The following is a 71,431-nucleotide window of genomic DNA, read 5'->3' as shown; positions in this document are numbered from 1 at the left end:
TATTCCATTGTGTGTGAACGTGTTAAACTACTAATACAACGGTGCATGTTATAAGTATAGTTGCATGTTCTGTTCACACAAAAGGAACATTACAATAAGTGACGAGTTTGTTGGGCTCCATGTCCTCAACTTTATCCTCCTTTTCCAAGGCTGTAAGATACAACAAAAAGTTTTACCATTAATCCAATAATTTTATAGCCATGAAGATGTATATGATATGTGTAAACAGCAGGTAAAATACGCTATTTTAAAAAGTGTATTATGACACAAAAATCTGTAGAAATTGTAAAAATAAAACTCCATTAATTCCATGTGGTAAATAAACATGCCCTTCAAATCTTTGTGGTTAATTTGCCTGGTTAAATCTAAGCAACTACAACTTTTAGGGACAGGTCATTCATGGGTAAAGGAAACCAATGTAGACTGTTGGTAGATGAAATGTGAACCCCAGGGTTAAGTTGTGAATGTAGAACTAACTGTGTGGACAGAAAGCTCTCTCACTACTGTTTAGGTAAGCAAAACTCTTGGACTGCCTGGTTTAATCCACTGGTTGTGAGGAGGGGCTGCATTATTTGAGCCACGGGTGGCGCTGTAGCTGCTCCAGGGTGGGCCGCTGCTTTGGGATTTTGGACAGACACATCCGCAACAACTCCTGACAATCTGTACAGAAGTGGCACCAAATGCGATTCATTAGAAAGTTTGAGTTTCTGAAGAAGAGATTTGTGTCTGTTGACTTGGTTTGGATCATGTGCATGGTGATGTTGGACTTAATGGGGAACCAAATCAATCAAAACACATACAGCCATCAATAAAGTTATATTTCTTAAAGTCTAATGGAGTCTGGTGAGCCATAAACCCTTCAGGATATCAAATAAATGCCATTGATTGAATCATACAGGCACATGATGGATCAGTGTGGCTGCTTCCTTTCACTCAAACCCTGAGACGTGGGTGCATTACTTACTTTGGGACAGCTCACTGTTGATGGGAAGTTTGTTGCGGAGGAACCTCAGGGTATCAAATGTTGTGTGTCCGTCCAGCATCCCGTACAGCACCGCTCCCAGCTGCCACACTGTGGTGGGACGAGCTCTGTAGCGTTTATGCATGTACCACTCTGGAGGGACACACTCGGGGGTACCTACAATACAGACAGATGGAGGGGGACAGACAGAAAAGTCAGAGATTGGACAGAATGATGCAGGAGGAGGTTAAGACGCTGAGTGAATGAGTGAAGCAGCAGATGCCAAACATCATACCCGCGAAGAGGCGGTAATGTCCCTTCCTCGCAAAGCAGCCACAGCCGAAGTCCGTCACTCGAACGCGCGGGACACCAGCTCCTGTTTCTACGAGAATATTTTCCAGTTTGATGTCCCGATGAAAGACTTGTTTCGAGTGAAGCTCTATTGCTGCTTCCACCAGCTGCCGCATTATGATCTGACACAGAAGAGACAGAAAGGGAAACAGATTAGTGACTGGACTGGAGAAGGACTCACAACATTAATGGACCATCACCTCCTAAAACTCTCCACCTAACTTCACCCAACTCATTGCCACACGACACACGCTCACATCTTCCAGGAGTTTACCTTCGCCTCATGCTCCTGCAGCGAGCCTCCGTTTTCCTCGAGGTACTGCCTGAGGTCCACACAGGGGACTGGTCTCTCCAGGACCAGGATCAGCTCCTGGTCCAGTTCATACCAGCCCTGCAGGGACACGGCTGCGGAGCCCCCGGCTGTCTCTGGTCCACCTGTAGCCTTTAATATGAGGGCCACCTCCAGAGGGACATCAAACACCTCCCCGTTCTTCATCTGAACACAAAAAACGGATGAGGGAGAAATAATATATGTGAATTGTCCTGCACAGGCTGATCAGTAAAAACCAATAAGATCATTACGAAAGTCAATAACTGACGTGACAGCGAACGAAATGATCAACAGATGTTGCTGTTGGAACGCAGGTCAAATCACTCACCAGCAGTTTGCGCGCCACGAGTTCTTGGGGGATGCGTTTGATAGCCACCTTCGAGACAGAAATGCAAATAATTTGGGTGATAATTTGAGGAGACAGTGAAGTGTGTGTGTGTGTGTGTGTGTGTGTGTGTGTGTGTGTGTACGCAGGTCTTACAGGTAACTTATCCGACATCTGGAATCCAGCAAACACTGATCCGAAGCCTCCTTCACCAAGTGCCTCCAGCTCCTCATATTTAGCTTCAAAATCAGCTACACACAGATGAACTTTAACTCACTTAAACCAAAGCCTAAATCCTTTGTAGATGTGGGTGTTTCTTCATCATCATCATCATCATCATTTTTAGCCATGCTAGCGACATGGCACTAGGGATAGAAATCTCAGTTTGTTGGTCCACCACTTTGGTCCAGGCTGAAATATGTCAACATCTCTCTGATGGATTGCCATGAAATGTTGTACAGACATTCATGGAGGATGAATGAAATTTGGTACAGACTTTAATGTCCCTGTCAGGATGAATTCTAATAACTCTGGTGAGCCTTTAACTTTTCATTTCGCTCCGCCATCAAGCCAAAATTGAAATTTGTCCAATATTATGGCTCATGACTAAACACAATACTAACATTCCCATCAGCCTTAGCTGTATTTTGTGTTTATTGCTAATTAGCTAATGTTAGCATGCTACCTTAGCTATACCGGCTAAATATCAGTATGTTATCATTGCCATTGTGAACATGTTAACTAAACCTCACAGAGCTGCTAGCATGGCTCGACACTTGTTTTCACATTACCAATGCTGTGTCCTGAAGGAGTGACGTCATTATGAAGGTAACATCTCCAGTTTTTGGATGAAAACCCCCCGAAGCTGTGACTGATGTCCTGTGAGGGAGAAGATGGAGTCTTCTTTGACCTCTGACCTCCTGCAGAGTCTTGGCTGCCGACCCTGCTCCTCTCACTGGGCTCCTCTCTGTCACTGCTGCCCTTCCTCTTGCTCCTTTTTGCCTCGGCATCATCCTCAGAGACGCTGCTAGGTTCTGTGGAGCTGTCACCTTTAACCAAGTTGGTTTACTTGTTGACTTAAAATGGCCTCTCTGCTCAGTCAGAGCACAGGTCCATATCAGAGAGGTGTAAATAATTTAAAATTAAATGAATGAGGGGCCTCAGTTTGAGGGTCCTGGTATTTTGGACATGGGACATGTCATAATGTCTCGCCTATGTTTTTCTTACTGTTCACGTATGGACATGGACATGGACATGGTTGAACAGAGCTTAGATGCTTTCTTGGTTTTATTTTCATTTGAACTTAATGAATAAGTTAGTTGGATCAACCGTCCAGCATTACAGTCACAGTCAGATAACAACAAAAACACATTCAGGAGCTGAGAAAAGTAATACAATTAATAAAGCAATGAAATCAACTAATCTACAAGCACGTAGGTCTACTGGACATAAAAGACATTATTTTAGATGGTTTCTCTCTGATTACATTTTTAAGGAAGGAATGTATTATTCAAAATTATCGATGTAAGGATATATTTAATATTCATGTGACATGCTCATCAGTCTGCACTTGTGCATCAAGTGTGGGTTTAGGTTACTGTGTGTTGGCATTTTTCAGACATGGGACCCACTTGCCTACTACTTATTGGCACATAAACTCAAGACCGCAAGTGTGGATATTGTAACAGACCCCATAAATCAATGCCTGCACCTGATAAGTCAGGCAGGGCAGGCAGGTTTTTGCCAGGATTTTACACACTTACCTAGTGGTCTCCCAGAAGCCAGAGAATGAACAAGATTAACCTCCGGTGTAGACGGGCAGGCCATTGTGACCGCGAGGTTGTTGACTAAAGTGTGAGAGTCTCAGCGTGTCTCAACGTCTGACCGAGTTTTGAGGTCTGTGCACGGAATGTGGTGACATCACAGTGTTCCGAAGTAATTAAAAAGAAATTAGAAATGATACTTTAAAAATAAACACTAATACAAATACTACTAATCGATGAGTTGATCGCAGTGGTGGAAAGTCCGACCCCTTGGATTTATCTTGTGACCCTTTGCGTGGGGCTGACCCCAAGGTTTGGCACCATTGGAATAAACTGCCAAACTGTAAATAAAGTAGTTAAAACCAGCTCCACCTCAACCAGCTAAAACTGTAAAATGCTACTTATGTATTGATGTATCAGTATTAATACTCTAATAATCTAATAATATGTGATAAAATATCAAAGGGGCAATTTTTCTGCACATTTTGATAAGTACATTTTGCTGATGATACTCCTATACTAGGATCTAAGTACTTCTTCCACTGCTGCTTTTGGACACCGAAGTAGGAAAACAGGATCAACCTTTTTGCTGCACATAACATGACTGCCATCTGGTGGCAGTATATGGGACAATCCATTTCATTATAGCTTCTGTCAAATATCTATGCCTAAATTAACAAAAACCTATAATTATAACCAAACAAGCCAAGCTGAATGTTATTTTATTTAAATTACACTATCAAGAAGAGTTTTGCCAATGAAAAACCTCCAAGATAAACTTTGCCCAAGACGAGTTTTAAGGCATAAACTACCCAAAGCTCTCCTTTTGTATTTACAGTGAACCCAAGAGGAAGATGGTAATATGCACATTTGCTTTATTTACAGTACAGTTTACCAGAGCATCTCTGTTCAGAGACATTTTACTATACAGAGGGAAATATTGTAATTTTAATTGTATTACATTTGTGAGACCAGTGCATAATTTCTTTATGATTTCTTTACTTGCAGATTAAGATTTTACATACATGCAACTTTAAGTACCAGTAGACATATAGTGCTACCTTAGCTGCAACATTGAAATACTAATAACACATTACAAATTGTAACTAATATTTAAAGTTTACACAAGCACCAGTAAACCCACATGAAATGCATATACAACAGTTTGTCTAAAAATAAATAATGAACTGCAGAACTGATTATTTTCCCTTTACATAACATAACGTAAGCCATTTACGTAACTAGAGTCCTTCCCATTACTGCACTGAACTTATTTTGGTGTTTATTATTATAGCCTATGTATATATTTATAATTCAGCAAATTACTCAATTGTTTGTTTATTTATTTTTATATATTATTGTTTATATTTATATGCCTTTATTATTTTCTATGTTCCGTTTTGAAAAGAAGAAACTGTGGTGCAGTCAAGACGGAAAAAAACAAGACATTTAAACCACGTCATTTCCGGGAAGGTGGGCGTGTCTTAAACTGACAACTAACCGAAGAACAACAAAAACAAACACAACAGCGAGGGGGTTCCGTGGACGGTGAGTTCTCTCAGCCTCGAAATATACACTATCAGTTACAACATACAATATAAATAGTTACACGTGGTGTTAGCTTGGGAGGACATGACAATGAGTCGACTGCAGCAGCCCCTGAAGTCTCATTACCTTTCCCGATCTAACGGTAACGTTAAAGGCAGCGACGCCGCTGCACAACCTTGTAGTTCAAACATGGCACGAGGTTGACCGTACCGTCGTGAGTATGCGTGGCTGTGAGATGGACAAGTGTACCCTCCGCTACTGTCGAAATGTCGACTCTCAGTTTGTTATTTTGTCCGTTCGTTTTCGGACGAGCGACATTAGGCAACCAGGCCTCGGTCACAAGCAGTCCCCCAAGCGTGCCGTGCTCTCTCTGCCTGGAAGAATGTTTCGCCAAGCCCTATTGAAAAAATCCGCCACTTCAATGTGACTTTGCTCATTAACAAGTGTACATCACAGGTACAGCGATACTTTTGACCTTTTATGAAAAGTTGTGGATCGTCATTCAATTCGGCCATAATACATTGATTAACACTATTTGTTACTTTCTGTAAATCTCTTATCTCTGAAAGGCAGCTTGGCATTGCACACCACTAAACCACACCGCGGATGGCAGTAGCGAGTAGTTTTAAAAACTTGAACTTTTATTAGGAAAAATAACTTGCTGCCTGGTGCATGTGCCAAATCGAAGAAGGAAAAAAAGAGGAAACTTTTCAATGAAAAACACAGATGAGCGCAGAAAGATAACATGACATGGGAAGGTTTAAATGGATGGGGTCCTCTCTAGAAGCGAGAATATCACCTTAGTCTGGCATATGTTCATCAGACCCTGTTGAAAGACCTAAAGTTGTTGTCAGTGCATTGTCCTGGATTGAGCCCCAGCTATTATATATTCAGTTGTTGTCTTGGATCTGCCAGGAGCCCAGCTGTCACTCTCTTTTTTGTCAGCTTTATAATGCGAGTTTCAATCCCTTTTGATGTGGAGGAAAGGCTGTCTACCTGTGTAGTTTTTCTGCCATTCATATACCATAAATCTGTCAAAGACATGTTATGTTTGCATCTTGCATGTAAATGCGTTTTCTCTGGTTCCCAAACTTTTTTTTAGATGCCCTCCTTCTTTCCTTCTTTCATCAAAGTTCTCATCAACATTTTCTCTCCGCGGGAGAGGAGACATGTGATCTGATGTGTTGTTGAAAACAGACTTTCCTTTGGTCTCTGCTACATCAGAAGTATGAATCAGGGGATCTGTGAAACGAGAAACTATCTGTGACAGAAACATCAGACAGAGTCCGGACACAACGCTCAGTCATTTCGCAAACACACCACCTCAGGTGGGCTGAGTTTAAGATGATCAGACCCCGTTTGTCTGAAACTGATAGGGCTGATCAGGGTTGAAGAGAGACGGTGGGTCCTAGCCAACTGGTTCAAGGTCAAGGTTTTGTGTTTTGATGTGAATGATATCACAAAATCATACTACAAATATCAAACTCATCTCTGCAACATGCATTAAAGCAGGAAAAAGGACTTTTTGGTATGGGTAAGCAGCAGGCATTAATGAGACTGAACTGCTTTAATAGTTTACAGTACTACTGCTGATGGTAATGTGGTGCAGCAGTACTGTTGCTACACTACTAACACCTTCATTTCTACTGCTTTTTATGCAATTTCTTCCGTTGCTGCTGCTATTTTTACTGTTTTGGAAATCAGCCATCTACTGTTACTTGTCTAAGGTGACAGAATGGTTTCTGTATTTAAATGATTTATATTTGGAGTGATAATACTCTTGTGTTTTTTATACCCCATACCTTAATGGAAAATTATACCAAGAATAGTTCTTCCTAAAATTATAGTCTGGTTTTCTCTGTTTTTGTTCGGGCTGTAACTGTCTGTTTGATAATGTTTAATCAGTCAATAATGGCTCAATCAATTCTTAAGTTTATAAAATGTCCAAGAACACTGAAATGCAATTACAACTTCCTGGAGCCCAAGGTCTTTTAAATTGCTTCTTTTATTATTTTAACTAACATCACAAAACTCTGAGATATTCATGCCACACTTATATAAAATAAAAGCTAAATTTTGCTTAAAAGATTGATGGATCATCAAAATAAACAAATCATTTATTCCACTAATTGTTTCAGTGCTACACAAAATGACTTGGACATGTGGTTCAGCTTCACTAAGAAGTGCATTGGTGTCAGCTGTGCACCTGCTCCTGTCACTGCTGCTTTGCCTCTCACGTTTCTGCTTCTGTGTCTTGTAGGTTATTCTATGATGTCGACGGGTTATTTTTAGACCTTTTTTTTTCATCCAACACATACACAGAAAAACGAAAAACAAGAGCAAGGAGAACAAGTGAAATGATTGACAGAGGTGCAGATATGGTTGACGGGCAGGCATGTCAAGTGCAGTGCAGTGCAGTGCAGTGCAGTACAGTGCAGTGCAGTACATACATATATAGACACTTACATATAAACTGTTGTGTCTGCTCGGTTGTTTTTACATTGATTGTATGCATTGTAACTGTTAACCTGTGTTGTCCTTGTTAAATACACAAAGAAGTAAATAAATCTTGTTAAAATCTTTAACTACTACTACTGCTGCTGTTTCTACTACTCTATTCCTGTGTTCTTTATTGGTTTATCTAAACAGGACAGTGCAGATTAATAAACAGTGATATGTAAACGGCTAATTTCACCAGTTATTAAACAAATACTACCATGCTACTTCTATTATTATTACTATTTTCAAGGAGTTTTCCTACTATTGCTACTGCTTCTAATTCTAATCTGTATTAGTGAATATTCCAGAGTTGTTTTGGCAGCACACTCAAATGGATTTTCCCCCTCCCAAAAAAGTACTTCTATTTTATTATTTATTGTTTATTTGTTGTTATATTATGAAATGACTTTCCATTTAAGCCCTAAAATGTTTCAGTGCTGCTGGTTGAACTGGTCACACTGCTTCCACAGTCACTGTGTGACTTTAAATGACCGTACAAGTGGTTTTTCATGTTTTGGCCTTTAAACTACAAATGTGTAGATTTTTCACAGTAGGTGTGTCAGTGTTTATTCGGAGAAAAAGGGCGTGTGCGTGTCTGTGTGTGACCTTTACCCTCATGGAAGACTAGAAGTCCTGAGGGGAAAAAACTTCTGGCGAAAACTCAAAATATAAATGAGTCTTTTTGCGGCATAAAACTACATCAACTTCTGTTTTTCTGGAAGTTGCTCCAATGTTGAACTGATGTAAGCTTGTGAAATAGATATAGCTGTGACTTAAACATCAAGACTGCCACATTGTTTTTAGATCAGTAAGTCCTCTCACTGCTACAATGAACACATTTAGATTACTGATGTCATCTTGTCTCGTTTCTCATCATTGAAGTTCATCAAATGTTGCTGTGGGTTAAAGTTGCTCTTTGCAGCTTTAAATATATAGCTCGTGACAGCCCATTGGCCTAAAAACCTTTTTATTCTCACTTTGATTTAGTTTTGAATACCCTTTCAAGCCATTTCATATTAACTGATAAGCCTGGTGATAGTCTATATTTTTCTTACACATCCCCTGAAAAGACCAAAACCTACAATCAATTGATCCTACTGACAAGTTTTGTCTGTGTCTGGCTTATTCCTTTGTGCCATAGAGCTCCATTGTTGTCCAACACATCAATGAGCCACACTGTTTTGTAAAATTAGCCTTTAAAATGAAACTATACAATTGTGACCTGTTTTTGAAGACTTGCATCTTTTAATGGGAACATATGGGTTTGGGGGGTGAGTCCCACAGACAAGGTAGGATGTTGAAAACTCTGTTTTGGTACATAATATCGCCAGTCATATACTTTTAAACAGTAAAACAGAGCAACACTGAACTGACCCAGGGCCTGGTGTAACTGTTGGAGTGACTCAGTAAATCAAATCTGACTGTGTTGTTTGCACCCTCTGTTTCTTTGTCCCTCCCTCGGATACCTGCTCAGGGCTGGAACCATGGAGACGTCCTCTGATGAAGAGGAGGTGCGCACCTTTGTCCAAGTCATGAGTGAGAAATACAACCCAGAGAATTTCCCCTACGGCCAAGGAGTAGTAGTTCTGTCCAGCCCGCCAGGATCCCCCGTCAAAGGTGAGGGACGATGCAGAGAATCATGTCAGGGTTGTGATCACCAGTATATTGATTGCGCTACGTGAGCGCTGACATCACTTGTGTGAAGTCAAACATCATTACTTTTACATGTGAGAGTCACAGAAGATGAAAGTGTAAAGCTCCTTTTTTAAGTTAGCTTTACTGACTGAGCTTGTTTGCAGATCGCCTGTTCTTGCCCAGCATCCTGGTTCTGAATTACAGTGGAATCAGTAAAGCCGGCGACAGGTCCGACATCGCAGCTTTCTGTGCCCATGTGGTAGAGCTGGACCTGTCCCACAATCAGCTTAACGACTGGGAAGAGGTGGGTGTGCTTCAAACAAATCTGACAGATCTTAAAGAGCGGAGTTTTACTTACAGTAATATTTCTCAAAAGCAGAGACAGAAATGATCTCATTTATGTGTTTGTGCTGGACACAACTATTATTTAAGACGCCGTTATTTGTATCAGAGGTGTTTGGGCAGTGTCATGCTTTAATTATATTCCCCACAGTAACTGTGTTTACAGTGTGATACGAGCGACGGTGGGAGGGTCAACCTTGTGTCATCGCTAAATATATAACTATTCTGTGTGGTCACTGTATGTACTTGGTTTCATTCACTAATAGAGAGCGGGGATTGAGCAGAGATGGCTTTGCTTGATGTGTGTTATTGGAAAAAGAGAAGATAACTGAGTCTTTTTTTCAACTTGCTTCATGTTGGCTTCACCATCACTAACAATCCCTGCTGGCATCAGAAACTTGTATGAGAAAACAAAGCAGCCCAAATTGACCAGTCGCAGCTCTTGAGGCCCCCATGTGAGAGATTTACGTAGCCTTTGTGGGCCCAGATGTGTGAAAACTGTCCTCCCCTTTTTAAAATGTATGTTTGACCCAAATGGAACAGAGCCATTATTATTATTAATGTTACACATGTGTCTTAATACCTGCTGTGAGATAGTTAGCTTAATGTTAATATACTGTATCTACTTGATTACTTGACACTTATCAAACCCTGCTGGAAGCCATGATAATTTTGTTTTGTATGTATGTACTTAATGTTCTCCCTCTTTTGTTTGTATTTTCTATTAATGCTTATGGGCGGCCAGATCGGCACCATCGTTTCCAACATCCCCCACCTGGACTTCCTCAATCTGAGCATGAACCCTCTTAGTGGCGTCGCGCTGGAGCCCAGCATGGCTGAGGTTTTCTCCAGGATCCGACAACTTGTCCTCATCAACACACACGTCAGCTGGGACACCGTGCACACACTCACACAGCACACACCAGAGTAAGTGATATCACAGTAAGGCTGGAAATCAAGTCCACTGAGCTTAAAAGTAATTTACAGGATAAGGCTGGCAAGAGTCATATCCCTCACTGTCAATAAATCGTATGAGAAGACCAAGACCAACGTCATCGGCCGATAAATTGTATTCCCTAGGTGCCGTGGAGCTCCATTGTTGTCCAAAGACGTTTGAAAACACGTCACGTTTTTGACTCAAACCCACGCACACAGCCCTGCTGCTGTAAATACTCCCTGGAGCCCCAAAAAAGTGTATTAATCCACATCTGAAAATAGTCCCCAACAAATTCACAATTTACTCCTGTTTAGGTAGTTTGCTGCTGTGCCCAGCTGTTGTAGGGAATCACTTTTAAAACTACATATTTATGACGTGTTTTTAAAGATTTACATTTTCTGCAGGAACCAGTGGGTGGGGGGCTGAGTGCCATAGACAGGGTGGGAGAGTCAGATCGTATAGAGAGATAGACTAACACTTTGTTGGTTTCGGTCTGTAGAATAACAGCAGCCTTATCCCTGACACTGAGTCCAACACAGACCCTTTATGTAGGGATTCAAGAGCTGAAACATGAAGTTTATTTCATTTGAAGTTCAAACTGAGCACAAAAAAATGATCAGATGCAGACTTTTCTTGAAAAATGTTCTGTCGGATCTACTTTTATTTTTTCATTTCTCGAACTTTTCCCCTCGTCATCCAGGCTGGAGGAGCTGTTCCTGTGCCTGAATGGCTACAACACCGTGTCAGAGTCCCAGACGTCCTGTCCGTCACTACGCCTGCTGCAGATTACGGACAACCAGCTGCGGGATTGGGCCGAAGTGAGGAAGATTGGGATGATGTACCCGAGTCTGAGCACACTGGTGCTGGCCAACAATACTGTGGACTCTGTGGGTGACACTCAGGAAACACTGCAGTGCCTCTTCCCCAACCTGCGCAGCATCAACCTCAACAACTCAGGTCTGAGAGGGATCATTTTCGATCGATCTACGTCCAATATTCATTGCCTGGTGTAAACCAATATTCACTGTGGCCCTCAAACTCTATGACGTTGTGTTATTCAGGGCTCAGTAAATGGGAGGACATCGAAAGGCTGAATTTCTTCCCTAAGCTGCAGGAAGTCAAAGCAAAGGGCATGCCTTTATTGCAGCCTTACACCACCCACGAGAGACGTAGCCTCCTTTTAGCTCAGTGAGTCTGAACTTCTGCACACATACACATCATTCACTTATTGTATTATAGAGTGTTTACTTATTCGCTGTCTAATCTGCCGGCAGGCTGCCGTCTGTAGTGGTGTTGAATGGAGGTGCAGTGTCCCATGGAGAGAGGGAGGATGCTGAGAGGTTTTTCATCAGGTACTACCAGGACTGCCCAGAACAGGATCTCCCTCAGAGGTACTGACACATACAGGGTGCATGCTTTATACACTTACTTGTTGTTCACATAAAAAAGGGCATTTCCTGTTTGATGTCCTCAGTGGGAGTCATAATGCCGCACAATCAGCAGCTTGTCCAACTCAAATACAAAAGAAAAAATTAAACTTATGCACTTAACTCGCTTATTTGACCCTTTTAAGGCAGAAATAACCACAAAATACCCCGTCTGGAAAAGAAAAATGTCATTTTATGGCAGCCTACTTTTATGTCACTGAGGATAGACTAAATATTACACAATACAATTCAGCAGACCACAAACTACATTCTCCAAAATAACCGTAAAGTTGAATCAACACCTCTAACACATTTACAGCAAAACCTGAACATTAGAACCTATTAGACTGCATTAAATTTAACTAGGTGAAACTAATAAACAGGCAGCTGAGAGGGCGTGTGTGTGTGTGTGTGTGTGTGTGTGTGTGTGTGTGTGTGTGTGTGTTTTGCTGTGGTTGTTTTATTAGAAATTTGGCTGAACTGACCTTTAACCTTGCATGTTAAGCAATAAGCCAGGGATGCCCCAAGTATTTATTATTATTATTAATGTTATGTGAATATACCAAAAGGGGGGGGGGGTATGCATTGTGACCTGCATGGCATTAATATAACGTGACATTAATATATTTAAAAATAAATAAATTAAACGGTGGCATACAAAACATTAAAATACAATAAAATAGGTTTGAATAATAGGAATTAAATTAAAATCAACTTGCAGGGATACAGACTACTTTAAAGCAAGATTAAAAAGGCGAGCCTTAAGATTTAAAGTATAATTATCTACAATCTATCTGGCCTTTATTGTGGTGTGTTTGTATCTTTAGTTGTTTTCACTGCAGAGAGTGAAGATGATAAACCAATACCATTGTTGCTGGCAGGGTTTGATGGAGAGATTTAGAGTTTCAGCATCTCTGATATTCATGAATATTGCCGTCAGTCTGAATACGCGGCACCGAGTGTCGACGCTTGCTTCCACTTTGATGACTCTGTATGTCTGTGAGCGCCTGTCAAGTTGTAACAATAGCAACAACCCGCTCTTTGTCCTCAATACATTTCCAGCATGTGATATAATATTTTGGAAAGCTCTCCTCAGGGGCTGACGCCGGTCAAATAATTGCCGACTGCATTCCACTTAACCTCGGCAGAATGTTGGAGAGGGATTTGTGAAGGAAGGTGTAGTCCCTGACTGGGGGGAAACTAACCTTTGGGAGACAATGCCACCAGTCTCTCCCTGCTCAATGAGTCCTTTGTGCCGGGAATTCTCTGATTGGAAAACTGATACACGAGGTAGCAGGTTGATTTTTTTTTTTTTTTTTTATGTATACACCTTCTCTGTCAACCTCAAACCTTAAGATGAGAGATGGATTTGTTTTCTGATGTCACTGATCTGGAGCAGCACTCCTGGCCATGAATTGTCTTTAATAATTATGGCAAAGAAAAAAAAAAATGTCCGTCATGCCAACCATCTCAACTTCCTCCACGACTCCCATGTTTCCAGTTCTTTCCTTCCTGTTTATAAACGTCATATTCGTGGTCTTGGTTTGGAGCCAGGGTTCTCAGTGGTTAGGGATCACCATGACTGCATGTGGGTGTTATGGGGGTGTCGGACACGCTCAGTAAGCAGTGAACACACCGCTATCCCCTTTCCTTTTCGGATGGGGCTGTGGCCTTGCAACCCCGAGAGATCAGAGCACTGCAGGGTGGGTCACAGCCTCTCAGGTGAACACATCTGACACGGCCCGACTTTGAGTAACTATAAACGCAGCTAAAACCATAAATCAGACTGATAGAGACTGATACACCTCAATAATCATTAAAAGATCTACAGAGAATTGTGGATTATCTGGGAGAGGGGTTAAGGGGTTGTGGGACGAGGAAACAGAAATATAAAGAAAGACATGTGTTGGCTGGACAGGACGGATTAGTTGCGAAGGGAAGAGTGAAAGAGAGGACCGGGTTGAAAAAGAAATCTGAGAGTCGGAGTATCCAGTAGAATAAGTAGAGAGGGACTGAAAGGGAACTGGACCTGGAACAGTGGACATTGAGGGCCAGTCTGGGAGAGAAGGGGGGGAATCAACATTTTAAACTTTTTAAGCAGTTCCTCTTTCAACTGGAGGACTGGAGGAATGAGATAATGAGGTAGGATGAAACGCCAAAAGAGAAGTCAGCTAAGATCTGGGCTAGATAGTGTCTGTATTAGCTCCAAATCCTGTTATTCCTGCTGCTACTTTAATGTCCATTATCGAAGAATGCTGGAAAAGACAATTCGAATGCTGACTTGTTATCACCTGCAGCATTATTTGCCCCATTATACCATGGTTAGCACCTTAAATGAAGCCTTTTAGTTAATGGCTCCTCGTAGAATGGCACTTTGTGCACTGTGGCCTTAGAGGAGAATTCCCAAGGTGGACCACAAGCTTTGGCCAGAAACCCCGGGCCAGGGGATTGGCTTTGTGGGGGGAGTTTTGGGGAGGGAAGGGAAATTGCTTTGATTGGCCCAGCTGTTACAGTAGCTTTGAAAGCACAGGCCTTTTCTCCTGGATTTTATTTAATCGTTCCTGGGTCCTTATCTCGAACACGCATTCCCCCGAGGTGGCTGAGAGCTTTCTCACGGCAAGCGAGAGGCAGAGAACTCACCGTTTCTCTGCCTCTTAAACACGCACGGTACATTTCCATTTACCTGTTTTCATGCAACGCTTCAAACTAAACTGAAATCTGAAATATAGCATACAAAAAAAAAGTGGAGAAGTTGGCACATCGAAAAAGAGGAGATGTAACAGCAGCTGATGGACTGAGATATTTTAATAGACCTTGACGTTGCTTCTAAAATGGTGCACAAAACATGTCGTCCTTCCACTCACCGTTAAAGCCTCCACTTCACCAGAAAGACCAGAAAAATGAAGTTATTAAATGAAGTGAGTTAGTCTGTGAGTTAAGTACAAGGTTGGAGCCAGGAAATGGTAAGCCTAGTTTAACACATAGGGCCCGATCTTACACAGCGCAGTGTCATTGCTACTTTCCAACCGACACGGTGGTCAGTTTCACGCCCAGCGGCCACGTTGTGTAAGTAGCATGTGTGCTTGCACCCATCTGTGGGTTTAAAATGAGGGGTGGGCAGGCGCATTGTTGACGCATTGCTGTCTTGAGGCAGCAGAAAGTGATAGCGCCATTGACCAACAAAAAACGCAGTATTTTCCTGCTATTTAAAGGACACATTATTCAGATAGTAAGATGCGACTACGCAGTGCACAAACACTACGCACTGTAACAGTCGGGGGGGGGGGGGAGGCAGCTCACCATGCACCGATAGGCAGGAGGGAGGGAGCGTAAATAAATGACAAAACACTCGGTACAGAACCTCATTCAGGCCTACGATCTCTCGAAGAAAATGTTTTATTGTTTGAATTATTAGACCGAGAAAACCTGAGACCTGAGCCCCGGACAGCCCCGGCACAATTTGACCAACGCTTGTTACACTCACAAGGACGCGCAGCAGCTCTCCTCCTCCTCATCGTCCATTAAATATCAGCAGGCGCACCTGGCCTTTAAAGAGAACGGGACATGACACTCTGATTGGTTTAATTCATGTTTCCCCCTAAACACACCTATGAATAATTGAGGGAATACAACCCCCTTGCGCCTCACATTGCACCCAGATTATAAGCCGTAGGACACAGCCTAAATGCACTTGCACCATGCGCTGTAGACTGTTTTGAATAGAAGGCCGAAAGTAAGGGGGAAGCGGCTAGCCAAGCGGTCTTCAGAGTTCAGAAATACACCTCTAAAGCTCACTAATTAACACGTTGTATCTTATTTGTTAAACCCATAAACAACAATTTGTTGCTTTATGGAAAATTACATGCTGGAACTGTTTGTTATCCCTCTGCCCTGCACTTGTGTTGCAGGGCAGAGGGTGGTGGTGGTGGTGGTGGTGGTAGGTGTATTATTGGACTTTTTGAACCAGAGCCAGGATAGCTGCTTCCTGTCCTCATGCTAAGCTAGGCTAACTGCCTCCTGGCCCCAGCTTTGTTCTCACTCATGGAGAGAAAGTGAAGAAGTTTTTCCCAAAATGTTGAAATGTTCCTTCTTTTTTTTTTAAACTTGTGCAGTGTTTTAATGAAGACATTACTGCACTTGTACGCACACTCTTCACTCAAATGAACAGATATCCCCCAAACAAAAAGAAATGCAGTGAGGGCATTACTCATTAACATCTTCACAGTATTCTTCTCACCATCTTGTTATTAAGTAATCTTTGCAAAAACCCTTCAGTGATCTGACTTGAGCCCTGCTCTCTCCCAGGTACCGCATCCTTGTATCCAAGTATGGTCAGCTGGCCCCGCTGGCGGAGGTGGACCTGAGCCCCCGCTGCACCACGGTGAAAGTTCGCTGGGGCGAGAGGGAGGAGGCCGTCAGCCTCCGCCTGGAGCAGACGGTGGGCGACCTGAAGAAACGCCTTAAGGCTCTGCTGCAGCTGCCCACCAACGGGATCAGGCTCTTCTACATCAACTGCGAGATGAGTTCGGTCCTGGGTCCTGAGGAGTTGAAGTGCGGCTGCCGGGCCCTTCATTCCTACAGCATTCGCGATGGCGATGAGATTCTAGTAGTGCCCAAAGTCAAAAGCCGCTGCAGCTCCTCAGATCTCTGAGTCAGGGGGCTCTCTGGTTTTGGATGAACGGGACAGGGATTTTAAATAATGAACACTGACTGGATACTAAGCTTTGACTTGAGCCTTTATAGATAAAAAGGGTGATACTCGTTATCCTTGAATGTAACAATGTTTGCTGTCCACCACAAATTTATACAATAATATATTTGCACATAGGAGTTCCACATTCACAAAGATTGTTTGAGTGCAACTCACACATTTCTGTGCTTTAGTCGCTTGAGCTAAGACTGCAGGTTATATCTTATTTATGCAAATCCAGACGTGGCGCAATAGTCCTGCCACAATAACCAATAGATATATAGCACAAACTGCACATTGATTTTAAAACTAAAACCATTTTATAATTGGAGTGTTTGTCAGATTAGATCTGAGATTTTACCGTGAAAAACTTCCCCTTGCTTGCCTGACATGCTGGTGACTCTGCTGCACCGTGCACGGGACTTATTAGTATTTATTTTAGTAGTGAAAAATGTTGAGATTGGTTGACTAAAAATGTGTTATACGCAAGTTCAGATGGATTGGATTTTAAAAATACCAGCTGCTGTGCGTGAGTTCTGTAGTTTCACTGTTAAGATGCCTCGGCTGGCTTTTCTGCACCGTAATCAGCAGCTCTCAGTTTTTTCTGTTCACTTTCTGCTAGTAGAAGATTTCTCTGAGGCCTGTTTACTGTAAACTGTGAACAGTGTCCTCTGGCAGCAGTGAACAGTGGGACTTTTTATGCCTGGGACTATACAGTTTGGGTGAAAGTCGTGCTAAACCAGTCTACTCCTTAAAAGCCAAAACAACGGCAAACAATGAACCTTCATCATGTAGCAGTGATTGCAGCCAAGCTGACTTCAATTTCTGCGCGTTGGTATCGCCAAGGGTTTGTGAACTGGGCGCAGTATTTTGCATTGCATACAAATAACTCTTATGTGGGTAAAAAAAAAGGAATGGTTTACATTTTATTAACATTTTCATGATCATGATCGTTTTATCAAACTATTAGATAGATAGATTAGATTTGCTGGTTCTTTTCCTGGGACATGAGTAAGTAACACAATTCTTGCCCTGCTTCTTCCTGTCACTCAGATCACATGACTCTTGATTGCAGTGAAATATCCTGGGATAACCCCCCCCTCCCGAGCTGAAATCACAAATGCAGTGTGTTGGGGATAACATAGAGCACACGGCTGCTGCTCAGTCGAGACGCCCTGGCAGAAAGACGAGACAAGTCTGAGGTGAGCTTGGGTCTGGGACGGAGAAAAGAAGGAGTGTTGATGCTCAAGTTACTGCAGGTCTGAATGGAGCAGCTCTCCCTCCCTGCAGAGGCAGCTGAGAAACGTTGAGGCCCAGTCTGTATAGTAACCACACACCGGCCGCTGTGTCATGGACACTTCCGCTGCATTTAGGTTAGAATGGGTTCACCCAACAGGCTCTCGCCCCTCACCCATTCACCTCAATCTCTCCTCTACATCCGTCTTACAAACCTGACACTTCTCCTGTCTGCTGTTTCACAGGACGTGAGGTTCTGAACTTTTCCATCGGCTCACATTGGCATTGATCGCTTTCAAAATCATAGAATAAATAGACACATTTCCACCTTCTGGTGTTTTGACAGCATTTTCCACTGAAGGATTTCAACAGCAGAGCTTCTCACAACCTGAACTTTTAAGAACCTTGTGAGGCTTAGGTACTAGGTTTTGTAACTGTTGGTCGCACAGGCTCACAGAGGATCCACTGCACTCACCTCCCACGTCTTCACAATGCGTGAGGAGGAGCTGAGCATGAAGCGAGACAATTGGTTGATCCAAATTCGTAGGAAGGCCAGTTCAAAATTGAAAAGAAAAAAACTCAAAAATGTCAGACTAAATATCTGTACAGAAGAAACTCCCACAGGAAGTGCAAGTTTGGTTTCGTGCCAGCCAGAGAAGAGTGATCCAGCATTCCTCTGAATGGCCTCCTCTCCCCAAGTACTAATGAGGGCCTGGACATCTTCATTTGTCCGGTAACTAGTATCTCTTGTCCTGGTCAGTACAGACCCAGTGGTAAAATGGTAGTTACTGCTGTTGTGTTTGTTGTAGTCGTTCTTGTTGTGATGTGATGATTCATCTAATTGACCCATAGCGGGCAGAACCCGAGAACCTGAAAAGGTCCTGCAGTGGAAAAGAGACGTTAGAGTTTCCAGTTAACTGACCTACCCGTCTTTGGACTATGGGAGGAAACGGGAGCTTTCAGAGGAACCCCATCCACTTACAAACCGCCGTGCTAGCCAGTGAATTAGAACCCAGGATCTGGATTTTCATAGAAAGCTACGGACACAAACTTGCCTGTAGTAACCTTATAAAGCATCACCAGCCTGCTGGGTTGTTAAACATGGGCTCTATGTGTGCAGATTGTTGCGATCACCAACAGAAGTTCTGAAGCTGGAGTGTATTCCTCGCTGTGCATTTATAAACATAAACTCACATATCCTTTTGTGTTTGATTTTCTTCTCGTAGTCCAAAGACAGGCAGGTTCCAGCTGATCAGAGACTCCAAATGAAATATGTGTTGTTGATGTTTCCCTGCCTTTTGCTCAGTGCATGCTGGGATACGATCCAGCTTGCCTGACTCGAAATAGCTCGTACGTTTTGCCATATGTGTTTTGCATGTGTGCAGTGTAAATCAGGTGCATTTGTTGATGAAAAGATGATGGAAATGTATTACTTAAAATCGGAAAGGTCTTGCACAAGCCATTTCTTTTAAATATCTTAGTGTCGTGAATGCAAAGAGTTTTATGTTTGTAGCTGCGTTGGGTGAAGTGAGCAGCCAGGATAAAATGTTCCTCTTGAACACATTTATACCAGTTATAGTTGAAGTTTAGCCTTGTGTCACTGAAAGAGTATGGACATGTGTTGAGGTGCCGTGTGGATCGCTCCTCTGACACAAACTTACTTTGTGTAGTAGATAACTGGAGATCTGTGTAGGTTTTGTTTGTTTTTTTATGTCACATACATTATACTATATTATATAATGGGAGCATACATGGGAAATAATGGGATGAGCGTGAAGCGTTGTGTTTCTGAGGTGGATCGTGGTGAGTTGGTGGTTTGCATGTTCTCATATTTCTGGATATGTTTGATTTGAAATGTCTATGAGATGTGTCATTTCAGGGAACCAATGTTGTTTATGGGCATTTGTAATTTTGACACTTTAACATATTATCTGTGCTCCTGTCACCTTTATTCTTCAATACCTTTGATGACCCTTTAATACCAAAAACAAAGATTATTCACAGATTTAAAAATCTAAAAGATAGTCGCTAATATGTTATATACAGTTTGCCTCGTGCTGTTTAGTATATGGTGTTTAATTTATATCACGTTTGCTTTCTGTAGTTTTTTCAAATGTGTATCTGGATATTTTCAATGTTAAATACATGTTTTCTTTCTTGAGATCATAATTTTTCCACCTGTACTGTATAAAAGTGCTTTCACTTCTCTTAAAGAAATAAAATCTAATTATGTCAGCTTATTCCTGTGTTACATTTTTATAAATAAAGTGAAACCTGTGAGTTAGTTCAGGCAGACAACTTGAGTTAGCTATGCTCACATGATGTGAGAAGTATCCAGATCCTTATACTTAAGTATAAGGACTTATACCTTATATCAGTATCAATGAAACCACACTGTGAAAATACTCCGAGTAAATGTCCTGCAATCAAAAAGTAAAAGTATGTAGATAAGTATCAAAAGTAAAAGTACTCATTCTGCAGTAAAATGGTTCCTGTCAGAGGATAGATGGCATTTTTTAAGAAGAAACAATGAATTTATGATTTTAACACGCGCAGTATAATTAACTGTCGCATAGCTGGCTGAATTTGTAATAACCTTTAAAATAAGATCTACAAATTTAGTATTTTTGCGGTTAATATCATTTTTTGATATTTAACATTTTGACCAGATGTCGGTGCTGGATGAGAGATCAGATTCACTTAAGTCATTCTTATAGGCAATGTGGCCGGTAGATGTCAACATTCGTATCTTTCTCTGGACCAAATCTGGATCTTTTACGATGAGAAAAACAATATTCAGACTAAATTAGTACAATAATAAAACATTGTGTTAAAGAATTAGCTCGCTTACATGTTAACTACTGTCGACCAATTGAAAGTCCTGATTGAAAGACGAGTTATGGAGTCGCTCATGTTACAGGCAGCATGTACACGTGCTCAGTATGCACAGCTCTCTTTCACAGGCTGAATACTTGGCTGTGGAGAAGATGGGATTCTGCAGATCTCCTCTCTTTCTGGCAGTCGTGTTTTAGTCAAGTAGCAAAGAGTCCATTCCATACGTGTCAGGCGGTTTTGTGTTTCTGGGGCATTCCCTCTATTTTCCCCCTCCTCCTCTTCCAACAGCATGGCTCTAATCCTGTGTGGGATATCTATGCCACCCACCACAGGCACCCAACACCACCCACCCCTCGACACACCGTCACCAGCAGGACCCCCTTCTCGAGGTTTGGGAGCTGTGGAGACATTAAGCCATCCAGTCACAAAGGTGCTCTTCACATTTTATTGGATTTATTGGATAGGACCACTTCCTGAACATAGACGTTGGTACACAGAAATATAAGCTGTCATACCTTGGTGACCTCCCTGGTCTGGAATAATGAAAATCCCCCTCAAGTATATTCTGTCTTTCAGTAGTTTTTAATGAGCTTATCCAGTTTGTATCTCGACATTTGTGTGAAGGTCTTGACAATTACTGATGAAAAGAATTCATCTCTTCGTTTCCCTTGATTCCCTAGCGCCACCATGGGGTTGACACTTTTTGGTTTTAGTGAACTGTCTACTGACAACTCTTAAATGGACTAACATGAATTTTGATGCATATGCCCAGACAATCAGTCCTTATGACTTCGGTGATCCTCTGACTTTTCATCTAGCTCCACCAGCAGGTCAAAGTTAAACTCATCCAGTGAAATATCTCAATGTCTGGACCTCATTTTGTACAGACATTCATTATCCCCAAAGAATGAATCCCAATGACTTTGGTTATCCCTTGACCTTTTTTTCTAGTGCCACCATAAGGTTGACACACATGCCATATCCCAGACAAAGTATTATAATGACGTTGATAATCTCCTGACTTTTCAGCTCGTGCCTCCAGCAGGTTGCCATGGTACCATTCAGAAGGAAATATCTTGACAGCTATTGGATGGATTGCCGTGAAATTTGGTTCAGACGTTAATGTTCCTCACAGAATGAATGGTGGACCCCTGAATGTCCATTTAGCGCCATCATCAAGTCAACAATTTAATTTGACCAGTACTTTTATGACCACATACCTGCAAAACTCTGTACTGTACAGTCTCTCTGAGCTGCTAGGACGACTGCTCTGGTTCTGTACGTTCTTGGTCTTGTTTTGGCATTTAGGGTTCCACGTGGAAATCAACCACAGTGGATATTGAATTTCTAGAAGGCCTTAAGTATGGGTTTATGGGCGTATTGTCAACAAATACACTGCATTGGTCTTAACATGTGTCTTTCTTGACCATTGAGGCATAAGAGTCTTCCTCCAAAGTCACTGCAGTTTCTGTTTTAGATCCAATCTAATTTTACAGACAATTCATCACAAGAACATGGCTGTAACCTAACTGTTGCCTTTGAGCTTGGACATGTCCACTAATGCTGGGTCAGGCTAAGGTTGGAAGATGGATGAGGTTGCATTGTATCGATCTCACCTAGCACCTTGTTGTGTAAACAGGACCTGGCTGCGCAGTGGGTATTCTGATCTGCCCCTGATCTGCCCCATTGCGTTATGAAGTGGGACTGAGGGCAGGAGGGCTGAACGGGGCCTATTGTGTGCTGAGGTGAAGGAGTCATTGGGGTAAGAAGGTTTGGGTTACTGGAAGGAGGTTCACCATTGTGAATGGAAAGGAAGGAGAGGAGGGCAAGGCAGAGCCAACCGCTGGGCATAAGGGTTGAATTAGAGTGGCCCACTCCACGGATAAGGTGACTGCCGAAACAGAGCTCAGCAGGTATCCAGTCCAGGACCTTCTTTGTGAAGGTCAGGCTTGATGGATTCTCCAGAACTTGTGATGCTGGATACTTTGACCCTGTTCCCACACAGCACCCTCTCGCCGCATAGAAACCTTTGATGCAATTGTCTCCTGTCTCCTACTCTTGCAAACAATTTTTTAAAGGTGGTATGAGAAAGAATTGTATTGCCCGTTATGGATGTTGATTCCTGGCTTCAAAAACTCTTGAAGACAGAGCTGGACCACCCACTGGCATTTCAAGCCATGTTGATACTCTCAGCCACTCCCATTTCTAACAAAGGAGGATAGTGCTATTAAAAATCATTACTGCAACACTTTTATCTACAAAAACGTGCTTTTTACCGGTTATGACTGCTCTTGGTGTTTCCTCTTCACAGCTGCATCTTCTCCAGGGATCAAATCCCTTGGGCAAACTCATCATTGACATTCCTCTGCATCTTCATTGAGTGGAGTTTCTTGATTCAGTTTCAGTGGGAGACTCATTCCTCCCAAATGTACAACTGAGCGCCACAGGAAATCATTCCTGCCTGTGGCCATCAGACTGTTCAACTCCCTCTGAGTGTCACTGACACTCAGAATAAACAGACTGGAAATATTCTGCACATACTACCTCACTATTACTTTTTCTTAAATGACAGTGCAATGCATACACATATATATATATAGACATACATATGCATTGCTGCTGTATATATTTTTAACTTTTATTTTTCACTTAAATATTGTAAATGTGTATATTTTTATTTTCTATTTCTTATTTTTATAGTTTGTACATACTTTTATTTCTAAATTTATGCTGCTTTCTAATCTTGAATGGGAGCACCAGTACTGTAAAATGGCCACACTCAGACGAGGACAAGGCTATGACGGCAGACTTTTCACCCCTTTGTCTTCGGTGTGCTTTGGTTGTCTCGTCCCAGTGACTTGTACAAATGGGGATAACGGTGCATGCTTTTGGACAATCACCACTCAAAGAAAGCTTGAGAGAGAAGTTCAAACTCTGCCTACTTTCACACTTCCGCACACCTGGCCAATCGCTGCATGAAGTGGGTTTGATTGTCAAATAGTGTTTTTTCAGAAAGTTTCAAAAACTAAATCACTAACACCCCCCTACATAATAATAATTTGAACTGGGTTTTCAAACTGAAACATTAATTGTTTTTTTTTTTTCTTTGCCACCTGAGGGCAGCAGGAACATGCTGACACTGACATTTCACCTTTTAAAGTTGCATCCAGCAAATATGGAATTGGATTAGCATTCATTTGGAGTCATATTTCATTCATATATTTAAGTCCAATATTCACTCTTCTCTCCCTTTTAGCTGCATTCTGGTCTCCACCAACTGCTGAGGGAAATATCCGGCTGTTAAATGCTACACTTTCTTCACCAGCTAACTTTGTCTGTCTGTTGTTTGGTGCTGGGCAGATAGCAATAACAGTTCCATGCTGCTGGAAACTTGGTGAGAGTGGTGAAACTGAACCAAACAGTTTAAAACCAAAACAATGCTGAAAGTCACCCAAGTGCTTTGTTACACTGCAGTCAGGTGACAATTCTCTGTGGGTTTTACATAACACATTATCATTCTAAGCATTGTTAACATACAAATATTGATTAGTGCAGCTCACCACCCAGGTATAGAGAAGAAAAAAGGACCATTATCATTTCCTATCATGCTATCTGTACCTAATGAATTGTGAGTTAAAGAAATCAGATGTATCATCTCGATCCTTCCCACTTCTCCATCCTCAACAAAACCCAAACCCCAGATCAGGCAGCTCCCCCGGCCCAGTAGGTCATGTGTAACTGTTGAATTTTTTTTGTCCCTCTTTGTGCGACGCTCTCTTTCACCGGTTGGTTGAGGATATATGTCCATTTACACAACAAGACGTGGGAGGTATAAAAGAAGCCTCCGCAGAGAGCCTCGGTGCTGCTTAATGGGAGCCCGGGGCCTGCCCTCAGTCCTGGAGCCTTTCACACATCTTGCTCCCTGCCTCTCCAATTACTTCCACTGTCCTCCTGCAACAAAGACCCAACTGACTGCCCTCTCCTTCCCAGAGCCTATCAGTGTGGATCCACCTGAGATTTCCCCTCACTATCTCTCCAGCATCTATGGAAATGAAGTGTCTTGTATAACCTTGTAAATGAGGCTGTTCCTAATTAAAAAAGGGGGTACACAGAGTAGCCAAAGTGACTCATGTTAATTCTGTAACTCTACCTACCACAGAGCTTGAAAAGCAAGGTTTCAGACTGTGTGTGTGTTTCTGGTTTTTGTCCATAAATGCCCCAGAGTGAGACTGTACTACTTTGGTGAGTTTATGTGCTCAGGTGCCCTGAGCTTTAACTGCACTGGGTGAACCCTGGCAAAGTCTTTACTGCAATTGAGGCCTAATCCAAAGGCTAAGTCTCAGTCAACCTTATTTTACACCTGCTGAGGACTTGTCGGGCAAAAGATTCAATAGGGGAGACAAATGTACTCTCCATTTTCATAGAAAATATTTTTACATGCTGCTTCGGATGCTGAGTGAAACATTAATAAGACCTTGGTATTCAAACGCCATTGTTCCAGAAATATAAAGGCCACAGTGTTTCCTCCACATTTTCCACCAAAGACATATTTTATCATCATTTGGCGCTTTGCAGGTGTTAACGACAGATCCTGCCCAAAAGGCTTGACCCTCATCCTGCATGAGAGCCTCTCTTTGTGCAAAACATTCCTTTTCTCCTGCATTTAAAACACGTCTGGAAGCAGTAATTCTCTTTTGATTTTTCCGCTTCCCTCCATCATTTCCAGTTCTCTGACCTCCCCTCTCTCCTTCTTACATATTGCTCTATTTCCACTCCCTCTCTTCCTCAGATTCCTATGCTGTCCCTCCCCTCAACTTCCCTCTCCTCCCCACCGAACCCCCCCTTTCCCAAACACTGATCTCAGATTAAGTTGAACACTATCCCAGGTAAAGTTTGCACCTGCTTCTTTAGGCAAAGCTCCTTCCACAACTTCAACAGGTGCTTTCCAATCTCCACTTTTCTCCTCTGAGGACGTCACCATTTAAACACTCAACACAAACCTTTGGATTGTTGTTGCGTCTGCTGGTAATCCTGTGGAGCTGGAATTGGAACCAGAGGTGCTCTGCTATCTAGACATCCAGCTCCTCTACATACCCTCCCCTCTTTTCATCACTTCAGCAACTGTCACCTCCACTGCCTCGTTTTACTCTCTCCATTACCACCACCACGCTGTGGATGGTCCTCTGCTGGATGGGACACTGCTGTGTGGAGGTTGCCAGGTTAGACTATTGAGGTGCTAGATGTCCATCTTCTGAAGGCAGGTGAGTGCATCCTTTCCTCCTCTGCTCCATTTCTTCAGTAGGTTATTTATTTGTGATCTGACTGTGAGGCAAAAGGAGCCTGAACTTTCCTCATTAGGATTGTCACTTTTTGATGGTGCCAATATGGACTTTTGTCTGCATGTCAGGTATCTGGGGTCATTTATGATATGTTTAGGAAACATTATCAACAGTTTTCCTGCTATATAGGCTGGTGTTGGTGATGTCACTATTGCTTCACGGTCTAATACAATTGCTAATATCTAATACAGGTGTTCCCAACCTTATTTGCATCATTTAAGGGGTTTCAAACTCCTTAAAATGAAGTTAAAGTCTACTTCTGAACCCTCATCAAAAGTGTGGATATGAGCTATGACCAGCTCAACCAAGTAATGATTGTTCCTCCTCACATTATTTCATTTTAAGGATTTCTAGAGACCTGAAGAGGTAATGTATCCAGTATTTCACCAAAAAAAGCAAAACAAAAATTTAGAAAAGTCATAATAGTAAATGTAACTTAGTTTCTTTCCCCTTTAATCATCTTGAGACCCCTCAGATTTATTTTGGGACCCGTTTTGGGGTCCCAAACCCCAAGTTGGGAACCACTGGTCCACTCTTGCCAGCAGGTACATTTCCACTAACGTCAATATTAAGACTATAAAACAGACAATTTAAATGTATGTCATTTCTTAACTTTTAATATTGTGGTTGTAATTATTTCACCAGAGCAGGATTTTGAATTTTCAAGTGAATATTAATCTGACTTAACCTCATTTTAATTACATATACGTGCTTCAGCAAGTGAATTAACTGTGAATTGATCCGGTGAAAGTTGTCTCTCTTTGAGCTTGACCCCACAGATAAACATGTTGAAGTGTCTTGTTCATCTTGTAAGTCCTAACCTTTATCTTAATGGCCCTGCTAAAAGGCCCTGGGGTTAATGCCAGTCAGATAAGATGGTGAGCTACGAGAGTCAAAAGAGCAATTGTGGCAATCTTTCTGTTGACAATGTATGATGAGAGGCTGGTGACATTGGAGCAGACTTCTCTCAGCAGTGCTCACTAACGTTGGCACACCTGAACACAATTTACCATCAAGCTGAATAGAATTCACTCATTAGAGCGATTTAAGAGATCCACTTGATCTCACATACCTCATGTATCAACAGTATCTTCAGATTACATAGATCCATAAATCATACCAAACTCCAGTTTTTAAATTATAACAAAAAAGAGAAAAAGTGAAATGAAAATCCTGAATTGAATTGGTCAATATTTCAAACAAAGATGACTGGACAAACTAATTTCAACTCAAAGGTCCACTTACTACCTTTTTCACAGCTTTCAATGGTATCGGCTGTAACTTAAAGTCAGCAGATACCACCTGTTATCCTCACTGCAACATGTAAGGATGTTAAAAGCAGCATCATGCACCACGCTGCCTTTTCATATGAAATTATATATATATAAGTCATATACATCAGTGCTTCCAGTAAATTACCAAAGGGCTTGCTGAAATAACGCTGACTGACTGACTGGTTGCTAGCAGGCCAGCTAGTCGGTCCTCGTCACATCTCCAAATCTTAAGAACCCTTAACCTTAAAATTGTAGTAAATCTGGTGAGAAATCCAAAGTTGTAGTACAAAAGTTAGAGCAGTTGTGGGTCTGGCTCATGTCTTCTGCCATTACTGCCAGTTGATGCAAAATGCATTTTTGGATACTGTTGGGGAATCGTGACAGTTTCACAAGTCCACAATAATAAAAACAGACCAGATAGACCAGAAAGACAGAATGCCCCACAAGGTCTATGGTATCCAGAAGGGACCAGTTTTAACTGGTAAAGTTGGCAGTGTTATTGGCCAATTAAGGTTTAAATGTATAGACAGTACTTTTTGAATTTCATTAAACAATTAAGTTTAAATGCTATATGGTGATTGTAAAATCTGCCAACTTGGCTGCACACTCTACTTTGCCAATGGGAAACGTGCCAAGTCAGGCACTGAACAGCCCCTAAGGGCCACTGCAAGGACCTTGGCAATTCAAACCTACTCACTTAAAGCCATTAGTGCCCCACTGTTTACGCTCCTCTCCCTTTAGCCAACAAGGCATGGATAGCTCCCAAACAGAAGTGGTAATGAGGTCCTAAGCAGCCTCGCGGCTTCAGACACAGAGACGCTGGAGCAGAGCGGGCCAGTTCGGTCAGCTGCAGGGAACCGAGGCACAGAGAGGCCCGTAGTCCACTGTTGCCGGCTCACATGGGACCGTAAGGCAAATGTGATCCTGACACATTGTTCTGGCATGCATAATAGGGCCTTTTCAGGGCTCCTCAGGGGAGACCTGGGAGCCTGATCTTAAAGAAGTAACGTGACGTTGGTTTGATGGTTCTCCCTCGTCTCCCTTGTCTAACAGCCTTGTTTATGAGAAGCTGTCCTATGACTCATGTCTGCCTGCATTTCCATTAGCTTTATAGGAAAATGCAAGGCGGATGATGAAGCAGTTGCTCAGACAGGGTGTAAGGAAGTGGTAACATAATGAGCAAAGGAATCACACTGTCGATATGATCTTTCATCTCATTCTCTTTCTCTGTTTCTTAGAATGGTCAGGCAAGGCTGTCCAGTCATTCTGCTCCACCTCCTCAGCATCTTTGTACAGACTGGAGGTATGAGACACATAAATGTCACTGGAACATGTTAAAGTCATCCTCCACATCCATTCCTTCATCTTTTAGGGTTGAGAAGTCAATTTAATGAGCTCTTGTGCATTTTTCTCCTTTTAGCTAGTACTCAGGATATCATGTACCCATATGGGCCCGGCCATAGGGATCTAGAGACCCCCAAAATGGATGATGGGAGTTCTCCTGAAGTTATTCTGCTCATTCACTTCATTTTCTTCAATGTCCCTTACCGTTCCATCTACGTAAGCTGTGATCAAAACTCTCAAACTCTTCCATCCAATCCATTAATTATTTATTGCAATATATAAAGTGTATATTATAGTTTATGATGCTGAAATAAAACCTTGTCTGCTCTGTTCACAGGTCAACAACAATGGTGTGGTCTCCTTCAACGTGCAGGTTAGCCAGTTCACACCAGAGGCTTTTCCCCTGAGTGACAGCAGATCATTCATTGCTCCACTTTGGGCAGATGTGCACAATGGCATCCGCGGAGATGTGTACTACCGGGAGTCCACCGAACCAGAAATACTGGAGAGGGCGACGCAAGATGTCCGGAAGTACTTTAAAAACATTCCCACCTTCACAGCCACATGGGTCTTTATTTCAACATGGCACCAAGTCACCTTCTATGGAGGAAGCCAGACAACCCCGGTAAACCCCGCCTGAAATAGCTTTGTCACACATAAGGCAACTCGCAAACGACAACGTTATTTAAATACTCTTCAAGAAACAGGATGAGATGATGAGAACGTCATCTTTTTTCAACACACCTACAAACTACAATGTAAACAGTTGTTATCCATCTAATGTTTGCTATATACAGTATAATTTAGAAGTTTGTCATTTTTCACCTGTTCTTCGTAAGTGTACCTGGCCATATACCCACTCCCATGTGACGCTGTACACGGGTGCTGGGTGGATGAATATAATGTAACTAAGCAATGTCCTTGCAAGCGGGACATTTGTTAAATGTTTTTGTCTTTTTTTCTCTTTGTAAAACTATTTTAATCCTTTTGTTTGATTAAAAGGTGAACACATTCCAAACTGTACTAATCTCAGATGGCGTGGCGTCCTTCAGTATGTTCAACTATGGAGAAATCACATGGAGCACAGGAACAGCCAGTGGTGGAGATCCTTTAACAGGACTGGGTGGAACAACAGCTCAGGTATTCTCACAATGTCCCCAAGATCATTTCATACCATAGGACAATCCTGTTCTGTTACAGAACTCACAACTCACACAGTTCCCCTTTTCAGTCAGGTTTTAATGGTGGAGACATTGGCCACTTCTTCAACCTGCCAGGATCACGGTCAAATGATGTAGTGAATATTGAACAGACAACCAATGTAAATACTCCTGGGCGCTGGTTCTTCCGTGTAGACACTGAACTGATCGATCCTGCCAATGGCTGCAGCTACAATGGCAAGTTCAAACGTCAAAAATTGATAATTATGTCCACACAGGTTTCTCTTTTGCAGAGTAGCTACAGCATCTTTAATACTAAGATCAGTCATTTTCTAGTAAAATACTCCAGTTGTTTGCAGAACTGTACTTGTAAATACCTCCTCTGTCTTTCCTACATCTTCTGTAGGGCGTTATTACAGACGAGGGGAAGTCTTCTGGCTGTCTGACCAGTGTTCACAGCGATGCCGCTGCCTTGACATTGACAACGAGGTGCATTGCCAAGAAGCTCCATGCGGGCAGCTGGAGACCTGTGAGCAGCAAGAAGGGGCCTTTTACTGCCAGCCAACCCGCACCAGCACTTGTGTGGTATTTGGTGACCCTCATTACCACACCTTCGATGGCTTCCTCTATCACTTCCAGGGAACCTGCTCCTACTTGCTGGCTCGGCCCTGCTGGGAGGTGGCGGGGCTGCCCTTTTTCAGCGTGGAGGCCAAAAATGAGAACCGTGGGGTCGCCTCTGTTTCTTGGCTTAGAGATGTCACAGTGGACGTGTATGGTCATCGAGTCACATTACCCAAAGGCAGTTTTGGAACAGTCCAGGTGAGTATCTTTGGACCTGTTTATAATGGGAATTACCACAATATTTGCCTTCTGTGTGCTTCCCGCTTGGGCTGATGCAAAAGTGTAGATTTGCGTTATGTGGTTGCATGTACAATTTGATTTTGAAGTCCTATATTGACCACCTTGGAAGAGTGGTTTGGGCAGTACACCGATCACCAATTACCTCTTGGATGCATCGTCCTGGATTTCTCATAATATCCAAGTACAAGCTGATGAGCCAGGATGCACGTTTTGAGAGTTTTGTCATGATAAAGGCATAGGAAGAAAGTGACAGTATTCTCAATTGGCATATATTGACAATGGACTAAGTTTTCTACCATCGTCCATTGTTCTTCTGTTCTTCTCTATAGGTGGATGGCTTGATGAAGACTTTACCAGTCCAACTCCAGCTTGGTGCCATCAGGGTATACCAGTCTGGTGTTGCTGTTGCTTTAGAAACAGACTTTGGACTCTTGGTAACTTATGACGGCCAACACTATGCATCCATCTCCCTACCCAGCTCCTACTTCAATAACACTTGTGGCCTTTGTGGTAACTATAACGATGACCCCGCTGATGATCCTGTGCTTCCTGACGGCTCTCTAGCAGAAAGTGTAGTGGAGTTAGGGGGCAGTTGGAGAGCTGAGGACACAGACTGGAGGTGTACAGACGGCTGCGCCCAGAACTGCAGCGTTTGTGACCCTCTTACAGAAGCCTTCTACTTTCGCTCAGACTACTGTGGGCTCATTAACAAAACTGATGGACCTTTTAGGGACTGCAGAGCTGTAGTGGACCCTACAGCCTTTGTGTATAGCTGTGTATATGACATGTGCAGCAACAGGGATAATATCACCACACTCTGCCAGGCCATCCAGGCCTATGCTCTGGCCTGTCAGGCCCTTGGTGTTACGATACGACCCTGGAGATCTCGCACCTTCTGCGGTGAGATTCACTTTAATTCAGTTTACACAGATTCTTCATCTTTACATAAATTTACTTGTGTCATCTGACATAATGTCTTCTCTCTTACTGGCTCTCAGCTTTGTCATGTCCGGAGTTCAGCCATTACCAAGTGTGCACAAGTGCCTGCCCAGCCTCCTGCTCAGACCTCACCGCTCCACTGTATTGTGCTCACCCTTGCACTGAGGGCTGCCAGTGCGACCAAGGCTATGTTCTCAGCGGCAGCCGTTGTGTACATCGTGAAGACTGTGGCTGTGAGCATAACGGCCTCTATTACCCCCTTAATAACACCTTCTGGGCTGGCCCCAGCGGTGAAGAAGGTGAATGTACCCTCCGCTGCAACTGCGGGCCTGCTGGGGAAGTCTCTTGTTTCAACGAGTCCTGTAAGGAGGGTGAGGTGTGTGTGGCGGAGGTGGGCTTGCTAGGTTGCTACCCTCGGAGAGAGGGAGTGTGCTCCGTCACCCAGAACTCAGTGACATCCTCCTTTGATGGTACCTTCCTGCTGTTCCCAGATGACAGCTCTTACTACCTGCTGAAGCTGTGTGGTGCAGTGCCAGCTAATGGCTCAATGGTGGAGGTGAAGATGGGCAGGCGGCTGGTGAACAAAGGCCCCGCTTGGAAAAGACCTGTGGTAGTTACAGTGGCTAACCTGGAAGCTCAGATGGGAGGGCTAGATTTTGATACAGTAAAGGTTAGTATTTTCTCTACAGAGTATGTTATCTATTTTCAGCTGTTGAACACCCACGGCTATGACTCCTGTTTGTGTTCCAGGTGAATGGTGAAGTAGTAGTGCTCCCATATGTCCATCCAATGGAGACAATGATGATCTACAAAGCTCCAGGCAATGCTACAGTGGTGGAGTCCCGCGGTCTGCTTCGTGTCCAATACACACGCCAAGGATTCCTCAACATCTCCCTCTCCACCATCTTCTACAATGTTACTTGCGGTCTTTGCGGCGTCTTCAATAGCAATTCCACTGATGACCTTCGTCTTCCAAATGGACGCTTGGCCGAGTCTACTGAACAGTTCACAGAGGGCTGGCGGTCCATTGCTGATGACCTCACCTGTAATGGCGACTGTGATGACCTGTACCGAATGTGCACAGACTTGCGTCTCTACCAGAGTCCTTGGATGTGCGGCAACATCAATGACCCGGGGAATAGTTCATTTCTGGCATGTCATGCAGTGGTCAACCCCTCACCATTCTTCAGGAACTGCTTGTATAACATGTGCGTAAAGGAAGGGAATCGTTCAGCCCTGTGTTCTTCACTGCAGGCATATGCCACTGCCTGTCAGGATGCTCAAGTAGGCCTTGCTTCCTGGAGGAGTGCCACCAACTGCCGTGAGTAGATATATCTTTACTTTAAGGGAACAGGCTGATATTTCTGTAGTTTTGCATCACACCAGAACAGAGATAAACAGCTAGACTAGCCAAAAAAAATTAATAAATATGTCTTCAAACAACTCCAATCTGTCTCACTACAAGAATTTTTTTCTATTTATTGATATAGTATAAACAAGTAAGTATAGTTAGAACATGTAACTAGACTGCTTTGATTTGTAGCTAGCAGTACCCCCTACTGCCCCCCCCCCCCCCCCAGCCCCCCACTGCCCTTTGGAAGCCAAAAAATAATTATTATTCCTGTAAAAGCACCAAATTGAACTTGAACATGTCATTTTGCTTTCTGAATAACTCATAACCTGAATCTTGATAGCCTTGCTAGCATCACTCCCAAATTTCTCAAATAATCAGACTCACAGGCCTGTTTCACAGCAGTCATTTTGACTCGTCAGAGCAGGAAAAGCACAAGTGGAACTAATAGCAACGATGATGGCTCTGTTCCAGCGATGATTGAAATGCATTGTAGCTATTAATGAAGTTATTAGTCATACTTGTGTTTGACAAGGCAAAATGTCTGCTGTGAAAAACAGTACTCATCTTTAGTTCCACTCCACCACTGCTCTATGGCGTTCCACCTATATTTACCTTTTCTTTAAAGGTAAAAACCTGTTTCATCAGTCATGCCTTGTAGGCTTGAAAGGGGCTCTGACAGCTTGCTCCTTTGCAGACTGCAGCAGTTTGCTGCTAATATTTGTCTTTAGCTACCAACATAAGAAAATGTAATTTCATCTGACAAAGGGTAGACAGCTAATCATCCTAGCGACAAAGAAAAGCTTTTGACAAAAAAAAGAAAAAAACTGAGCTGGACACTTGAGTGGTGGATTATGCTTCAGCAGTGGTTTGAGAACAGGACATTTTTACACTTCTTTTGCCATAAACTTGGTCACCAGTGGAATCCATTGAGTCCAAGCTGTCTACAGCAGCTGCCAAGGGGTGAACTTAAAACTTTTCAAATCCACCATTCAATCCTACAGCGAGTGACACTTTGACACTCAAAACAAAGATTTTTGGTGGAGTATTCTTGTAATATGGATTTGCCTGTTGTCTTTGCTTCTCTCTTGCTGTCTCATACCTCGTTCTCCGGTCTCAGCTCTTCCCTGTCCAGAGAACAGTCATTTTGATGAGTGCACCAGCGCCTGCCCTCTGACCTGCGCCAACTTGGATGAACCTGAAGAGCCATGCCCTCTGCCATGCCAGGAGGGGTGTCAGTGCGAGGAGGGCTTTGCGCTGCGCGATGGCCTGTGTGTGGCACGCAGTGATTGTGGCTGCGTGAGCCACGGGCGCCAGCTGGCCACTAATCAGACCTTCTGGACGGACTGGGAGTGCCAGGAGCGCTGCTACTGCAATGGCTCTGACAACAGTGTATATTGTCAGCTCGCACCTTGTCACGCTGAGGAGTACTGCCAGGAGAATGACGGCCTGTATTTCTGCCTGCCACGCACTGAGGCCCTGTGTGTGGCAGCTGGTTATGGACATTTTCTGCCATTTGGTGGCATACCGTTTGAGCTGCAGAGCTCTTGTACTCTTAGGATGGCCACCACCAACTGTGGGAGAGAGAGCATGGACCACACGATCAGTGGAGCTTTTCCTCAATTTAAATTGGCAGCTCGTAATGAGGAAAGGGACACAGGCCAGGCCATTTGGGTGAGGGGCTTTGTACTGGAGGTCTACGAGTATGAGATTGAAGTGTCTCGAAGCTACAAAAACACTGTCACGGTGAGTCAGAGGCAAAGGCAGAACAGTAAATGAATCAAGAGCCATGATTTTATATTGTGTTCATATTTGGGATAATCTGAATATTCATATCTTAACACCACTTTTATGCATGACCCATGAAGGTCATAGTTGTTGTATTTGTGAGGACATGTTATTTCTAATCAAGCCGATAGAATAACCAGGCAGGGTGAATTCCTCTTTGATTGGCTTAAGGTGGATCTAGTTTCAATGGGCATCTTTTATCAGGCTGGATTTGGCTCAGACGAAACCCCGACCCTGAGCGACATTTGGACCGGGTTCACAAACCGACTAAAAGATCTGAGGAGGAATAGAAATCACACACATAACCCAACACACACACACATTTTTTTTCTCATTCTGGCTGTTTCTGTGTCTTTCTCTCTTATACAATTAGATTAAATGAGAAACGCATAGAAGCTCTTTCAGTGAGTCTTAATGTTATCCCTTCATCACCTGGGTTTCCCCACATTCTTTGAAAACATGCAGGTCAGTCCGATTAGAAACTATGACTTGGTGCTAAAAATGCTTGTGTAGGAATGTGTGTGTGCTCGTAGAATAAGAGTTAAACCTGTTCAAACTAGAACCAGTTTTATTGACTCTCTCTTCACTCAGGTGAATAAGGAGCGTTTGTACCTTCCTCTGAAGCTGGGCCCAGGGAAGGTCAACATCTTCACCTTGGGCATGCAGCTCATTCTGGAGACAGGTTTTGGCCTGAAGGTGGCCTTTGACTGGAACACTCTCCTCCTGTTGACTTTGCCCCGCGACCTCTACAACGCCTCCTGCGGCCTCTGCCAGGGCATGCCTTTATCCCCACCCACCCTCACCACGACTGACTGGGGCATGGCCTGGGCAGAGAGGGACACCTTCTGCCAGGTGGGCTGCGGAGACTCCTGCCCACGCTGTGGCATGGGAGAGAAAAGCGTGCTAAATGATGCCCCTCTCATGGTGGCTGATGGCAACACGAACATCGGCACCGACGATGGGGCAAATGAAGTGAACACAGGCATGCGTTTCCACATTGGAGATGGACTGTATGTGTTTGTGGAGCCGGAGGCGGTGAGGCTGTGCGGGCTAATTGTGGATCGAGGAGGTGTGTTTGCTCGTTGTCACAGCAAGGTGGCGCCAGCGTTCTTTTATCAAAGCTGCCTGCAGGACACCTGTTTGGACCAGGGAGCTCAGGATACTATCTGTAACTGGCTGCAGATATATGCCAGCACCTGTCAGACCCAAGGCGTGCCCGTTACCGGCTGGAGGAGTGAAACACCATGTGGTGAGTGCAAGTCGGGGCTCACCTTAATGTCACCGTGTTCTTTGGTTATTTGTGAAGTGATGCAAAGGTCCTCTAGTGGTATCCACTCATGCAGATAGTTTCAGTTTTATTTGTTCAGGTTTTGAGATATTTGTCTGAGATTTCTGCCTCTGTCCCAAATACAATGGAGGTGAATGGAATTTCATTTGTTGGGCTCACAGTGTTGAAAGAGTACTTTAAAGAATCAGCAACATGTCTTTCCATCTTGAATAATCCACAGAAAACACAGTCAACAGTTTTAATATGGGCTATTTCTTTGGCAGAAAGTAGTTCCTGTGAAAACAGTTGATGGTGAAGTCTGTGGATTATTCACAGCAACAAGGACATCGTTTGTCTTGAAATGCAGTAAGTAATACAAACCAAATTCCATTCACCTCCATTGCATTGGATTCAACAAATGAGATACAACGTGTTATTTAGTGAGCTTTCGAGGTGTTGGTAGAAGTATTCTTCAACTTTAGATGGAGTCTAGCTGTTCCCCCTGCTTCCAGTCTTTATGCTAAGCTAGGCTAATCACTCCCTGACTCCAGCTCTGTACTTAACAGGCAAGTATTGGATTGATATTGATCCTCTCCTCTCGATCTCGAAAAGTGAAAAAGCACGTTTCCCACAATGTTGAACTATTCCTTTAAACAGCTGCCGCACAGCCACTAAACAACTCTACAATCAACGCTTGTCCACAAATATTTACCCCTGAAAAATCAACACCTATTTACCCTGGATAATGTCCTATGTGTACAATGTAGTCCGTCCAATCGTTAGCTAATATCTTTGCCAACCTGCCTGCTCCCAGTCCAGAGCTGTCCACCTAACAGCCATTACTCCAGTTGCATGTCGGTTTGCCCGCCCCAGTGCGCCCCAGCCCGCGGCCAGAGGGACTGCAGCCAGGACTGTGTGGAGGGCTGCCAGTGTGACCAGGGCTACGTGCTCAACGGCAAGAGCTGCATCCTGCCTCAGAACTGTGGCTGCTACACTGATGGCAAGTACTATGAGGTCAGTCTCACATCCAGCACTACATGGAATCAACTCAATGTCGTATGCAGCCGAAACTGAAGGTTATTTATGAAACTTAGAATTTTTGCTGAGGTGTCTTTAAGTTTAATGTTGAATGGGACACAGTTTACATTTCATGACTGAAAATATTTTTAAAAAATCAGTTTCAACAAACGTCTCTGGCTCATTTAGTATAAAAATGAGAGCAAAAAAAAAGTGATTCAACCTTAAACTAATCCTTCACGTCCAAATCTTATTTTGCGAAGTTGCCTCAGAATCATAGAACTGCTGCAACTAACGATTATTTTCACTATAGATCAGTCAGTCGAGTATTGTTTTTAGATTAATCGATTCAATCACAATTTTTTAAAGCCCAATACTCCAAAACCTAAAAATATTCAATTTACTATTGAATGAGAGAAAGAAGAGCAGCATATCCTCACACGTGAAAAACTGGAATTTAGGAATGTTTTATACAGTATTTTTGTTTAAAAAAGTCACTATGATGATTATTTTTTTTGCCAATCATCTAATCAATTAATCGACTAATAGTTTCAGCTCTGATTTTAACAGAAACTTTTCTTTATTTCAGCCCAAACAGCTGTTCTGGAATGGCGACTGTACCAAACGCTGCCAGTGCATCGGACGAAACCTGATCCAGTGCGACCCGAGGCGCTGCAAGGCGGAGGAAGAGTGCACGCTGCGGTACGGAGTGCGGGGCTGCTTTGCGCGGCGCTCTCAGCACTGCGTGGCGTCCGGCGGTGGCGTTTTCAGGACCTTCGATGGGGCGTCGCTGCGGCTCCCGGCCTCCTGCTCCTTCGTCTTGTCCACGAACTGTCACAAGTTGCCCGACCTCTCCTTCCAGCTCATCGCCAACTTTGATAAATGGAGCACGCCCAACCTCACCACCATCTCTCATGTGTACCTTTACATCAACGAGGAGAATATACTCATCTCTGGCAGCACTGTCAAGGTGAGACAAGCCTTGGATTTGTCGGTTTGTCAGTATAGAAATGACCACCTGACCGTCATGGTCAGATCATGGGAGACCCCTAACCTGACTCAAATTCTCATTTCAGTTCTTGTGTGATATAGTTTGTTCCTCGCATTTCAGAACTTGTCCCTGCTTTAAAGCTGCACTAATCAATGTTTTATATTAACAATAGATCAATTAACTGCATGTAATGTGAAAGGTGTGTGTGCTCTGTGGAGCCTTTAAGTGTCTTTCAGCTCATTGTTTTGGTTTTCTGGTCCGCAACTTGATTGCTCCATTGCTTTTACCATTGACAATTATTTGTCATGTAATGTCGATAACACTGCAATATCTAGCTATAGTTTGCCACTAGCTACTCTTCAGTGTATAGTGTAGAAACAAGGCTGCATTGTGTTACTTATGAACATTTCCTTTGTAAGAGGAAGTTTGTTTTATTTCTTCTCAAAAATGCTTCATAGTCTCGCTGTAATAGACCTATTATCTCTATTAGGAGACGTTTTGTATATAATATCAACTTACTTTCTTCTTGGTCTGCTGTCAAAGACGTCTTTATCAAACTTCTCCTCAAGGAACTAAACAAACAGATCTCCCTTTTCTTGCCAGACTACTTGAAAGAGGTCCCGCAGTCCAATTTACCAATTGCCACTAATAGTCTAGCAGAGCTCCTCCACTTCAGGAGGAAGTGGGCCATTTGATTCTACTGAAAGTGCACCCACAGAGGAAGTTAATGACTCGCTGATTGCCTTTAACTTTGGCTCTCAAAGAGTCTTAATCCTGCTTGATCTGAGTGAGCCATTGACCGCAACATTTTTCTTAACTACCTCAAGAACTACGTTGGTATCAATGGTGATTCCCTGAAGTGGCCAAGGTCATGTTCCCCAGAACGCAGAGTAATTACAGCAGCGTCTCACATCGTCACAGCCTTTGCTTTGTGCTGTCTCATTTCTTTTCTGATGTATGCTACACCTCAGGGATACATTTTGGGGAATATGGAATCATTTCACGTAGATGATTCCCAAATCTACATATCATCAAATAATGTTAATGATCATCACGTTGAGTGGAAAGTGGACTTAAAAATCCCACAGTGGTCAAACCTTACGTGAGAGCACAGAAATGTGCGGTAGATATTTAAAGATTTCCTTCTCCTGTGTCCTCGCAGGTCAATGGTACGCCAGTATCGGTACCGTTTCTAACTGGGCTGATGACACGTCTGTCCACATCCGAAGGTTTCATTGTCATCGACACGCCCCAGGACATCCAGGTCCGATACAACCACTTTAACACACTTAGCATCACAATGGGCCAGCGGCTTCAGAACAAGGTGTGTGGCCTCTGTGGGAATTTCAACGGAGACCCCAGCGACGACTACATCACCTCCAGGGGCAAGCCGGCCGTCAGCGCCCTGGAGCTGGCCCAGAGCTGGAAGACCAACGGTATGCAGAACAGGTGGGTGAAGCTTGTAGACATGGTGGAATATCTTGTACTCTATTTACTGTACATATATACAGTTGTACAATTCATGTGAAACCTTTTGGAGATCATCCCTGAAATACAACATTTAAGCTCCACTAATCAGCATTTTGGTATATTGAGAACATTTATTGTGAAAGGGATCTGTCATGTGAGTTTCAACACCCAACTCTGCAGTTCTTTTAGTCTCTTTTAGCTCATTGTTTTGGCTTCATGGCCCACAAACTCCACTCCCATCAACCCCATTTCTCAACGAGAAATCCACTTTACACGAAATGACAAAGTTAGCTACTAGCTGGTGAAGAAAGTGGAACATCCAGCAGCTAAGGCGCTCAAAGGAGAGTGAATATTGGACAGAAACATGACTCCAATTAATGCTAATGTTGCTTCATTGTCATTGGTTTTGGCTGACAGGTAGGAATTGTCTAATATATTGCCCCAGATACAATGGCATTGTGGACTTGGGATACCACGTGAGCCAGGCTTAGTGTACTCGTTTCCTCTGTGGTGCGATCTCTAGAAAAACTATGTAAAGTAGTCTGTTTTTCATCTGTGCAGGGAAAGTTTGTGGACTGGTTTATGTATATTCAAGTTAACTAACTTTACCACCAGAGTGCCTGCTGCTGGTGCCCTTTGAGTTCAGATGGCTGGCACACAGGCCCACCAAATTACATAGTAATAAATAAAACAATAAGTTTGACAATTGGATGTTGGTCTTTCTCCTCCAGTTGTGATGAAACCCAGTACGTGGCTCTGGCTCAGTCCTGTGACAACACGGCGGTGGCAGCGCTGCAAGGTGAAGATGCCTGTCAGAAGCTCACCCAGCTGAAGGGTTTCTTCCAGCCGTGCCACGGCCTGCTGGATCCCCGGCCCTTCTACCAGTCCTGCTACCTGGACGGCTGTTACAATCACCGCAAGGCTCAGGTCTGTGGCTCGCTGGCAGCCTACGCAGAGGCCTGTCGCTCGCTGGGCACCCTCACCACCAAGTGGATCACCCAAGAGAACTGCTGTAAGGGCACCGCGAGGCACCAGCCTCTCTCCGCCACATGGCATACACATGGCACTGCATGTAATTTACTCATTTAGATTCCCACACTGGAAGAATCAGATATTACAGGTTTAATGTAACAATAAAGTCAATATTGTTAATTAGTAGAAGGGATTATTAATTTAATTTGTTGCTTTGATGATAGATTTGTGTAAAGATGGGTTACTTGGATTTATTTTGTCTTTAGTTGAAGCTACAGTAACCTGAACAGACTGTAGGTGTTTGGCTTTGTTTGCTTCGTAGCAACAGGCTAATTTATCAAAAGCAGCTACAAGTAATGTGTCAATATGTCAAGTCTGCCAATGGTACCACTTTCCCTTTGACTCATATTACCTAAATACACAATAGATCAGATTTACTAGAAGTTATTAGATCTAGCAGGGAGCAAAAAGTACTTGCTGCTGCTGGTGAAGTTTATTGAAAGCGACGAGTGTATCAGGGTTCATCTGGATTTTGGTGGCTGGACAGTAAGAGGACACTGTTTAGAGAGATTTTAGTGAGTGAATCAAACTGACACTAATCGTTGGGGGGACACGGAGAGGGACATATCCTCTAAGCTAACATTGTGTGTGACAGCTAACATTGTGTGTGGACCTGTCTTTAGCAGAATGGATCTACGACCCCTGTGCAGGAGAGATCTGCACAAACTTCACCTGTGAGCTGGAGAACGGAGGCGACCTGTGTGGCTGTCCAGAGTTACCCACCAGCACTGGAGGTGAGCGCTTCATAGGGCCATAAGGTGACATCATCCATCCCGGGTTTTAATCCTGTCCCGGTGGGCTACGTTATAAACAAACTACTAAGACTATACTACCCATTCTGAAACATAGCACAGCTAAGGTGAGACTCCTGGTCTGACCTCAGATACTACAAAATGTCATCAACATGAATCTCATTTTTTTTATAATGGTCCAAATATGTAGAGAGATACATCCTGTTTTAAAATCGGGTACATGTTAAAATGTTCAACATTAAGCAGCAAGCTAAAAAATATCTGATAACCATATATTGATCGATATAACATTTTTGATAAGAATCCCTTACATTTGGTTATTAATGTTGATGACTAAGATGTGAACTGAGCAGGACACACACAACAATCTGTACTACAATGTCTTTTTGCTGATGGGCTGACAGAAACACCAGTACTAATATATATCTGTGATAAGCTAAAATCAGCTGATAATACCAGTCATGTCAATGTTGCAGTGGGGCTCTATTATTAAAATCATACTGGTGCTTATTTCACAGTGTGTTGTCCATGTAAGATGTCATAAAAAATGTTATTTAAAAAGATCGGATTACAATACTGTATTTGTTTGTTACATGTCATTATGTAGAAGCTAATTATATAGAAATATACAAGAACATATATTCCTGTGCAGAATGTTACGCTTGAAAAAAAGCCTTTAGGCAACAGTATTTACAGCATCATGGGCCACACTTTCCAGGAATAATATATTATATTGTTATATTGTTCTGACGTTGCCATGTTCAGTACTCAGACAGTCTGTCTGTGTCTGACAGGTGACGATGACATTCTCCAGGCGGAGGTGACCTGTAAGCACGCTCAGATGGAGGTCTCCATCTCCAAGTGTAAGCTCTTCCAGCTGGGTTTCGAACGAGAGGACGTGAGGATCAACGACGAACACTGCGCCGGCATCGAGGGGGAGGACTTCATCTCCTTCCACATCAACAACACGAAGGGACACTGCGGCTCCATCGTACAGGTCTGTTTACATTCATTTGTATTCTTACTTGCTTTGTGAGCGTCGTCTGTTCCGATTACTTTGCTTTCTAGCTGGATCGCCTTGTTTTAACTGTTTCTTTGCCTTTTACCTTTTACCACCTTTGATGACAAGCTGGCTTTACTTGTTTCAACCATAATAACTTTAAAACTGTCACTCAAAGGACTTGTTTAACTTCATTAGAGTTGCATATGAGGCGCTACATTAGGTATATTTCTTTAACATCAACAACTTATTAATAATTACAGTGATGCCGCACTTTTTTTGTCTCCACACTGCATTTGTGTGCCACTCTGTTAAATTATAAAACCTGCTTCTATCCTTTTTACTCTGCTTCCAGCCTAATCTAAGCAAAGCATTTTGAGAGATGCACTTACTTGCTTTCTTTCTGAGACTGAGATGAGAAGATCAATATCAATCTCATGTCTGTGTGTTAAGTACAGAGCTGGAGTTGGAACGTGATTAGCCTAGCTTAGCATAAGGACTGGAAACAGAGGGAAACTGCTAGCCTGGCTCTGTCTAAAATGCCTACCAACACCTGTAATCCATAAACAAAAAAATGTTTTATGGGGAGTTTTGTGCTCTAACTTTTTCTTGGCTCACAGTGAAGCTTCCCGGAGTCTTGTTTTCTTGTCACAGTGAGGTTGCCAAGTTCGCACCATCATGCCTCTACAGAGATATATACCAAAACCTGTGGTCAAAACCGCATCTGGCAACCTGTGCTCTGTCTGGAAATGTTTGAGCAGAAGTACAGGCTAAATGCATAAACTGCTGTTCAAGAAAGAAAAGAAAGAATTAATCCCGGCACATAACTCCTCCTAAAACCACAAATTCCTGTTCCTTTAACTATACAGTGAACTATAACAGTGAAATATTAAATATAATTACATATAAAACGGTGAGTGTTGTAAACATCCCTTCATCTCTCTGGCAGTCGAACGGCACACACATCATGTATAAGAACACTGTGTGGATAGAGAGTGTGAACAACACTGGGAACGTCATCACCAGAGACAAAACCATCAACGTGGAGTTTTCCTGCGCCTATGAACTGGACCTGAAGATCTCGCTGGAGACTGTCCTCAAGCCCATGCTCAGGTCAGACAGACAGTGGCGGAGAAAGCATTCAGATCTTTGACTTAAGTCAAAGTACTAATACTCTCTGTGTGCTCTCTAATACTCTAAGTATTAAAAGTAAAGAAAATGTTTCCTGTGACTGTTTTACTGTTATGTATCATATCATTAGATCATTATTACACGTGCATTAATGTAAAAGTAGGATTTAACTGTTGTAGTTGGTTGAGGTGGAACTACTTAAGGCTGCAACTACTGATTATTTTCATATTGATTAATCTGCTGATTATTTTCTTGATTAATCGATTGGTTGTTTGGTTTGTAAAAATTCTGAAAATAGTGAGAAATGTCGTCTCAGTCACCCAGAGACCAAAGTGACACCTTCACAATGTTTGGTTTGACCAACCAATATTGTTATAAAATAAAGTGAGATTATTAAAATAAGAACAGCAGCAAAAACTCACATGAAATGTTAATATCTTAATTAGCAAAATAGTTGCCAATTAATTGTCTGTCAATCAACAAACTGATTAATTGACTAATCGTCTCAGCTGTACTTGTATATACTGTTGGATAGTAAGAAAACATCATATTTAAAAGTTCTTTTTGCAGAAATCTTAATTTGTAGAGTAACTAGTAACTAAAGCTGTCAGATAAATGTAGTGAAGTAAAAAGTACAACATTTCCTTCAAGAAAGTGGCATGAAAAGTACCTCAAATTTGTACTTAAGTATAGTACTTCACATGTACTGCAGACAAAGCACGTGATATGTTGAGGTAAAAGCCGGCTACATTTCTCCTCCTTTGACCTCCAGTGTGATAAACCTCACCTTACCGACCCAGGAAGGAAACTTCATCACCAAGATGGCTCTATACAAGAACTCCTCGTACCGCAATCCGTACAGGGAGGGGGAGGTGGTGCTCAGCACGCGAGACATCCTCTTCGTGGGCGTCTTTGTGGAAGGGGCCGATGAAAACCAGCTCATCCTCATCGTGAACATGTGCTGGGCCACGCCGTCCCGCTACAGCAGCGACAGACTGCGCTATATCATCATAGAGAGAGGGTGGGCTTCACACACACACACACACACACACACACACGCACACAATGTAAGGCTTTACAAGGTTACAAGTTCAAGGGGTTAAAGGAAAACACAAATTTTGTATGTTTAGGTGATAATAATATAGGTAATAAACCTTTTTTGTCTTTAACAGTTTAACAATGTCTCTGTTGATTAACAGTCGGCCAATGGCATTGCCAAAATGTTTGAAAAAGACAGGCTGTGAAGCTAAATTGCTAAAAAGTGTTTTTTTTTATATTATATACGGCCACTTTTTGCAATATGAAGTGAAGGTGGTGGCTTATGAGGGACTGTGCTGCTAGAAATCACTGTACAGTGGATAAACGCCAATCTTCCTCCTTTAGATAACAACATCATGACAGTCTCCCTTAAACACAGTCTATTCCTTTAATACCTGACTGTCTCTAGGTGTCCAAACATAAAGGACAACACCATCGGCATGGCAGAGAACGGCGTGTCACTCACCTGCCGCTTCCACGTCACCGTCTTCAAGTTCATCGGGGATTACGACGAGGTCCACCTCCACTGTGACGTTTCCCTGTGCGACTCGGAAACAAACGCCTGCAAAGTGGTGAGAAACATCTTCATCTTAAGTAAAAGTGGCGAATGAAACAACGTCTGCTGTATTAATGTTTGTGTTTCTGTGCATCCAGAACTGTCCACACAAGAGAAGAATGTACTCGGAGGACAGCGACCATAAAGAGCACATACTGAGTGTGGGACCCATAAGAAGGAGAGGCAAGTAAAGTCTCATGTTGTGAGCCCAGTCCAGGTTTAAAGAGCTGAGCTACTAGTTTTTACTACTCTCCCCCGGGAAAGTCAGTTTCAACTGGCTCATTGTCATCATTGTTTGTAAAAACATGTGACAAGTTATATAAAGTAAATCTGCAGCAGATTCAGAGCAAAACAACTCTGAATATAATTTATCATATTAGAAATAATTCTGATTAGAAATGTGTAAAAACACAATTTCTACCTGGTTGATTTATCGCAGAAAGACCTCAAGTTCACTAGAAACAGAAAATATTATATCCAAGATCTTTTCCAGCACTTTCCTTGGCTTTTTCGGCCAAATCCCAAAGCAGGATTTTCATGACTCACCTGCGACGTCTCCTCAGAATCAGACTGGTGCGAGGAGTTCAATGGAGGCTGTGAGCAGATCTGCACCAGTAAGATGACCGGACCAGTCTGCAGCTGCGTGACTGGGATGCTGCAAAGAGATGGGAAAAGCTGCCGGAGTAAGGACCACACACACACACACACACACACACACACACACACACATTTTAAGGTTTAATGTATCTCCCGCTTTGCAGAATCATAGTATGACGAGTAAATATCTGAACTCACATTATTTTCTCCAAGTCTCTAATATCCAGTATTCCAGACAAACATATGTGCTTCTAAACGCAGTTGATTTTCCTGCTTTAGGGCTACTTGAGTACTTTAAAGTGGCTATAATCAATATTTTTCTGATAACAACATTTCAAAGCCACAAGCAACGTCAACATCGTGCTGCAAAACGCTCTCTTTGGCTTGATATTTCACAGCAGCAGGCTGTACAACCTCACCTGACGTCTGTCGATTCATAAGTAAGGAGGCATTACTTCCTGCGTCGCTACACACAACCTACTACAACACTACTTTGATAGAGATATTGATAAAGAAATGAGCCTTTATGGTTTATCTCATTTAACTGGCTTTCCTTTGCCTTTGTGTACATGACCTCTTGTGCTTGCTGGCTCAGTTTGGGTTTGGCTGCATTAGGGAGAGTTCATTTACATATCCTTAAACTGTTAAACTCTTTAATCAGGTGGGAATGAGGCCACTTTATAATAAAACACTGAGGCCCATATTCTGCACTTCACTGCCGGTTTACAATGAGTGAGTGGGAAGATGCTAAGTCACCAGCAAGTCAGTGAGCAGAAGCAGAGAAGTCCTGAAGGGTCTAAAGCTGCTTCAGGGTGCAAAATTCTGCAAACCCAACAATAACAATAAAAAAGGGGAATAAATAACACAGAAAAGGTTCCAGTGAGTGACCTCTTCTGGAGGCCAAGTGGCATTACGTGCCTGCATATCTGCAGTTTGTTATTGTGCCTGAATATCAAAACACTAACACACACTACCAAACACATGACTCAATAAGTATAAATCCAAAAATAAACACTGAAAATGAAATGACAGACATAAAGAGGGGAAATCAATACAGATATAAATATAGAACAACTAAATACACAATAAAATATGTTCACAAATCAATAAATACAAACAAAAACACATAAAAAATTAAATTGAGAAATACGAAAATAAAGAAATTGTCCCTATTTGTGTTTTTATCCCCTGTTGTCAAACCGTGATGCATTTTTAATATTATTTATTGTTTCAACATTTGTACTTCAGCCTATAATATGTGTATTAATGGAGTGCTATTTATAATTGCAATTTGTTTTGAAATAATTGTTTACACCACAAGTTAATTTGCATAAATCTGACTAATAAAGAGGTGCAATAGTGTCAGGTTTTCAAAATAAAACACATGATCCAAATGTGATTCTCTCATAAATTAAAGTTATTCAGGACATTTTACTTTGCTTAGATTTTACACCAGACATACCAAATACAGGTGTTTTGGATTTATTGTTTTGTTTTTTTGTTTTTTCAAGAGATATATTGATCAGCAAGAAAAAAGAAAAATATCTATAACAGAATAAGTAACACAAATTACAATTTAACAATACTTACAAATATTTAGCATCTTGTTACACAAAGCATCCAGACATTACAATACAATAGAAATAACAAAAATAAATGAATATAAAATAAACTTAAATAGCTAAAGAAACATTACATATATATTCTGTGGCCCCAGAGCATCCCCTATAATAAATGTTGTCTTCTTCTTCTCCCAGCTGTGAGCTCGAGCTGTAACCTGACACCCGCGGTCTCTCTGCTGAGCGTCAGCGCTGTGATCTCCATGTTTCTGGCTCGTGTTCATGCTCTCCTCTCCTAACACCCCGCGAGCGAAGGAAGGCGGCAAATGAAAAAGATGAAACGCAGACAAAGACTCGAAGATGCACAAAGCGTCAGCGTTGATTAGCCAGTAGATCGGCTGTGTTCCAGTCAGAAAAAAATCTAGACAGAAAACACGTATACACATTCACAAATCTCTGAGTCCAGATGTTCCTGATGCAACTGAAGGCTACGTAACTACACAAGAAAAGTAACTCGGCTTTTTAGACATGTGGACAAAAGTTTCACCCTCATTGTTCACCTCCACCTCCTCCATTATTTCCATATCAGGACACCTCATTGTGTGTCCTCACTCACTTAAAGCCACTATGTGTAGATCTTTTAACGAGGTTAGAGCATCTTTCAAATTGTTCTGATGGTTTTTAATTTGTAGAAAGATGAATGCAGTCCTGTCCTGCCACGGTGGAAGATATTTTCTGATCCTACACTTACTGAGTTTAAGACATATTTAATGACAATTACATGTAAGAAAGTCGGGGCGTGAACCCAGGACAGTGGTGTTTAAAGCCAAACACTTTCATGCCCATCCACACCCAAACTTTACACCACTATAAACACATTATATTGTGAGGAGTCAGAGGTGTCATGTGATTACAGGCCTTTGCGTTTACACCTGATATTAAGAAGTGATATTAATAATAATAGATTCTGCCCGCATTGTGATCGGATCTCAATATGCTAAAATTAAATAGGCAGAGCTAACGGACTTGTCAACGAACATCCATGAGTGTCTTGGCCTGTCCACATCCACAATTCATCAAGACCTCAAGAGGCCTCAAGTAGAATTCTCTGTTACACTAAAGCAGCTATACCTGAAACAATTAGTAGATTCATTGATTTGACAGAATCGACAGAAAGTTAATCGGCAACTATTTTGGTAATCGATTAATCAATTTCTGTATTTTTTTTAAGCAAAAAGGCAAAATATCCTCTAGTTCTGGATTCTAAACTGTGAGGATTTCTGTTTGAATTCATTTCAATGTGATAGTAAACTGAATAACTTTGGATTTTTGACTGTTATTCAGACAAAACAAGACGTCTCTTTGGGCTTTAGGAAATCGTGATTTTCACAATTTTTTCATTTTATTTTACACACCAAATGATTCAGTGATTCCTCATGAAAATAGCAAAATAATCTCTAATGAAAATAATAAAGCAGCAGATCTGCACATATCCTGCATAAATGACCATTTGTTGATACCGTTAAGATTTGAGACATTTTGGGGCAACCAGTGGAGAAACAAGTTGACACTAGTTAATTCTTAAGAAAGCAGCCAAACATGCAGATTGCACTGACACCTGGCTGAGATCCAATCACAATGCGAGCCAGACCACCTCCAGATGTGTGTCTGGCCGATCTGATAGCATTTACTTTGCATACGTTTATCCTTATCACCCAGACACAGAACACATGTTAATACCTAGAATTAAAAGTGTGTGAATATAAATTCTCTGGTGGACAGTTAGATCTTCTGTTCTAGCTTTAACTAGAGCAGAGCTGATCTATTTACTTCCTATTTGACCTCCAGACCAACTACTGTAATCACATAAAGTGTTTATCATTCTAAACCCACAAATTCCACATCAGCTTGTGGCAGCAAAGACGATCATGGAAAGAAGAAAACTGGATTTCATGATGTGAACAGTGGGAGAGTACATTTATCCTGGATGTCAAAGTGGAGTTTATGAATGAAGTGGAGTATTTATGTGTGAGGAGAGCGCCTTGTGAAATACTCGTATGTTTTTAACTCAACATTTTGGTGCCCAAGTTGTGTAAAAAAAACAAAAAACAATTGTGCCATTAAAATATTTCATTTCAACAACAGTTTGTTTTTAGGATGAGGACACGTGAGGACTTACTGTAATACTGTCTGTAGAGAAAGGTTCTCAAAGTATGGCCCCTGGTCAATGTTTTCTATTTGGCACCTTATGTGCTATAAATGTCATTATAGAGTTTGTCACCACACATCTTATGTAACTCTTCAGTGTTCTTTACTGAAGGCAACTAAAATACTCACTTTTGGATTAGTTATACAGTAAGCAGCAGTTTTTCATAGGTTGACCTGTTTTGCTACCTTCTATGTACAAATGTACAGTCCTTGTCAGTTTGTTTTTTTTTGTTTTTGTTTTTTTTAACAATCAGTATCTTTTTTGATGTTTAAAAACATGACCAAAAGATGTGTTATTCTTTGAGAGCAGCGCCACCCAACATTTAATAAATGAAGAAGTTCTCAAAGTCAGTGTGAGTCAAGTTTATTTGATGCAAACATGCAGCCAAATCTTTATTTCACTTGGAAAACATGTCTTATTGTTCAGTATTACATTACACCAATGAGAGCACATTTTTGTATGAATTGCATTCAGACCATGAACACTCAAAACGGGCACAGACTTTTGTCCCGTTGCAGCTGACAGGAAGTAAAGTAAGCTGTCTCCTAGCAACGTACTTCCAATCAAACGATCTGTCTCGTTCAGTCCTTGCAATTGTGCTCAGTTAACTTGAAGGTTGCAGAATCAATTTAAGTAAATTCTTTCCACAATGAAACATGCACTGTGACTGTGTGCCGTGCCTACGAGGCATTCAAGTACACCGTCGTCATCCCTCAACTGTCAGTGTCATCTGATAGTAGCTGGATGTTGAAAGGGGAGGTGACTGAAAGTAGGTTAGGCTGCACTGTTCAAACAAAGCGGACACAAAATACACAATTACTTATAATTACTATGCCATTCATTACCTTCTTATTTTGTCGCTGTCATGCCCTCACCATGCGTGTAGCTAGGTGCACAGCTAACGCAGCTATGCAGTGAGATAAACTTCCAATGAAGGTTGAAGAGAGGAGTTGCCTTTGAGATTTTCACCTGAAGCAATTGTGAAACTGTGAAAACAGTCCCGGCCAACACATTTGATGATTACAAATCAGAAAACAATGAGATTTCACGAACAAGAGTTAGGCCAAAGGTACAGTGAAAAAGAGTTAGCAGTACAGTAACACGGTACAGTGGCTAGCTTGGTTAGCAGTAAACTAATCATAGAAAAACTAAATTCTACCAAATCATAAAACAGCTGTAATTAAAATAGTAAAAAAACAAGGGCATTTGGGGAGTAGATAAAAGATATCTGCCAATATTTTCTTGGTTACAGATCTGACAAAATGGTGGCAGTAACAACGTCGGTTAAGCTGCTATGGAACTGTACCAGTAGTTGTTGCTACTAGCAACAGAATACCCAACTGAAACCAACTGCTGGTGGCAGAATAATAAATCTAATCATCATATTACTCTTCAAAAGTGCTGATATCTCAACATTTCATCATTTGTCTATTTACAAAACTCACCTGCAATTTATGCGATATGTTTGTCACTTTGTACGTTTCCTATTCAAGATCCTTAATCCTTATATAATGTCTTGTCTGGACGAGCCATAAAGAGGGCTTGACCAGGTCAAATTAACAATTGCGCCACCCCGACTTTCACCCAAAGAATTCACTTTAAACTTTATTTTCCAGCCTCAAAACAAGAGGGCTTCCACCAACACGAGCAAGTCCATAACATGAAGACAAAGCTTGAGGGGCTGGCAAAGTCTTTGTACTCACTCCACATTGTTTTAACACAACACATGCACTGTAATATAAGCACGTCAATCAAAAGGCACAATTAAGGTGAATGTAAAATGGAGAAGGTGCAGCTGCAGCCGCTCACTGCAAGGACGCATTTCAATTCAAGGCAACAGTGTTCTCACACACATTTAGCCATACTGTTATCCAATCAGTTTAGCAGTCCTCCATAAGCCATTATTACACTTGTATCTAATCAGAAATGTTATTATCACCTGCAGTTTACAGCAGATTATGAAAGTCCCTCTCTTTTCACGACTTTAATGACGACAAGCTTTAAGTGCATTGCTGTCTAAACACAAAATACAAAGTGCCTGCAGAGGGCGGGTTGACCAAGTAAACACTGAAAGTAAACCTTCTTAATGGTCAGACTGGGTTGTCTTCAGCAACAGGTTTTAATGAAGCTTTGTTCCTTTATAAGCATCATGTTTGACAGTACAGTTGAAACTATTTCAACCCATTCAGTCATATTCTGTCACATGTAGGACAGTGATTATTTTCATGCCCTTCAAATGTGTTCTGTTGACACGAGGCTGTCCCTTGTCCTCGCTCCCCTCCCTTTGTGGTGAGTGTTGTGTATCTATGGTTACATAATAGGTGTGTGTATTTATGGGTGTGTGTGTGTAAGTATGTGTGTGTATCAGACTCTTTTCTATATCTGTTGCTTATTGTCACTTATCACTCGTCCTGAATATTTGTTGAACTTACATGATGGCTGTAATTCTTGTGTTATATATTTTCTTACTGCCATCACTGCCAAGTTTTTATATATTTATATATTCTAAAAATCAAAACAAAGGCAGTATGGCAATGTTAGTTAAATACATCAAAGATTATCTGCAAATAAGTTTATATTGATGTTTACTTATATTGACATCTGTAACATTTGGCTCTTGACTGATTTTTGTAATCCAAAAAGGATTAGAGGGCAACCCTGTGTTGATAAATCTGCTGAAAAATACTGAATATCTACTGAAGCATGTTTTTCATGATAAAGTTATTATCAGAGTTGACATTCAAGAGCAGTTTCCATGCATCTGTCACGTATTTCGTCATGTTGCTGGTATTTGAATGTGCATGATTCACTGCTCTTTGAGAAGGCCACTAAGTGAGTGACTCACTATGAAATTTAGACAATCATGAAGTTTATAGAAGGATTCACTGGGTTTGCTTAAACATGAGTACCGCTCAAGGTATTCCCTCATTGACGTGCATTTGTAGATAATGTACGGCTCGCCTGGGGGTGGAGGCGCTAAGTGGAAGTGCATGTTTGGGATTGGCTTTGTTATAATGGAAAGTTGGAATGATTGTAACTGTTTGGGAGAGTGCTCTCACAAATCTTTTCTCTTTTGCTGAAAACAGTAGCAACATCAAAACTGTATCTCTGTGAGATCATTCATTTTTACTGCACGTGTGTACTCTGTCTTGTTACATAATTTGGCATCCAGAGGTAATTATTAATAGTTCTTATCAGCCCCCCTAATACACCAAGTCCATAAATTTGCCGTGTGGGTAAATGTCATGTCATTTTGACACATTTTATTGATATCATGTGTTAATGATTCAGTCTTCAGAGTGGTGTTAAAACAAAAGGCCACGGGGGTCATTTAAAAAATCAAGTGGGTTCGTCACCTTGGAAATGTGCTCAGAAACTTTTTATGACAACCGGCGAGGTGTTGTGTGGACAGAGTTCACATTTTGGCTTGAGGGTGGCGATATAGGAAAGCTCGCTGAGGGTCCAAATTGCAAGGGGTTCGACCTCTGGGAACATGAATGGGTTTACTTAAATTCAATACAAATCTCCCTATTATTTGTATTTGTAATCATAGCATCATTCAAATTATTCTGATGGCTTTATTCTGTTGTTTTGCTTTCAGCCCTTCACTTTCAGTAAGGAGTAGCAGTCTGCATTTCTGTCTGCTTCAGTGTCTTTTTTTATTTTACCACCAGTAAATAGCAGAAATCTTCAAATTGTACACATACTGTAGTGGTGTTAATATTTTGTGTGGAAAAAGTACAAACCTCGGCCTGATTTCTTTTATTTTTTTGACGAAGAAATGTCAGAATTATTACAGATTAGGAAAGCTCATGGAGTTTCCAAAATTGAAATGGGTTCATGTCCTGTGGGGACAATGAATATCTCAAGCGGTGTGGCTCTGGGGATCATTTGGTCGGTTCACCGCGGTCCAGATTGAAATATCTGAAAAACTATTAGATGGTTTGCCATGAAATTTCACACTACAGACATTCATGGTCCCCACAGGATGAAGTCTAAGAACTTTGGTGATCCACTGACTACCTCTTCCATGAGGTCAACATTTGTGGTTTTGATTGAAATATCTCAACAACAATTTGGAATCTGGTACACAGATTCATGCCCCCCTCAGGATGAATCCTAAGAACTTTGGTGGTCTCTCAACCTACCAGTGGGTCAAAATTTTTATTTGTCCAATGCTTTGGTTTAATACCAAATACTTACAGCGCTTGGCATTCCCATCAGCCTCAGCTGTACTGTATTTAGTGGTAATTAGCAAATGTTAGCATGCTAACACACCTGCTTAACACCAGGTTGTTGTCATTGTGAGCATGCTAACATGTTGACACTAGCATTTGGTTAATGTTGTTGTTGCGTTGGGGGTAGGATCAAACATCCTACAGATTATCATCCTTAATTCACCCCACCTCAATGCAATCACATGTGCTTCTTCTTCACGTGACGAACCTGCAACGTGATCATATTGAAAGTCTGTGCTGTTGAACATGCAGTGAGATTCAGCCATGACTGGAATGTGTCAAAGTTAGTGGGTCACATTGTCCCTCTGTGCATGTGGGTGGTTAATTATGGGGTTTGTAGAAAGGTTCTCCCTCAGTAAGTGTTTGTTTGCTTGAACATGAGTAGGCTACTGTTAGAAGTGTGTTCCCTCGCTGACGCCTTGTATACGTGTTAATTGTGTCTATGGTGTGGCAGTTAGGTGTGAATGGGATTGCAACTTTCAATGTTGTGTCCCATGTAAGTTACTGGTCAGATCTCCGGAGGATGGATATAAATATAAATATATATATAATATTTTTGGTGACCCCCGACCTTTCATCTAGCACCACAATCAAGCCAAAATGTCCCCTTGTGCACGAGAAATATCAAATGTAATCGATAAATTGCCTTTTTCTGAGCACATTCATGCTCCCAGAGAAATAAACCATGTTGGTTATAATGTATTTACAATTTCAGCCCCATTACTGGTGTATGGCCTTTAGTTTTGTTTTAAGAGGCATATTGCATAAACCTGATTCATCAGCTATGGTGCGTTACGTGAATCTGAAAGCACCAGCCTCAGTGATTCTCAGTGGTTCTCTCTTGTATAGCATATAGATGAAACAGAAGGTTGAATGACCTGTGAAGGTTTACAAGGCGGCTATCAAGCTTCTTATCAGACTGAGTAATTTCTGTGTCAAGTCACAACCACAGTCTAAAGTCAAAGTCAGCAAGTCTCCCTGCGATTGGGGGAGGTTTTGGAAGGTGGAATAAAGCTGATGAGAGCTTTAATTTTCTGCCGACACATTATATATTTTCTTCCTTTTTTTAACCACCCACATATTCTGTGTTCGCTACACTTTAGGCAAAAGACAACTACTGTTTAAACAGTTATTTTGCTATAATAGCACAAACTGCAAAGGCTGGCGTACTGTGCCCTGTTCTTAACACCATCCTGTCAATGAAATGTGAATATTGTTGTTCATCATATGGTCCCTCAGATAAAGTGCTTCCTATGCTGTTTCTCCATTGTCAACACTTAAATGCTGAAACTACTATCCTGATAGATAGATAGATAGATAGATAGATAGATAGATAGATAGATAGATAGATAGATAGATAGATTGATAGATCCAACCTCCCAGTTCTCATGTACAAGAAGGAAAATGAAATAAAATGGGTACAGCAACATCCAGCTGCAGCGGCAGATTGCATAGAAGAAAATGCACATTAAGCAAGTGTCCTCACTGCCTGTTCAGTACAATACATTTTGGGAGCCGTCCAGAGTCTGGATACTCTCTGCTTTTTCCTTAATTTCGTCAATAGCCAGCCGTTGTTGTGTAAGCTTACATCAGTAGTGGAAGAATTACGCAGATCTTTTATACAAGTAAAGTAGAAATACAAGTAAAAGTCATGCATTCAACATTTTTCTCAAGTAGAAGTATTAGCTTTGAAATATACTTAACTTAACAAAAAGTAAAAGTACTCAATATGCAGAAATGTCCCATTTCAGAATAACATATATTATTGGATTATAATTAGTGATGCATTAATGTGTCCATCACTTAATGTTGCAGCTGGTAAAGGTGGGGCTAATTTTAATCACTGTATATACTGCTGGATATCTATATTAAAACATTACAATTTATTTATTGATTACATTAGTGTACTTTATGTTACTTTATACTTCTACTCCACTACATTTCAAAGGCAAAGTGTTCTTTTACTTCATGACATATATTTGACATTTCTGTTCTAAACTTCTCAGATGGTTTCATTTAAATAACTGTTCAAAGTCCAACAAGGTGAAAAAAAGCGAACATTAGAGAAAAGATTAATACAAATTTGTATAGAAGAAATTTGTGTACCGTTTTTGTCTTTCTTCTCCCATTAATCATCTCACGACCCTCCAGATTTATCCTGTGACCCATTGAAAGGGCCCGACCCCTATGGGAACCACTGCACTACAGTGTATATAAAGCAGTTAAAACTAGCTCCACCTCAAGCAGCTACAACAGTGAAATGCTGCTTACTCATTGATGCATCAGTATTAACAATCTAATAATTTATTAGACATTTTACTGCAGAATGAGTACTTTTGATACTTTAAGTATATTTGGCTGATAATACCTCAGTATGAATTTGAACGCAAGAGTAGAGTTGTCACAGTTCTGATGATTCCTACAGCACTTGAATGCAGCGCCTGCCTTCACAGGTTGGGAGGGGACGTTTACAGCACGCAGTGAAAAGTCCGACACACGCCACCTCTGTTATTCTTCAACACAGGCAGGTTGCGTGCAGGTGCGGGACAGAGGAGACGGACAGCCTGCAGATACAACCGGACTCTGCTGATCTCGACTTGATCCCTGACTTCAGCCCCAGTAAGGAGTCCGTCAGGGGGATTTCACTGCGTCCAGCTGCATTGGATGACGCTACAGTCCTGGTGTCGGACAACATTCAACAGCGCTACCATGCCGTCTCTGCGACACTCATACACCGTGACAGTACCGGAGGAACCGGCCGCTTTCCACTTCGACAAACCCGACCTGCGGCGGAAGAGTCCGTCTTTGTCCCGGTCCAAGCTGGTGTCCACATTCATGGGTCTGATCATCAACCAGGCCAAGGTGAGTCCACCACTGCACCTCCGCTTCGGTCTCACCTTTCCAGAAGCATCCACCTCCTCCTCCTCCTGATGCCCTTTCATTTTGGGAACTTTTTTAGAAAGACTTTTTAAAGTTCATCAAACTGCGTTTAACCAGGGGCGTAAGTCTGGGTGTCTGAGCCCTGAGAAGGTGGTCTGGGCCACCAGGACCCCCAGGAGAAGAGTAGTTTTTTTTAGGAGTGCAAAGGCCCCAAAGTCAAGTGATTTGGCTTTGCTGATTGTTGATAAGTACGGACAGAAAGTTCAGTCTTGACATTAACAATATTAAATATTATGATGGGAAGTTTTACTTTCGTTTTACTTTCAGAAACAACAACTTCTTAAATCTGTTTCGGGTGTGACTGCACAAATTATGTTTCACTGAATTATATTATAAACCTGAATAAAGGCTGTGCATATTTGTTTCTTATAGTTTGTTCAGTGTTTCAGGCCTGTAGATCACTCATAAAGTAGATATAATAACATTTCAGTGTTTCTATGCGACCATCACAGTAAACTTATAAACGATGATTGTAAAACAAATACCATTAAATCACCATGAAATACAGTACAGTCACTTTAAGGTCATCACTATTTGAATAAAAGTTGTGTTTGAGGCAGATGCACAACAAAAAATGTCATTTGTAAGCAGCTTTTAAAAGAAGAAACTGGAAAACCACGGCAGTCTTTAAATGACTTCTCGACATCTTACTCTTTGACAACGTATGGAAAGCCATAGAGAGATTTGTGGAGGTCCAGCTCTGACCTTTAGGCCCTTATCAGCCCTGAAGTGGAGGACGGGGCCGCATGAACACAAAGCAGGGGAGTTAAGAACAGCGGCCGCCCGCATCAGAGCAACAACTCGAGTGTGACGTTAGTTGCATAATAGGAAGGAGCGCTGCTGATAAGGAATGTGACCAGAATGTCACCTTATCATCTGCACAGTACATTTTGTTAACACACAGACTCGCACATATCTGCGTCCGTCAGGGTTTGACGTGTTTACAGCAGTGTGAATGAGTTAGCTGGATACACTTCAAGTCTTTGTCCTTGGTAAGACTGCAGGGGATATGATAGGTCTCTCTCAGCAGTGTGCATGCTTGTGTTTATGTTGGACATACAGAATCTAAGTGCGCTAACTTTTCTTAGTGTAACTGAGTCAGCAGTTTGGCTTTAACTTAAATGTACCGCTTTAGCCTGGACTGAAATATCTCCACAGCTGTTGGATGGATTGCCTTGAAGTTTGGTACAAACATTCATGGTGCCCAGAGGATTAATCCTTATGACTTTGGTGATCCTCTGACTTTTCATCTAGCATCATCGTCAGGTCAAAATGTCTGATCATGGGTTCATCTGCGTATTGTTTCTTGATAAATCATTTGGTCGATAAAATGCTCATAAAATACCCCAAAAACCCAAGATGATGTCGTCAAATTACTTGTTTGGTTCAACCAACAGTCCTACATCCAAAGATATTCAGTCTACAATCACATAAGACGAAGAAAAGCAGCAAAGCCTCACATATGAGATGCTGGAGCCGGGATATTTTAAACCTTAAACCATTACTCCATTATCAAAATAGCGTATTTTGTTTGTTATTATTTATTTTGTTTATTAAGAGGCTGTTATTCTGTCGATCTCTCAACCAATCAGTGCAGCTGTATCAATTTGTATCCATCAATGTGTCCAATACTTGAGCAAATACCTGCAAAACTAAAGACATTCCCACCAGCCTCAGCTGCACTTTGTGCTCAGAGTTAATTAGGAAATGTTAGCATGCTAACACGCTAAACTAAGATGGTGAACAAGGTAACTGTTACCTTCTAAAAAAACATCAGCATCTTAGCATTGTTAGCATGCTGTCGCTAGCATTCAGCTGTGGACTCTTTGTCTAGTTTATCACATGCCTCAGAGGGAAACTTGTGTCTTCTCTCCTCAAGCACCTGAAGCTGAATTTCTGAGCCTTTTCAGGTTGTACAAAAGTTGGCAGTGATTTAAAACTGCCAATGCATTTAAAATGAGTGTTTCTCACTGAAGGAGGTGTTTTCCATCAGTATTATTTTCTCTACTTAGTGCAGCTTCAGTAAAACACCAGTATTTCTACTTGAGTATGGTATTTTGGACCTCGGCCAGCCCTGCTGTTGTGTGGCAGAGATTTATGTTTATACTGTTGCGAAGGGAGTGGCATAGCTGGCACCATGTGTTGCTTCCTTCGTCACATGTTATATGGCCTTGACCAGGCATGCATAGCTGGTTTGGGACATTTCGTTCTGTAGCTCTCTCCTCCTCCCTGAAGTCATGCCAACCAGCGGAGAGCGGTGTTGTTTCGGGAGCGCAGAGATTACCTGAACGCATCACTTCCTCGGTTTTTGGACGGGTCTTTTTAAATCAAAAGCCGCCTGCTGAGCGTGCCGAGCCCCGCTGGTCAGTATTCACAGCAGTGCAGCAGATTGGGACTCGCACCATATGGTCCCCTTGAAATGCTGCAGAGAAGAAGAGAAACTCAAAGGGGAAAAAAATTAAACGATTTCAGCCAAGAGGGCTGTAGATAGCTTATACTGTCACAGTTTCTATTTTCAGGATTGGACCATCATGAGGCACTAAACCTCTCCACTGGAAGTCTTGATCAGGATAGCAGCACATTACTAACTTGTTCATATTTACTTAAAGTTTTACTTGAAGTGTAAGCAGTAACTGTTATCAAAATACACTCTTTCTACTCCGCACTGCCAATCACACCTCATATCTCCAGGTCTGACTACTGATACACAGACGTAAACTACAGTAGATTAACACGTTATACATGTAGCTGGCGTTTCTGCTCAGTTTACAGCAGCAACAGTTTTTGCGTACATATTTGTGTTTGTGCCATCATGTATGCGTCCGTCAGTGTGCTGCTGTTATTTCCACATGCAGCCGTCAGCAGAGGCGTTGATGCGTGACAGTGCTGACTCGCTCCGAGTCATCAAGTTACACTGTCACTGTGTTCCCTCATTCAGGATGTGCTACAGGTCACAAGCCAATATGTCACCTGTTAGTACTCACATTCTAACATCGCTACAGGAAACTATTTGTCTATTTACCACAATTATTCAACTCTGAGGTCATCACCTTGTTTAGGCCTGTAAAAGTTGGTTGAGTTCTGCGAGGGCCTAAAACTCGACCCGATATCCGAAGCTATTTTTGCTTAATGTGTACATTTTTGCACAGTCATACGGAGACTGATAAGATTTTCCTCTTGAAAATAACCTGACCCGAACACAGGGCGAGACTGAAGCCAAACCTGACCTGAAACCCAACACTTTTTCATTGACGTCTGGACGTTTAGGTTAAAACCAGTCTAACTTCGGTTTAAAAGATTTGACTATAATGCATGTAAGTGACTATATTTCAGTTCAAAGTGGTTCCAGTGACATGTTTCACTACATTTAGTTTGTTTTAACCGAGACGTCTACACATGTTATGATCTGTAAATCAAATCTGCTATTAAAAAAATGTTGCGTCAAAGCATCTCCATACTAGTTGATCCTGGATTCCGGCAGTGATGTGAAACTCTTCACACGGACCACTTATCACCACGTTGTGTTCTGCAGATTCTCAGTAGAGCTTTTCTCTTGGCTCGGCGTCGCATGTTTGTGTGATGTCACCGTCGGTGCAGGAAGAGGTCAGGACACACTGTGGTATTTCATCCGAGCACGGGGAACAGTAGCTCATATCCACAGCACAGTCCTGCCATGCTGCCAGCAATGTGACCGTCAGATGGTATGCGTTGAATAAATGCCAGACAGTCCTTCGAGGCGTATTCACACTTGAGGAATGTGGCAGGGTTGCTGTCATACAGTAGTTTCATCATACTGAGACCGCGTGCACGGATCTGTCAGGATGTGCAGCAGGCTTCACTGATGAGGGAGAAGAATATAAATATCTGCAGCTCTTTGCGCTTTAATTTATGTGGACGCTTCTTTAGAAAACTGCTGCATGTGTCTCTTTAGCATCAATACATCATATTCACTTGCCATGTTAACACACTGAAAATCTCCAGCCAGCCTCTATTCATGAATTCTTGGTTTAAATTTAGCCTGTGGTAACTCACATGATAACTAAACATATCCCATTTAGTTTTGCTCATAAGGACCCCGGTTCTAACTCATCTTGGCTCTTGTAAGTGGACCAAAAAAGGGGGCACATGTGGGACCTAAAGATTATTACTTTCATGGTCATTTGCACGCGAGTAAACTAAAATCTCCTCCCTGTCTGTTTGAACAGAACAAGAGTCCTCAAGGCCTGGTGGGACTGAGGAACCTGGGCAACACAGTAAGCGCTTTGGTCTAATGTACAACACACTGCACCACCGACTGAGTCTGAGTCTTCATCTAATTCATTTTTGTGGTTTTTCATTCATTCAGTGTTTCATGAACTCCATCCTGCAATGTCTGAGTAACACTCCCGAGCTGAGAGATTACTGCCTGAGAAACGTCCACCGCACAGACCTCAACAACAACTGCAGGACTAACGCTGCTCTCATGGAAGGTAGGCCGAGACTCCGAGCTGTTAAACCACATGTTAGCAGCACAATGAGGATCGTTGTGGACCTGTGTAGTGGTGTCACTTTATGGCTCAGCAGCAGGTCACATACAGTCAGTTTACATGTACTTTATACTCAGCATGTCGTCTTAAACTACGTATTGCTGACAATTTCATACCCTGATCACTAAAAGGCTCACTTTCACCATGAAGAGTGACCACACCAAAATGATAAAACTGCACTCAGATCAGATACCCAACTAAACCTACCTAACTGCAATTATACTGCTATACTACTACTAATTTTCTTGCATGGAATGAAAGGGACTCCTTCACTCCTTCAGGGCGTTGTAGAGGGTGTGTTAGCACAACAAGTTCTCACAGGTCACTAACTCCAGTGTGAAAAAAACACGTGTTTTCCCACGTTTAGTACAAAGGGCCATGTTTTTTGTATCACATCTCTGTAATTAGTACAAAAAGTTGCCTCACCTAGGTTTTTTTTTAGAATAAACTTACGTGACAATATATTCTCAACTCAAGGTCAAACTCATGCAGGCTGTTTGTTTTCATACACATCAAGCTTAAAACGTAATATTTATTTTGATACAAAATAAGTAGGAATCTCCCTAGAGTTCAGGCTGGTTCACACCGCATTTACAGAAATATCTGAGTTATGGTGAAAACTCAGCATCTTTAGCTCAGGCAAGCCAGCGGGCTAAAAAATGCAGATTTCCCTTTGGAGTTTGGAGCAAAAATGCAGAAATTCAAATTTTGTCAATAAAAGGTTAAAGTTAATGAGTTCCATTTTTAAAAGTAACATATTTTGTAAAGGATGGTGTTGCTCACAAATTGCAGAGATGTGTTTTTTTCATGATTATGGTGTTGTTTTCTGTTGTTACGTCTCCGTCCTTTTGCCTGCTGCCTCAGAGTTTGCAAAGCTGACTCAGAGCCTGTGGACTTCTGTGAACAACGAGGCCATCAGTCCCTCTGACTTCAGGAGCCAGATCCAGATATATGCGCCCAAATTTGTGGGCTGCAAGTAAGTCTTCCCCTCTGTTTGTAAGGTGATTTCAGAAACTAATAAAACTGAGTAAAATAAATGAAGTAACAGTCTCTCCTTCTGTCTCTCTGCAGTCAGCAGGACGCCCAGGAGTTTCTGCGCTTCTTATTGGACGGTCTCCATAATGAGGTGAACAGAGTGACAGTCCGCCCTAAGGTGTCCGTGGAGGACTTTGACCACCTCTCGTAAGTCAGCATAACCCTCACTTCTGCTCCCAATAAGTCACTCATAACCTGCCCTGTCACTGACACCTTGCACTGCCACAAAACACTGCAGCATGCCTGATCGGACTGCAGCGCTCAAAAAAGGGTGGAAATAAAATTGTGTAATTATGTAATTAATTACCTTCAAGAACTAATATCCCAAATATGTTCAATTCTATACTTATTCCAGACCTGAGTAAGAACCTTAACAATGTCTCAAAGTGGCTTGAATCTGTAAAAGAGGGCAGGTTTCAGTCAGTAAGTCTTTCAATAAGCGGTTTGGGAGGAAGACGCTGGTTTGACTTGAGCTCTGCTGTATGCTTTCATTCACAGGGATGAGGAAAAAGGCAAGCGGATGTGGAACATGTACTTGGAGCGAGAGGACAGCAAAGTAGTGGGTGAGGGATTTAAGGGCTGCACGATTACCTCAAACCATCCTTGAATTTATGCGCATATTAAATGTAATTCTCCATCTCTTGTTTACGCCTTTTAGATCTGTTTGTCGGACAGTTGAAAAGCTCTGTGACCTGCACTGTCTGTGGCTTCCGCTCCACAGTGTTTGATCCATTCTGGGACCTTTCGATACCTGTTGCACAGGTCAGAACACACACACACACACACTAAGGTTTAGCCATCCATATTTTGTAAAAATACTGTTAGCTAAGCCATTATAGATGATATAGATAGGTTACAGTATCTGATCATATTTTAACCCCATAAGACGGACAGTAAAGGAACTGTTTTCTGACCGGACATGCTCTGTGTCTCCACAGAAGAGCTCAGGCGAAGTGTCTCTCAAAGACTGCTTGAGACTCTTCACCAAAGAGGATGTGTTGGACGGAGAAGAGAGACCGGTAAGAAGCCTTTACATAACACACCGCCCTCCACACTCCTTTGTAAAGATGATATATGGATTATACAGCAGCAGTGTGTCACAGCCTTCCCTGTCTTCGTCTCTCTCGCAGACATGCAACAGATGCAAAGCCAGAAGGAAATGCACCAAAAGATTCAGCGTTCAGAAGTTCCCTCAGATCCTCGTGCTTCGTATCCTTTCCTCACGTCTTTGCACCATTAACTAAAAAGTTAGCATACACTAAGTCAATGATATACCAGAAATATATGGATTTGGTGGCTGTTAAGTTGCTCAGTGAGCCAGCGTCCAGTTAAGTGAAGCATACTAGTTACAGCAAAGACAGATTGATGTTTGACTCCCAGTAAATATGCTCTAAATTTTAGTATTTTACTTGAGTAACAGGACAGAAACATTATCAGCAACACTTCAGATCCAATGAAATTACACTTGAAGAACAGTGATGTTATTTTGAACCAGTGTCGGCTCCTTGACTCAGTGTCCCCCCACAGACCTGAAGCGTTTCTCAGACTCTAACATCCGAGCCAGCAAACTCTCCACTTATGTCAACTTCCCTCTCAAAGAGCTGGACCTGCGGGAGTTCGCCTCAGAGAGCAGCGGTAAGCAGCTGCCCAAAGATGACGACGAATTCACGCACTTCCCAAGGTCAGCAGGATCTGATGAGTAAGGACAGTGCTCTTGTTGACTGACTGTGTTGTCCCCCCCCCCCGCAGAACGCGCTGTGTATAACTTGTATGCAGTATCCAACCACTCGGGAAACGCTTTGGGAGGCCATTACACAGCCTACTGCAGGAACCCGGCACTGGGGGAGTGGTACAGCTACAACGACTCCAGGTATCAGCTCTCACATATCATTCCTATTACCTTTCATATCGTGTTATCAGATTGGCAGAAAGCTGTATGCACCTGCTGTCAATTGACAAGAACCTCCTTCTAGCTGTACAAAGGTGTGTCAACTTAAATGTGCAGATTGTGCCTGTGGTAGGGAGCGACTGGTGTGCGGTTTTGACAATGTAGTGTTAGGATCACCTCTGTGCCCATATTTAACAATGTTATGCGGTATCCAGTGTAATAACTACAGTGTGTGCTGTGTGTTCTGTTCAGGGTGAGCCCGGTGTCCTCCAGCCAGGTTCGCAGCAGCAACGCCTACGTCCTCTTCTATGAGCTGGCCTCCCCACACAGCAAATATCAGACGTGTCGCCTTTAGACACTGTTGAGGAGTGACAGGCTGTACCAAACTGGGCTTTAAAAAAAATAATGGAGCGAGACACTGCCTGCTGGGAGAGAGCTCCACCTAGTGGAGAGGGTACTGCCATTACAGACTGAGAAAGTGGAGCACAAAGACACGTTGCTGAGAAGAAAAAAAAAAAACAGCCTCTGACCTTCCTCTCAATGTGTTTTTGAGGGGACGGGGTGGATGTGGAAGCACATGTGCACTTCAGGATTTCAAGCTGAGTCCGTAAGTCAGGTGGAGCTGAAGTAACACTGAGAAAATACTACTTCCATTGTCAAAAAAGTGTAGAAATTGAGCTCAGGGCACAGCTGTGAGTAAAACTGAAAATGGCGTTGGAGTATAACAAGACCCTCGTCTCTTCTTATTATTTTATCTCCAAAAAAAGACACTTTACAGCTGTGCCTGGACCTGAATCTATACCCACTCGAGTGGATTGTTTTTTTTTTTTATGCACTTTGAACATAAGCTATTAACCTTAAGGACATTATTCTGTGTGGACATTTCGGAGACTTGAAAAATGCCTCACACGTCAACTACAAGATATAATTTATTCTATTTAACATAATGCGAGTAAAGTGCGTACTGTATGTGTCATTTAACAAAGCCTTATGGTTTCCTCTTAGAACAGTGGAAATCCACTAATGGAGGGAGGATGTTTTATGTCAGAGCACATTTTATTTTTGTACAGTATTTATGGACAGCGCAGTGAATGTAACTGTACTGTGGACAGGCCGGACATACCAAAGCAGCTGTGTAAAAACGCATCAACAAGACTTCTTCCAGCAATAATGTTGCTGACTTTGCATCTAAGTCAGTTCAGAGCCTATAAATGATTAAAATTCAATGTTAACTTACACTGCATCACGTGTTTATTTTTCTATTTAACCCTTATTTATCCAGCCGGGCCAATTGGAAGTTGAGGAGGAGTAATGAAATGAAAATATTGTAGGGTTTATAAATTATTCACTATTCAGCTAATCCTGTGACAATTTGTTTCATGTTAGCAAGCGGTTGCCTATTTATTTATCCAGCAGACACAGAGCGACAAAAGCACTAGTTTAAAGTTGTGTTTCTGGCCTCATGATGGACTTAATACATACCTTATCTCTCCTATTAGCTGTATTTTCGGTCTCAACCAACTACTGAGGGCTCTCTAGTGGCTAAAGTTCACCAGCTAGTTGCTAACTTTATCTGCGTGCTGTTTGGTGCTAAGCAGGTGGCATACAGTGTGTTAATCTGAGCTTTTTAGCTGCGGCTGGAAATTAGCTTGATATGAGCAAAGTTGTGGCCCAAAAAAAACAAAACAACGAGCTAAAAAGCCCCGTGGAGCTGAGAGGGACTGCAGAGTTGGGTCATAATTCTCTGTGGATCATGGACATGCAATGCATTTTACATTACACGCAGTAATTTGATCCATTGTTAATGTACAAAATATTGATTAGTGCACCTTTGAGTTGTAGCAGTTGTAGGGCTTAATAAAAAAATGTAGCAAATCCTAATGTAGTAATAGTTATTAAATAGTGATGCAACCTGATTTTGGATAATGTAATAAAGAAATTGCAGCTTCATATAGGGATGTAACCCATTTTACGTATTGTGTGATAAAAGTGCTAGTAAAAACCCATACACCTAAAATATGCCAAAACTTGCCATACAAAAATGTGTAATTTTCCTTATTAATTACCAGCGTTGCACAAAGCCAGTTCCTCTGTGTTACATAACAAGCAGAAGTCAGCGAGCGTGCTGTGAACTTCCAGGGGAAATGAACAGATTCCGGTCAGATTGGATTTATGTCAGAAACACCTTTGACCCACATAAAACAAGGCCATCTGACGAGAGGTGCTGGTTTCACACTGCACCCACTAGAGGGAGCTGTGCACAGTGGTCATGAGGTTTGTGTATTTGTGTGTAAACAGATGAGTTGTGTGTGTGTGTGTGTGTGTGTGTGTGTGTGTGTAGACCAATGCAGATATTTTGTAGTCAACACCTCGACATGAATCCCTTGAATTATCAGACAAACTGACCTTTTCTGTTTAACATGAAGGATTTTCAGATGAATGATTACTTTATAAGGACGGTAGAAAACAACTGATATTTAAAGTAAAGTTTAAAGTACCCAAACCGGCTCCACATATCATCAAACCAAAATGTCAGTTTAACCTGGACCCAAATATTTACTCTTGACACCACACCCATCTGTCCTCTCTCTTCCCTCTGAGTAAACTCTTATCCTTTAGCCACTGAGCTTGTTAACACCTGAGGGAAAAGAAATAAGTGAATGAGTGTGTGTATGTGAGTGTGTGTGTGTGTGTGTGTGTGTGTGTGTGTGTGTGTGTGTGTGTGTGTGTGTGTGTGTGTGTGTGATTAGGTTTCTGGGGCTCAGACAGATGATCTGTTTGTGAGGAGGCCAATTTGTGAGGAGAAAAGATAAAGTTATCGGAGCAGGCCCGAGTGCTGTAACATTAACTGTGCCTCTCCCACAACACAGGGACAGTTTAGATACACACAGTCAGAGGGATCAATGACATGTTAGCCTGGCATACAAGGGTTGTGGGTATATAGAGCTGGTGTTTATAAATCAGAGTGAAAAAAAATATATGATGCAGTTTGATTGATTCATTTATTTACTGTGGAATTGTTTGCTGGTATGAGGCTGAGACTCTCTCTTAATTTTGACTTATGATGAATGTTTTTAGCCATGCTAGCGTCAATGTCAAGTAGGAAAGTCCACCACTTTAGTCCAGACTGAAATATCTCAACAACTCCTGGATGGATTGCCATGACTGAGTTGCCATGACTTGATAATAATAATATAACATACACTACATACGTATGTTGACAGTACACTATTTTGCATTTTATGTGCAAGAAATGAATGTATAACATATTTTACCAACAGGAAATGACCAGTCGTACGCCAACAAAGAGGATGAAACAACCACTTATCACTATTTTCTATGTCCCCATCCACTTAAATGTGTTTTGCATATTGTTGCTTCCCTTTAATGTTTGACCTCCTCTGTGCAGAATGATGTGTCTGCAGAGTTTGACACTAGAAGTGTGTTTTTAAATTCATCTGCTAGATTGGAAACGTGCAATCATGATCCCGTATGCAACTTAGAATTTAAATCTTCCGGACACTTACACTAAGAATGGACACATCTTGCAAGAAAAAGAGAGAGAATTACAGCTACACAAGTGCATACCTGGATGATGAGGTTCATTCATTATCTTGGTTGTATGTACACAAGCTCTCCAAAATTATAAATACATAGCACTCACTCATAAACTCTTATGAGAAACACTGTTATTCATAAATTAAAAAAAAGAGCATATACTATTATATGGAATTACATAGAAAAATTATCTAATTTAATGAAAGCCTTGCAGATACACACAGATAGGACACTCCCCTCCCCCAACATGAGCGTGCGCACACACACACACATGCACACACACAGTCCCTCTGGCTCCCATGAACACCATATGGGCTGATCACACAGCTCAGGGTATTAGCAGTAATTTGCCTGCATGGGAGCAGTGTTGTTTTCAATGCTCTTACCAAGTGCCCCCCCCCCCCCCCCCATGTTGACACTTCCATAACTAATGACCATACCATAAAGCCCTGAAAGCCTCGTGAGGGCCCAAGTCCACTTCATAGTGCAACCGTGACATAACAGGAGTTTGGCCCAACGGTCACCTCACTTTAAGGACGCATGTCTTTGTGTTTAGCAGATGTTATGTAATTGATAAAAATAGTGTGTTTTAGTGAGTCGTTATTTATCTACAGGCTACAGAACAAACAAGATTCGTAGAGGTTTATCTAGCGTCTGTGATGCAACTGCCGTTACGCCGCTTCGACGCACTTCCTGTGACGGCGCGTCGTCATTTCCGTTAGATCGACAACCGTTGTCTACTCTTTTCTTTCTCCTCGTTTTTCTATTTTATTTTTATTTCTATCTTCTACTCTGATATTCTGTCCGTCTCTCTGTGTAAATCCCACCTCATATTAGACGTGCTACCTTTGCATTAGGAGTTAGCCTCTTTTGCTACCCTTTTAGCTTAGCTCCTAGCCTAGCCTACAAGGTTAGCCTCTAGCAACCTCGCTGTATGTGTTAACGGTGGTTTGTGTTAACTGTTCCACGTTTGCGTACCCTGTTAGCGATAGCAGTAGCAAACCCTCGCCGGCACATGATGCGGAGTTTATCCCCGTGTAGCGGCGTGGGAAGGCTAACTAGAGCCAGTAACCGGTTGTGTGGCCTGGTCTGCACTCAACCCCTCCTGCATACCGGTTTTCGACCCTCACCCGTTTGTGGTCCTGTTGACCTGCGTGCCTTCTCTACCCCCGCCGTCCGGGTTAACTCTATTCCCCGCGGCGTTACAAGAGTATTAACAGCCACTGTATTGTTGATGGCCTTCGGATTTGGAGTTCACTATTTTAGTTAATATGTCCAGCCAGGGATCTCTTCACAGTGCAGACTATCAGACTGATACCGTGGTCTGCAGCATTGAGACATATTACAATTACTAAGCTCCTTTTCTCTGAATGTGTGAATCACTAAAGAAGATACACAACAAAACAAAGCACTTGATAAAGTCCTACAAAATAAAATATCGAAGGTAATCGCAATTCTATCCCCACACCATTGTGTGTACAGGCAACCCAAATGTTTTACTAATAATAAAAGGCATCTTTTTACAATTAATCTTCATTTACTAGTAGCTCTACAGATTGGCCCATTAATATTGAAAGCTGCAGCCCTAACAGAGCCCTCAGATTTGGTTTTATAAATATTGGGTCACTGTCCACCAAAGCTTTACTGATAAGTTATTTGATTCTTCAGCATTGCCTGGATAAGACTGGTATATGTGAAACATGATTTAAACTAAATGTTTTCTTGCCAAAATGAAATTAAGCTTCCCCACCTGACTATACCAATGCCCATGTTGCATGGGTTACTAAACATGGTTGGGGTGCTGCCAATTTAACCTCCAAACCTTTCAGTTAGTTCCTTCTTCTTCGATTACTTCAGGCCTTGTACTCAGTCTCAATGAATCTATTAAGCCTAGTACTTATACACACTGTAAACTGTCTGAAAACCACTGCATCTCTGTAACCCACTGTTTGTTTGTTGTCCCACCAGCACACAAGGTGCCCTTTTCCAGATGTTTTGTATCTGGATCTTCGTCCTCCAGGAGATTCAGCTTCTCCCCTTGTGTCTCTCTCTTTCTCCCTTGTGTGGATCTCTCTCTCCCTCTGTGTGTGTTTGTTCTTTTCTCCTATCTGTGTGAATAGTGTGCTTGAGCTTTGACTCTCGTGTGTTTGTTTAGTCTGTCCTCTTTCCAAGTCTCCACGGTGGAGACGAGGTCATGTGGCTCAGGTCTGTTTGACGACACCTGAAGTTGCTCAACGTCCACCCGGATCCATATTATGTGTTTACAATCTATCTATAATTTTGTCATCCTGGTTGTAGTGTAATTTTACGTAATGTTGGTCTGTTCTGTACACGGCATCTATTGCATATCTGTCCGTCCTGAGAGAGGGATCCCTCCTCTGTTGCTCTTCCTGAGGTTTCTTAAATCTTTTCCCTGTTAATTTGTTTTGTTTGTGTGGAGTTTTTCCTTATACAAATTGAAGGGTTAAAGATAGAGGGTGTTGTGAATCAATGTGTTTTGCACCATCATGTCACACCCCAAATCCCTGGCAAATGGATTCTTTATTATAAGTTATATTTTACATAGCCCTTCCCCTCCCCATATCAGCTGTCACAAACTATATTACACCCCAGTCTCCAACAAAATGATTATTACAATTATAAGTTATATTTTTACCAATCCCCTAAATGAGCCTTTGCACATTGAATATTAACTCACTATCCAATATTAGAGGTAGCTACAACATGTTTTCTCCCTCTAATGCTGGTTAAGAATTACTCCACAAATTAAATTTTATATTAACAATGAACCAAATGACTACACCCACCCAACTCAGCTCTTTGCAGTGATTTAGCGTCTTATATCTCATTAGTTTGGTTTTATAGGTTCAGTCTTATCCTGTCTCTGGCAACAACACACAGCTGTTTTCATCAGCAAAGCAGTGATAAACCCACTGTTCGCTCCCTGCTCAGGAAACAATGGGTTTTCTGAGCATTGAGCAAAAAGTTACCGACCAGCTAGCTGATGAGAATATTGAGCATCTAGGAAACTAGATAGAGTTTAGCTAACGTTAGCGCTTGGCTCTGAGCAGTTGCCAGGCAACCAGTGGAGACCCTGGTCTTAGCCATAAATTATCCGGCACATAACCTCAGCAAGTTATAATTTTTACACTTTTACATTTTTGTGCGAATTAAACAAATTAGATATATTTTTAATGGCTGTGTACCCGTTTCCAGTCTTTGTGCTGGCTAAGCTAGCTGGCTGTTAGCTTTAGCTTCACATTTAACGGACAGATGTGAGTGCATATTTCCCAAAATGTCCTTTTAATAATGTATATAAACAATTTAACTAGATTTTGTGTAATGACCTTTTTGGACCTATAAGAAGTTAGCTTAACCTTTACCACAAGACTGCCAGCTCAGTAATTTTCACAACGATCGAGTAAAATATTATAACTGACATTTTGAATTTACTTCTCTATCGCTAAGGTAAGTATGGCTTCTTCCTCTTGTTCTTGGTTTTGCATCTGCAGTGGTAGAAGAAGTATACAAGTAAAATAAATGTAGTTGTCAAAAGTATCAAAAGCAAAAGTACTCATTCAGCAGCAGAACTACCCCTATTATGTAGGCTATGCATTACCATCAGCATTTTATATTGTAGTGGGTCAAAATTCAGAGTAATAGATAAATGTAGTGGAATAAAAAGTATAAT

General features: G+C 42.0%; 4 protein-coding genes across 5 annotated transcripts; 3 read left to right on the top strand and 1 right to left on the bottom strand.

The window, feature by feature from the left end:
* Positions 1-568: 568 nt before the first annotated feature.
* On the bottom strand, positions 569-3,795 carry LOC139295419 (serine/threonine-protein kinase pim-2-like). Its single transcript, XM_070917612.1, has 8 exons — positions 3,732-3,795; positions 2,886-3,017; positions 2,125-2,219; positions 1,972-2,019; positions 1,587-1,808; positions 1,257-1,434; positions 965-1,138; positions 569-660 (listed from the first exon to the last, which is right to left on the bottom strand). The coding sequence occupies exons 1-8, from the start codon at positions 3,793-3,795 to the stop codon at positions 569-571; spliced, it is 1,005 nt and encodes a 334-aa protein (XP_070773713.1).
* A 1,470-nt stretch (positions 3,796-5,265) lies between these two features.
* Positions 5,266-20,188, top strand: LOC139294956 (tubulin-specific chaperone cofactor E-like protein). Its single transcript, XM_070916973.1, has 8 exons — positions 5,266-5,279; positions 9,253-9,395; positions 9,578-9,717; positions 10,501-10,682; positions 11,393-11,649; positions 11,754-11,880; positions 11,967-12,083; positions 16,425-20,188. Exons 2-8 carry the CDS (start codon positions 9,263-9,265, stop codon positions 16,768-16,770), a joined length of 1,302 nt encoding a protein of 433 aa, XP_070773074.1. The 5' UTR covers positions 5,266-5,279; positions 9,253-9,262; the 3' UTR covers positions 16,771-20,188.
* Positions 20,189-28,392: 8,204 nt separating this feature from the next.
* tecta (tectorin alpha) lies at positions 28,393-47,645 on the top strand. The gene is made up of 24 exons (XM_070916972.1): positions 28,393-28,400; positions 28,732-28,796; positions 28,914-29,053; positions 29,175-29,462; positions 29,840-29,977; positions 30,069-30,234; positions 30,404-30,816; positions 31,188-31,758; positions 31,857-32,467; positions 32,548-33,118; positions 34,269-34,894; positions 35,528-36,185; positions 37,018-37,217; positions 37,810-38,190; positions 39,374-39,660; positions 40,413-40,693; positions 41,337-41,447; positions 42,260-42,462; positions 43,415-43,578; positions 44,369-44,617; positions 45,044-45,206; positions 45,289-45,373; positions 45,754-45,873; positions 47,545-47,645. Exons 1-24 carry the CDS (start codon positions 28,393-28,395, stop codon positions 47,643-47,645), a joined length of 6,600 nt encoding a protein of 2,199 aa, XP_070773073.1.
* Positions 47,646-56,326: 8,681 nt separating this feature from the next.
* Positions 56,327-65,418, top strand: LOC139295017 (ubiquitin carboxyl-terminal hydrolase 2-like). 2 transcript variants are annotated; one of them, XM_070917070.1, is made up of 12 exons: positions 56,327-56,655; positions 60,939-60,986; positions 61,079-61,202; positions 62,124-62,235; positions 62,331-62,441; positions 62,793-62,857; positions 62,953-63,056; positions 63,236-63,313; positions 63,425-63,503; positions 63,822-63,929; positions 64,044-64,164; positions 64,435-65,418. In XM_070917070.1, the coding sequence occupies exons 1-12, from the start codon at positions 56,458-56,460 to the stop codon at positions 64,535-64,537; spliced, it is 1,251 nt and encodes a 416-aa protein (XP_070773171.1). In that variant the 5' UTR covers positions 56,327-56,457; the 3' UTR covers positions 64,538-65,418. The 2 variants fall into 2 exon arrangements, with proteins under 2 accessions (XP_070773171.1, XP_070773169.1); XM_070917068.1 differs by having other exon boundaries at positions 63,233-63,313.
* Positions 65,419-71,431: the final 6,013 nt, after the last annotated feature.

The sequence above is a fragment of the Enoplosus armatus genome, chromosome 13 (assembly GCF_043641665.1).
Source record: "Enoplosus armatus isolate fEnoArm2 chromosome 13, fEnoArm2.hap1, whole genome shotgun sequence".
NCBI classification, from domain to species: Eukaryota; Metazoa; Chordata; class Actinopteri; order Centrarchiformes; family Enoplosidae; genus Enoplosus; species Enoplosus armatus.
Note: the sequence above shows the minus strand (reverse complement) of the source record. Positions and strands in the feature narration are given on the sequence as shown.

Bases quoted from the DNA above. Each gene is read 5' to 3' on its own strand.
- LOC139295419 (XM_070917612.1), bottom strand. From the start codon at position 3,795: ATGGCCTGCCCGTCTACACCGGAGGTTAATCTTGTTCATTCTCTGGCT. The intron at 2,020-2,124 runs GTAAGACCTGCG...TCTGTCTCGAAG, and splicing joins AGATGTCGGATAAGTTACCT to GTGGCTATCAAACGCATCCC. The intron at 1,139-1,256 runs GTATGATGTTTG...TCTGTATTGTAG, and splicing joins ACATTACCGCCTCTTCGCGG to GTACCCCCGAGTGTGTCCCT.
- LOC139294956 (XM_070916973.1), top strand. From the start codon at position 9,263: ATGGAGACGTCCTCTGATGAAGAGGAGGTGCGCACCTTTGTCCAAGTC. The intron at 10,683-11,392 runs GTAAGTGATATC...CTCGTCATCCAG, and splicing joins CTCACACAGCACACACCAGA to GCTGGAGGAGCTGTTCCTGT. The intron at 12,084-16,424 runs GTACTGACACAT...GCTCTCTCCCAG, and splicing joins GAACAGGATCTCCCTCAGAG to GTACCGCATCCTTGTATCCA.
- tecta (XM_070916972.1), top strand. The intron at 34,895-35,527 runs GTGAGTCAGAGG...CTCTTCACTCAG, and splicing joins GCTACAAAAACACTGTCACG to GTGAATAAGGAGCGTTTGTA. The intron at 45,374-45,753 runs GCAAGTAAAGTC...ACGTCTCCTCAG, and splicing joins GGGACCCATAAGAAGGAGAG to AATCAGACTGGTGCGAGGAG.
- LOC139295017 (XM_070917068.1), top strand. From the start codon at position 56,458: ATGACGCTACAGTCCTGGTGTCGGACAACATTCAACAGCGCTACCATG. The intron at 63,057-63,232 runs GTCAGAACACAC...GTGTCTCCACAG, and splicing joins TTTCGATACCTGTTGCACAG to AAGAGCTCAGGCGAAGTGTC. The intron at 63,930-64,043 runs GTAAGCAGCTGC...CCCCCCCCGCAG, and splicing joins GTTCGCCTCAGAGAGCAGCG to AACGCGCTGTGTATAACTTG.